Raw genomic sequence first — 72,089 nt, forward strand, 5'->3', positions numbered from 1 at the left:
AATATATGACAAAAGTATTGGGACACCTGCTCATTTGTTCACTGTTTCTTCTGAAATCAAGGGTATTAAGAGTAACTGTCTCTGTTGTCCAGGGTGGAATACTTTCTGCTAGATTTTGAAGGCGCATTGCTGTGAGGTTTTGGTTGCATTCAGCAACAATGTTCCTGTGACTACAGTTGAACATATTATTCAGAAATTTAAGATCCATGGGACTGTAGCCAAGCTCCCTGGACGTGGCCGCAGGAGGTAAATTGATGAGAAATTAAAGAGACGGATAATACGAATGGTAAGAAAAAAGTCCAGAAAAAACTTCTAAAGAAATTAAAGGTGAACTTCAAGCTCAAGGAACATCAGTGTCAGATCGCACCATCCATTGTTGTTTGAGCCAAAGTGGATTTCATGGGAGACGACCAAGGACACCATTGTTGAAAAGAAATCATAAAAAAGCCAGACTGGAATTTGCCAAACAACATGTTCACAAGCCCCAAAGCTTCTGGGAGAATGTCCTATGGACAGATGAGACAAAAACTGAACTTTTTGCCAAGGCACATGAAAAAGGCACAGAAAAATGAAACATATCAAGAAAAGAACACTGTCCCTACTGTGAAATATGGAGGAGGCTCTGTTATGTTCTGGGGCTGCTTTGCTGCATCTTGGTCTTGAATCTGTGCAGGGTAAAATGAAATCTCAAGAGTATCAAGTGATTCTAGAGAGAAATGTGTTGCTCAGTGTCAGAAAGCTTGGTCTCAGTCACAGGTCATGGGTCTTGCAACAGGATAATGACCCAAAACATACAGCTAAAAACCCCCAAGAATGGTTAAGAGGAAAGCATTGGACTATTCTGAAGTGGCCTTCTATGAGCCCTGACCCAAATCCTATTGAGCATCTTTGGAAGGAGCTGAAACATGCCGTCTGGAAAAGGCTCCCTTCAAACCTGAGATAACTGGAGCAGTTTGCTCATGAGGAGTGGGCCAAAATACCTGCCAAGAGGTGCAGAAGTCTCATTGACAGTTACAGAAATCGTTAGATTGCAGAGATTGCCTCAAAAGGTTGTGCAACAAAATAATAAGGTATAGGGATCATCATTTCTGTTCATGGTTGAAAAGTAATGTCTGACTTTCATTGGTTAATTTTCATAGCATTGTTATTTATTATTACTTTTGTCAGATTTAAGTTATTTCTGTGACCATTGTGGGTTTTTCTTTAATTAATCAAGGGGTACCAAACATTTTGTCCACATGTGTACATTAGCTTCGTAGCTCCAGTGCTAATTCTTGGGGTGTAAGCTTCCATTACTTGTTAACTACCTTAGCCTCTTAACTCCAGTGCTAATCTTTGGGGTACACGCTTTCTTAAATTGTTAGCTACATTAGCTTTTGTAGTTCCAGTGCTAATTTTTGGGGTATGTGGTTATTGCGCAGGACGGATCATATTGCTTCCCTCCTGCTGGGGGGTCAGTCTAACAGTCTGCGCTCGGAAAGGTTGTGATTTCGTCCCCTACACCACTCCAGCCACCCAATCAACACCTCCTCAAAAAAAGAAAAAACCCAACCCTCTCCTTCCTTCGTTCCAATATTGGCCACAAAAGCCAGACGGAGTTTGATTAAGCGGTCCCGCTTGGCCTGCAATTTACTGCGAAGGATCGAGTTTCGTCTAAAATTAGCCATCACCCTCAATTTATTACCCCGATCGAGAACAACGGCGCGAGCGGACGCTGCGGACTCCAAGCGAACAGCGCCTAACCCGGGGTTCGCCCGATATAGCATTGCCTTTTAATTTGCTAGGACACACAGTGGCGAGGCCCGTCTGTTATAACTTACACCTACTCTCTCTCTCACGCGCTCGCTCGCTGTAGGGAGAGTGGGAGAGTATTAAAGTTGCACCAGAGTGTTAGAAAAACACTAAAATCCCAAATAATTTTACGAGGGAAGGAAAGCGGCACGTCCCAGTTGGCCGGTTGACTTTTTAAACCTATTTGCGGAGCTGCAGGCGGGACAGGCTGGCACAGACGACGCGTTCCTCGTGTTCTCCGGCTCGGAAAAAAAGCATAGGAACACTTCTGGAGTCAGAGGCGAATTAAATGCTGAGAGAATTGACACCTCAGGCTTGTCTGAGATGATGTTGGGCAGTTCGTCCATTAGCGTGACCATTTCGACCTTTTTTGGGGGCGTTGCTTCGTGTCTCGACCTTGTGGTTCTAGTGTCCAGTGCAGTGTTTGAGGTGAGTGTTTGTTGCGAGACCAGTGAGCTCCACTCCTGCATCTTGAAACTGAAGCAGAACACGACCCTTTCAGTGGAGAACTGGGACTTGTGGAGCCAGTTCAGGCCGCAAATGTAAAAACTTGGTTAATAGCACTAAGCTAACAGCGGTGAGGTTCTGGAGGTTCTACATCTATCTTCTTGGTGAGAAGATAAAAGGTTTTAAATTTGGATTTAAGATCGATCGTTCTAGGTATAATCATGAAAACTCAAAGAAGCATGTAGATGCTTGAATGGTTTACGGCTGGCACACAGAGCATGTAAGGGTTCTAAATAGTCCTGAAAATGGGTTCTCTGACTTGACAGTGGTGGAACCCTTTTTTCTTGAAACTTTTCTGTAAACTAAGGAACACTTGAAGAACCCCTCTTTGAGTGGATATTTCTAAGGATATTTAAAGAAACTCTTTGCAAAAAGGCAGAAAGTGGGGTTCCACTGTTCTATCCTAGTAGGCAGTCTCTAAAGGCCTAGACGAGTTCCATAACCCCTAACTGGGTTCTCTGGAGTGATGGATAGTGCTTCATCCAATGCTTTAAGGAAGTTGGGATGAGCTGCAACATCCTGACCTCACTAAGGTTCTTGTTGCAGAATGCAATCAAATCCTCACAGCAATGCTCCTCCAAAATCTAGTAGAAAGTCTTTTTCTCTGGACAGTAGAGACAGTTACTCCAACAGAAGCAGATAAACTCTTTTAATACATTTAATATTTCAGAAGATACAATGAATGAGCAGGTGTCCCAATACTTTTGTCCCAATTTGTTTTTAATGCAATCAAAGTTAAGCAGGTTTGCCCAAACTCTCAAATGGAGGGTGCTAAGCTAATCACTCAGCGCCACCTGTCCTGGAGCTCATGGTTGAGAAGGTAGTGATTTTATGTAGACCACCGCTCTTCCCCGGCTCTTGGCTCGGTCCAGTGCTGTGCCCACCGCCCTCCCTCTTCCTGGCCTATTCTTAGCGAGGGCTGCGGCTGGTCTGTAATATTTATAAAGATTATTGTAATATTTTGTAACTCCTTTTTTTCCCCCTTCATCGGCAACCAGCCAGGGGCTATTCTGTTTTTTTCCCGTCCTCTCTCTCTCTCTCTCTCTCTCTCTCTCTCTCTCTTTCTCTCTCGCGCTCTCTCTCGCACTCTCCTCCTACCGTACTCTCGACAGCGATCCCTGGTTGTAAAATAATAGACCTTCAGCCAGCAATAATTTGCAGTCCAAACAGTGCCGTCGTTCCCTGACGTTTATTGAAACCTCATCCCTCGCTCTCCCCCCTCCAACTCTATCAGCCCATGTTTGTGCAGACAGGTCCCGAGCCGTATTTTTTTTTTTTTAATAACGAGGGTCCGTGACTAGCCCCTCTGGCTGGGCCCCTTGCGCTCGTGTTGGCCCAGACTCAGCGTGGCAGGCCGGCAGTGCTGTAGAGAACCCTACCTCCGTCCTCGGATCAGCTGCTAGAGTTACACAAAAAAGATACTACGTCCAGGAATGTGGCTAATGGGAGCAGTTAGCATGATAGCTTGATTTCATGTTAACTAGGCAAGACTCAGATCAGCTGCCAAGTTTGGAAGAGTTTCACACCCAGGAACCCAACAGCAGTGGCAAATTTAGACCAGTCATATGAAGGCTAGCCGTGCACAACGTCCGAATGTAAGAAGGTGGAGCGAGCATTGCGTTAAACACTTCCTCTCCACCACTGAACATGACATTATTGCTATAAAGCTTTCGGGCTTTTTTGAGGCCTCTGATCCTGTCACCAGGTCACGGCCCACAGTTTAAGGACAACAGTGCAGAACAGTTCTACACCTAGAGATGCTAGCATGACTAACAGTGAACCAAAGCAAATGTGAAGAGTGGTAGTGGCTATGGTCCCAAGGTGGCCTGGCTAGTCTGGTTTTGAGGGCCACTGTCCAGTGTCTGGTTGGTACACCAGTGACCATGCCACACCACATGGGGTATGAGTTACCAGCTAGCATGTTAGCCGATGAGCTGCCAAGTGTGGAAGAGTTTCACATCCAAAAACCAACAAGGAACCGTTAGCAAACCAGTTTGGATCAGCTAACCATACACAAGAAAGAAGATCATAGTGGCTCCCGCATTCCAAGGTGGCATAGACTTGCTTTTGAGATTGGTACACCAGTGACCAGAGTAGTATGTGGATTGGGACACTGCACACTGGGCAACCTTAGGCCACGATATGGAGTTCAGGATAACAAAGGTAACTAAAGCCATAATTGATTCAAATACAGCTTTTAGAAAACCACCGGACATGCTTCATAATCGGTTAGCCTTCAAAAGACAACAAAGCGGTTTCCCATGGTTGTATTTTACACTGGAAATAAGAACAAAAACACAAAGGCAAATAGGATGTTTGCTGAGCGCCCCCTCCAACCGCAACCCTCGCCTGCTCCCAGACCTGTCCGGTTTTACCATGGCTGCAATCTGGCAACCCTACAACTGGCTGTTTCCTAGCTTTCATTGGCAGTTGTTGTGTTTTTGGGTGGAGTCCTGTTGCAGTGTTACTGGGTAATCTGAGGGCTAGCTGTTCAGGCCCATCCAGGGTACAAGCTAGGCTGTCTACGTTAAAGTTTGGGGAAAAGAAACATATAGAATATCCTGACCTTTACCTGCTGCGATCTCTCCTGTATACCAGTCTACATAGGAGGAGAACTTTGCGTATGTGGTACTTTTATAGAAAGAACCCTTAGACCGTTTTCTTGGAGTGTACCATGGTTCGAGATGGAAAATTCAGGTCCAGAAACCCAGAGTTTTGTTCCAAACTGCTCAGGCTGTTAGAGCAAAATTCTGGGGCAGATTTTTACCTCCTGGCCCTGAATTTTCCATCTCGAACCAGGATTTTACAAAAAAAAACATTGTCAGTATCCAGACTTCAGCTCCCACAATACACCTTGTGATCTCTTGTCTCCACCAACCAATCACAACACAGTTTTCTGATCAGCCTCACCTGAATACCAATCATGTTAACCTGTTTTCCTGTGTATAAAAGCCTGATTGTTTGGCAACTTCATTGAGAGCGGGTTATAAGGGCACACAGAGCGGTCTACAGGTTTGCCATGTCATGGTTTAATCTTTGGCTTAGCCTAGCCTGGTTCATTTGGACCGTTTAGCCTTTAGCTTTAGCCTTTTGGACTTATGCTGTAGGAAGACATAGACGTGGTGAAACTAAGAGTACGCTTAGATCAAGTCATTTAGATAATAGTGGGACAGATTGACTTAGTTTGTGGTTAAAATGCTCGCTAATTATGCTAATGTTCACACAGACGTAGTGAAAGTGAAGTAACCCAGCTGGTTTTCCCTGTTTATTGATCTCGTCTGCAGGCTTGCAGAGTCACAAGGGTCTTCGGCCATGGCAAACTAGCCCTCCGTCCGTGTTTGACTGTGGACTTCCAGACGGGTTACTTGCCCTCCTGTTGGCTGTGCTGAAGACCAGTGAGGATTTCTGAGGTAGGCTTGAAGTCCAGCGAGCGCTCTGTTAAGCGGGGTAGACGGTCGTCACAGTGAGTGTAGGAAAAGGGAGCCTTTGCAGCCACAGCCACGGTGTGTGTGTCAGGCAGTGTTTGTGCTGCTGGCGATCTCATGCAGTGTCCAAGTGTAAATGTGACCGGCGCAGATTCAGTTAAATGAGTCTGATCATCCGACTGATGACCCATTAATGTTCAGGTGGACATTACTTGTATATAAGCTTGGGCTCAGGCAAATACAGGCTTGTTTTATACCAGAAGCGATTCAGCATGACAGTGTTGGGGGTCTCTAGATCGCTGCTTCTAGTGGCAGCAAGCGTACAAATAAACACTCTGCAGTCTGAAGTAGAGCAATATTACCTCCAGTCAGAGGAAAACGACAGTTATACGTTTGGTATACCAGTGGCTAATACGTCCAGCTTAGGCTGAACAAGACAAGTAGCAGCAAATATGAATCTTACACTGAATATATGGAATAATATTTGGTATGCCACACTCAGAAAATAAAAATCCATACGTTTCACTCGACCCATGTTATAAAGGTGGGCTTGTGTTTCCTAAAGCAGGTCTTTACTGGCCAAAAACAATCTTCAGGGGTGCAGCCTCAATGTTTTCATTGTTTTTGCTGAATTGGGTTGAGTGCTGTTTTGCTTCCTGGCCAACACACTGGCGTTCCTGAGGTTGGTTAGGTGTGCTGATTCTGTGGCACGTGGACACACACACACACACACACACACACACACACACACACACAGTCTATCTGCCTCAGTCTGGTTCCACAGACTGCTGACTGGCCCTTCAACGACGACCAAGCAGCAGGATTCAGCACAAGTAACCGCTAAACCTAGAAAGCAGCTTTTTCTCCATCAACACGGTTTTATATGCCTTGGGTCGGAGGCTGTCTAGAACGCGGAGGCTTAGAACATCTATCAGAAGCTCTGACTGGCACCGCTCTTCTGTTCCTCGGCAGGAATAAAGCCTAAACAAAGTGCACGGCCTCACGAAATCCACCTACCCTAAAGTATTCAGTCGCAGTGTGGACCGGCCTCACCGTTTTCTGAATCGCTCTGTAATGAATGACCTCGGGACCAGACGGGGAGCAAGATGGATGAGTCCAATTATCCACCTATTCCCTCCCTCGCTCTCTCCCTCGCTCTCTCCCGCCCAGTGTGCCCAAAATGGTTCAGCCTCTGAGTAACTGTAAAAGAAAACAGGCCTATGAATGTGTTAGCTGATGGGCTACGATAAGATGAAAAATCTGCATTTGGAAATGCAGGTATTGTAGCGCTAATTAACCTAATGGAGCTCTTTTCCCCCTGGATAATTACACCGAGGAACCCTAAGAAGCATTTTCTACGAGCAGAGGTCGGCCCCCTCAAACCAGAGCATTAATCACTTCAGTTATTCATGACTTTATGAAATGCAGCAAAGTCCCGTTGGTCTCAGAGCATTGCAGGGCAGGGCCTTGACTCTCCTTGACTCTACACTCTCCGTATCCCATAAAGTGAGGGCTCTCAGACTTTACCATGCTAGGACCTGCATATTGCAGCGATTGTGGTCCTGTATAGAAAGTTGGATCTTTATAGGATGCCAAAATCCCCTTTTACAGCTTTATAGATTACTCTTTAAGTACTCCAAGGAAGTGCCATAAGAGGGAACATGCACAAGCCTTAAATAGTGTGTATTTGGACTACTGGACTATGTTCTATATTTCGTGATTACGCCTAAACAAGCTGGTTTCATACCAGCAGCAGATCTGCATGGTATGGAGTGCAGGATGTGTAAGACCTGGCCTTTTTTTCCAGGCGATGTTGCGTACAGTATCTATTAGAATAGTCTTCATAGATGCTTTTTATGCTCGCCAGTAGGGGGCGCTATACGTTGTAGGAAATTCTGCAGGATCAGGCAGTTTGAAAATGAGGATGTGCTGCTGCGTCCTTCCCATTAGCTGCTGGATCCAAAGCAATGCTGACCAAGATTCCCCCTTGCTCACTACAGGAAGTGAGGGGGAAGCTGAACTCTGACCCTAATCCTGAAAAACTGAGACATGATTTTAGAAATTCTTCATATTTTCTGTTAAATCTTCCCTGGACTCAAGTGGCCAAAATGTCTCGGTGCTTGAAACTAGTTCTCCAGAGTCTCAGCTTCACTAAAGCTGTGGACTGTCTATTTATATCTCTGGATGTGAGTCGCGTATGATCTGACAATGAGATGCAGTGGAAAGGGGCGGAGTCTCCAGATTCAGGAAGCGTTTGAAATGTTGAGCTGTATCACAAGATATTTATTGAAACATTGAGAAATGTTTGAATATGAGAGAGCTCTTTTATTTGATTTCCGTTGGAATCTGACTCATCTTTAATGAAATAAGACCTGCTACTGCTGTACTCGTTATGATATAATAACGATATAATAATAATATATAATAATAATATATAATAATAATAATAATATAATGATAATAATAATTCATTGTTATTGTTATTATTATTATTATTATTATTATTAAAAGGGTATAACTTTACTTGGATGGTCCATTATCAATACCTCATAGATGCTCACCTGACATTCAGCTGACCTGAATCTGAATTAAATGCAACTGAACTCTAAGCTGAATGTAAACAACTGTTTATAGAATGTACACTTAACCCCTAACCCTAAACCTAACCTTAACCCTAGCCCCAGCCCCTAACCATACCCATTACCCATAATCCAAACCTTATCCCTAACCCTAATCTTAATCTTAAATCCTAATTTTACCATTCAATCAACTCTAAATCCTAAAACTAACCTTGAGCCTAACCTCATTCTTTATTCAACCATAATTCCCAACCCTGACCTTTACTTAAAATCTAATCCTAAACCTAACCCAAGCCCTTAAATCTATTTGTAAATTTAACCCAAAACTTTAACCCTTAAAGCAACTGTAAATCCCAACCTAACCTTAAATCTAACCCTAAACCTAGCCCTTAAATCTAACCTCAACACTAACTTTAATCCTAAAACCTAATCCTTTAATCCTAAATCTTACCCTTTATTCAACCATAAATCTAAACCAAAACCTTAACCCTGACCTTAACCTTAACACTAACCCTTAACTGTAAACCTTACCTTTAAATCAACCATAGATCCTAACCCTGACCTTAACCTTAAATCTAAACCTAGCCCTAACCCTTAAATCTAACCTTAACCCTAACCCTTAACCTTAAACTTTACCCTTAAATCAACCATAAATCCAAACCTAAACCCTGATCTTAACCTTAAATCTAACCCTGAACCTAAACCTAGCCCTAACCCTTAAATGTAATCTTAACCCTAACCTTTAACCTTAAACTTTACCCTTAAATCAACCATAAATCTGAACCTAAACCCTGACCTTAACCTTAAATCTAACCCTAAACCTAGCCCTTAAATCTAACCTGAACACTAAACCTTACCCTTTATTCAACCATATATCCAAACCCTGACCTTAACCTTAAATAAGATAAGATAAGATAGTCCTTTATTAGTCCCGCAGTGGGGAAATTCACAGTGTGACAGCAGAAAGGGATAGCAGGACACTCAGTTACAAAAATTTAGATAAATAATTTACACTATATACACAATATAAATAAGAATTAAAAAAGCAATAAACAATATTATTTACAGCAAAAGACTCTTAATTGCACATGGGGGGGGGGTATTGCACATAGTATTCCTGAACATGAACATGTGTGTGTAGTTAAGTGTGTGTGTATGTGGTCCGCTGGGAGCAGTGCTGGTTGTGCAGTCTGACGGCAGCAGGAAGGAAGGACCTGCGATACCCCTCCTTCACACACTTGGGGTGAAGCAGCCGGTCACTAAAGGAGCTGCCCAGTGCTGCCAGAGTCTCATGCATGGGGTGGGAGCTGTTCTCCAGCATGGATGCCAGCTTGGTTGTCATCCTCCTGTCTCCCACCACCTGCACTGGGTCTAAGAAGCACCCCAGGACAGAGCCGGCCCTCTTTATGAGTTTGTCCAGTCTCTTCTTATCTGCCGTCGAGATGCTACTGCCCCAGCAGACCACTCCATAGAAGATGGCAGATGCCACCACTGTGTCGAAGAACGTCCTCAGGAGCGCTCCCTGCACTCCAAAGGACCTCAATCTCCTCAGCAGGTAGAGTCTACTCTGGCCTTTCTTGTAGAGTGCAGCAGTGTTGACTGACCAGTCCAGTTTGTTGTTCAGATGAACACCCAGGTATTTATAAGAGTCCACACTCTCAATGTTCATACCCCGGATGTTCACTGATGGAGGGGGGTGTCTGCACCTGCGGAAATCCACCACCAGTTCTTTGGTCTTTCCAGCGTTTATCTGCAGATGGTTCTGCAGACACCAGTCCACAAAGTCCTGAATAAGTTCTCTGTACTCGCTGTCCTCCTCATTGGATATGAGGCCGACGATCGCGGAGTCATCAGAGAACTTCTGGAGGTGACAGGTCGGTGAGCTGTACATGAAGTCAGCAGTGTACAGGGTGAAGAGGAACGGTGCCAAGACCGTTCCTTGAGGGGTTCCTGTGCTGCTGACCACCTAGTCAGAGACACAGTCCCGTGCCCTCACATACTGTGGTCGGTTGGTGAGGTAGTCCAGTAAAATCTAATCCTAAACCTAGCCCTAACCCTTAAATCTAACCTTAACCCTAAACCTTACCTTTAAATCAACCATAGATCCTAACCCTATCCTTAACCTTAAATCTAACCCTAAATCTAGCCCTAACCCTTAAATCTAACCTTAACCCTAAACCTTGCATTTAAATCAACCATAGATCCTAACCCTGTCCTTAACCTTAAATCTAACCCTAAACCTAAACCTAGCCCTAACCCTTAAATCTAACCTTAACCCTAACCCTTAACCTTAAACTTTACCCTTAAATCAACCATAAATCCAAACCTAAACCCTGACCTTAACCTTAAATCTAACCCTGAACCTAAACCTAGCCCTTAAATCTAACCTTAACCCTAAACCTTACCTTTAAATCAACCATAGATCCTAACCCTGACCTTAACCTTAAATCTAATCCTAAACCTAGCCCTAACCCTTAAATCTAACCTTAACCCTAAACCTTACCTTTAAATCAACCATAGATCCTAACCCTGTCCTTAACCTTAAGTCTAACCCTAAACCTAGCCCTAACCCTTACCCTTAAATCTAACCGAATTGAACCCTAACTGTAACCTTATCCTTAAATCCACCATGTACCCTAACCTCACTCTTTTAGGCCCAAGTAAATCTTATTAATATTAGTAAGAAGTTTTAATGGTCTTAATCCCCCCCCCCATTTCAGTCAACCTCCGCTCAGCCGAGGCGAGAGATAGCCGACTCTGCGGTTTCGTTTTCCGCGGCGAGAATCTGTTTTGCGAATCATCAATTCTCCCCACTCTCCCCAGATTTAACGGCTATTTATGAGTCTTTCTAGATTCATAAAGCTTCCCTGGCCCGCCGGGGGGTGTGCGTGTGTGTGGGGGGGGCTTCTCTCGCAGGTGAAAAACTCATTACTGTCCCCGTTTGCTCCTTAATTACTGAAATTGCCTGATTAACACAAAGCCCCGAGCGCCGATCCCACCTGCCGAATGCGCCGGGGCCTGTTGCTGTGCCCCCTTAGCCGCGACTTTTGAGCAGTCAATGTCATTACCACCAAATTTAACCTCCTGGTGAACCCTGCTTTCTACACACACGTGTATATACAGGGACTTCCAGACAAAGGATGTTTGCATGTGTGTGAACGAGAAGAGAAGCTTTGTGCCTCCGGTGGAGTCTCGACTCTCTGCTGCTTTTCCAATCAGAGCGAGGTGCGCCTCGTTTCCCTGAGATGTTGCCTCCTTCGCCCTCTCGTTCACCTCCACGGTTCCCGCGGTTAGCAGCCTTCAGACGTGAGTTAAGAAGCTGGGGGCTTTGAGTGTGAGACCAGTGTTGGGATGTGGTTGCTGTCCTGCACAGCTACGACTCAGTCATGCAGAAACACAACAGGCCTCAGGGATGAGCAACAACAGTCAAAACGAGAGGAACCACCTTCGCTTCACAGAACCTCTGTCCCGTCCACCAGCGAGGAGCTGGATACGACCATCCCTGGCCATCCCTATTTGGGTGGTGGGCCATTCTTTGGAATTGACATGGCATGGTATATATGGTGGGTGGTTCTCTTGTAGTGCCACAACATTGCGTAGCCCAGCTGTAGATGGCCACTCTGCATCATGGTGAAGGTATGACGGTAGGTGTTTCTGATAAAAGTGGCCAAAGGGGCAACGAGCAACCTGCAGCATTGAAACCACCTGCCTAAAGCATCTCTGAGGCATGGACTCCACGAGACCTCTGAAGGTGTCCTGTGCTGTGGTATCTGGCACCAAGACTAGCGTCAGCAGCAAATCCCTCAAGTCCTGGAAGTTGCAAGGTGGGACCTTCATAAGCATCAATGATCCTGTAGCAGGTTCACCGGTTGTCCTTCCTTTTGGTAGCACTTTTGGTAGGTACCGACCACTGCATACCGGACTGAACTCCCCACAAGACTTGATGCCTGATGTTTAGGAGGTGTTCTGGCCCAGTCTTCTAGAATGTCACAGTTTGGTTCGGTTGCGAAATTGTCTCAGATTCTTATGCTTGCCCCTTGTTCCGGCTCCAACACCTCCATCGCCTTCAAGAACCGACTGTTCACTTGCTGCTCATTGCGGCGAGCGAGACATGACAAAGAGAGATGCCATCAAATAGGCGTGAAGAGAGGGAATGAGCTGAGAAACCCTGCGTAGCTCCAAAGAGCATTTTCAGGACCTGGCAGAAGCGGCAAAAGGGCGTCCGAAACCAAAATTGGCCTCCAGGGTGGGGCCATCAGGAGGTCAATAGACAGAGATGGAAAAAATTGTTGATCCTGGCAAAGAGCAGCAGCAGTGTGACCGCGGGGGAGTCCACCTAGGCGAAGTGGATCAGCAGAGGTTAGAACAAAACGGAATTGATACGCTTTATAGTTCCCGCAAGGGCAACATTTCTCGCCGCGCTCGACGGCGGGCGGGGGGGAAACGATGACAGGACGTGGCGAGAAGAGATGCGCCGTAGTTCATAGATGCCGTCCAGTGAAGGATTGCACGCTCGTCCCTCATTTAAGTTTCTCCTGCGTCGGACGTCCTGTCGGGCCCCGCTGCCGCTCGGTTTAGCGAGCCTGATAAATATTTGCAGAGGTCTGAGTTAGCTGCTGCTGAAACGTGCTTCACTCTGAGGAGACCTCATTGGGGAATGCTCACTAATGTCGCAGCTTAGCCTAACACATGGCCCTGATAGACCTATGGAGAGCGGATTCTCCAAACATGTGGATATTTATCAGAATGTACAGCGATTACGGATTAGCTCACCTAATACATTAGGAGGTGCTGGATAGTGGTGTGTTACTAACACAGCCTATGATGGAATACTGGCTCATGATTCTCATCAAAAGAGGACCTTATTGGGAACAGATGCTCCGACCATGCGTGAAAACTGGAATTTCTCTTTACCTGAGTGTAGTACTAGCATGTTATCACTGTCTGATGCCTCATTGAGGAAAGATACAACTACAGACATCTTCTTAACATCTTTGTTCAATGTTCAAAAGGTCAAAAAGATTGCTGGCGTTCAAACGAGACTCTACTCCGACATTAATACAGAATCTTTCCTGAATGTCTGTAGGCGGTCAAACGAGACTCTACTCCGACATTAATACAGAATCTTTCCTGAATGTCTGTAGATGTTCAAACGAGACCCTACTCAGACGTACGAATACAGAACCTTTTTTGAACGTTTGTAGACATTGTAGACCCTACATTGACATTCAGAAACTAGCATTTCCAGGTGCTCAGATACTGAACCTTCCCTGCATGTCCGTAGACGTTCAAAAGAGACCCTATCCTAATGTTTGTATACCAAACTTTCACTGTATGTTCATAGGCCATCAGTTTAATGTACAGGTTTGCTCACAGGACTGTCCTAGCTAGCATAGCAGAGTTAGTTTATGATCTAAAAACTGCTTCATAATTGCCATCAAAAGCACATTTATTGGGAAGAATTAAGAATCTCCGAACTTGCATGAAAGCGTGACTGCTTGGTCTCAGTGTCCGTTAAATTCAGACACTCCGACTCCTGTGAAGGTATTTCAGTCCCTTTACACGTAGCACAGCTAATGAAGCTAAATTGAATCCCCTTCTCTCTGGAAGCAGTCTGACAGTTTGGGCCTTCGTCCCAGTATGCTGTTATTGGGAGCGACTGCTTCCCCCAGACATCAGTCACAAGCCATCTTGCTGATCAAGCTCGGTCAGAAGAGGGGCCGCCACCATTAGCTGGACAGCTTTGATTTATGCCTCCAAACCCCTGACCTTGACCCCTAAGTGCCACTGCCTTCCAACCTCTGCAACCCTTTTCACACCCCCCCCTTGCATCTTTTCCTTCAAGTCCAGCTTCTCACCCAACACTTCAGCCTCCCTCCTTTGCCAACTCCCCCCCCCCCCCCCCAAACGTCGTTCGTACCCCTCGTCGGCTGTTTATTTTTCCCCTGCGCTCGGCTCAGGCTAATGAAAATATTTTCCCGAACCTCCACAAACCGTATCGGCGTGGATGCCGTTCACCTGAGGAGGGATAGCCGAGGGTCCCGGGCATAAACATCAACACCGTCTCTGGCTGTTTGGCCGGGACTTTGCCATATTAAATGGGGACGAAGGAAACGCATGCCCCTCCCAAAGATTGATGGGTAAATATTGCTCCAGCTCTATGGCACCCCTGAGGTTTGGGAGAGTGTCTGTTAGCCTAACTGGTGTTGATGCTCATCAGAGCCAGTTCCGCTCAAGCTGAAGAGGGCTTTTTGAGAGTGGCCTCGCTGTTGGCCCACGAGAGAAGACTTTTTAATGGAGTGTTGCTCGCTGGTGTTCTTTCGCCCAAAAATACTCTTTCCTGTGAAAATAAGACCACCGATAGCCGTTCCTTATTCCTATCTGGAATAAAGGGACTGTTGATGATTTTACAAGCAGTTAGGAAACCTTGATCAAACTTGCGGCAGGAGGTTCCTGGATGTTTGTAGTTTGGAGCACAGCAGCTCACTGACCACCATGAGAAATGTCTTGCGAACATCAACAGGTAGAGCCTGTAGGACAATTTGCAAAATCTGTTTTAGCAGCCCTCATGCCCTTCTTTGAGCCAGAGAGTTTTGGGTGGTGGACCCAAACCCAAATCCAAACCCTCATACCTGCTGAGAATGGACCACCACCTCAAAAATAACTGGACATCATCCCTGTCATGGGAAACTGATAGAGTAGAGGTAAATTGTGATAAGCTAGGCATTTGTGATCCGCCTATACAGTGGTTGCTGGTGGTTGATGTGGCACAACAGATAACACTACTACCTGCCACTGAGCTACCACACCATGTTGGAGACTGGGGTCCGATTCCCGGCCTGGGCAAGTGCTTGGGCAAGACTCCTAACACTATATTGGCCGACCTCTGTCATACGAGTAACCTTGTAAGTCGCTCTGTATAAGAGCCTCAGTTAAATGTAAATGGTTGCTGGTCCTGACACATCCAGTAGCTGAAGCCTAGTGGCAAGTGAGTGGAAGTATGGTATGTAAGGTATGGCTTTCTACTAAGGTAAGTGGCAAGCGTGGGTCAGTTTTTATGGAAATAAGCAGGCATGCAACTTTATGACCAGTCTTACTGGAAGGGGAAGCGTAATTCCATTGCTGACTGGCTATAGTACTTCTACACCCCAGATTTCTTGCCTCCCTCGTTGGAGAGTCCTGTTTGGGGCAGCCCTTCGTTGACCCTATGCCCACTAGGTTTCTTTAAAGGTCCCTTTTATAAGCGTTTGGCAGCCCAAAAGTTTGGGTCAGCATTGGCACTTTGTCACATCACTGTGGCACAACTTTCACCCTACAATAAAAACGCTTGCTGTTCCGGACACGATTCTCTGCCTTAGCTGAAGCATCCTGAGGGCAGGATCCGCTTGGGCAGGACCGTCGTTATACAAAGAGTTCTCCCAGTCTACTTGGGTCTCCTCCGAACTTGAGTTCAATGGCAAGTTCGTGTCTTCGGGGGTCTAGAATCGGACGTTGCCTGAAGTCACCCTGAATTTGAGCGGTTTTGTCAATGGTCCTCTGTAGCGAGCAGGAGTCACGAGTTCATTTCTCGCTTGCGAGATTGTTTCATTTTGATTTAGCTTCGGCACAAAAACAGTTCCCTCTGTGGTTGCAGAAGACATATGACTTGGACAGGTTACAATAACAAGACCCATAAAAGGGGACATTGAGTTTCGTCTGCGCTTTTTGTACCTGGGACTTCAAGGTAAGCATGACGTGACCACTTCATTAGAGATGGTAAAGTCATCACTGAAGATTTTGCTTGGCTGTGCAGTGTATCTTGCATAGATATGTGTGTGTGTGTGTGTGTGTGTGTGTGTGTCCGTCTAGCGCATAATATCACATTTATTCAAGAATCTTGATGCAGGAATGTCCTCATTGGATCCGCCATTGGTCATCAAAGTGTACTTAAATCATCCAGAGGACCAGCTGTCTGAGATGTTCTAGCTCAGGGTTCAAATGTCCACAGCTCATTCAGCTCATCCAGAAACTTTTGCCACTGTGCCTCTTCTCCCTCTCCTTCCCTAAATGCTCCTTTCCCATCCCCAGAAGATCATAGAGGTGTTGTGAGAAGGACGGGAGTAGGAGGAATGGTACCGGGGATATGGGACAACTGAGCCACTTCTAACTCTGACTGTTGTTGAGCTCCGCCAATCAACAACAGATTCCTTATGCTCCTGGTAGCCAATCACAGTTGCTGAACGGTATGCCGATGTTGCTGATGTAGACAGCCCCCAAAGGTTGTAGCTGAGAGACAGCTGGTAAGATGTCTGTCTGGGTGATAATTGCTCAATTGTTTGGAGGTACGTCATACGGGCAAAAGTATTGGGACACCTGCTCATTCATTGTTTCTTCTGAAATCAAGGGAATTAAAAAAGAGCTTTTGTTGGAGTGACTGTCTCTACTGTCCAGGGAAGAAGGCTTTCTCTTGGAGGAGCCTTGCTGTTAGGATTTGATTGTGTTCAGTAACAAGAACGTTAGTGAGTTCTTCAGAACCATCCATCATTCCATCAACCAGCTAAATGCTGGGGGGCTTTATACCCCTCTAGCCATGTTATTTGCTCCAGAGAGTCCTATTCTATTGGCAGTACTTCTCCTCTACAGGGACTAGACAAGCTGGGTTTGTGCATTTGCACATCTGTCTCAGAAAAGTAGCTGAATGCATTAATTAGAAGGAGTGTCCACAAACATTTGGACAGTCCACTGTGTAGTTCTCCAGGAGCTGGGCTGGTGATCATGGTCCTAGCATGATGTCTAGTCCCACTGATCTACTACTGAAGACCTGAAGGCAAGTAAGGTCATTAATCTGGGGACTGGCGTCCACCGACCTGCATTAGGGTCTCCGGCGTACAGGGAACCCCCTGCATGAAGAGTGAAGAAACACTGAAGCAACATTCATAACAGGTATGTGCAGAAGTAGCAGCACAGGACCCACAAACCCCAGACTCCAGATTCCAGTGCAGCCAGCATGGGTTCTCCATATATTTGTCTTCGATATCCAGGAACCATGACTGCAGAAACTCTCCTCCATTTGCTGCACACACACACACACACACACACACACACACACAGAGAAACATTAGTCTAATGACATGCGTAGACCCTCAGCTTTAACTGATGTTGATGTTTTTAGAGGTTTTGAGGGCAGCAACCTTGTCGTTCCCCTCCCTTTTTTTCAGGGGGCCGCAGGAGGGGGCTAAAAATGCATTTATAGTAAATTATGCATATCACCTTCTCCTGTTGTATGAACTGAGATGGTAAAAAGTGTGTGGAGGAGGAAGAGGAGGAGGAGGAGGAGGAGGTCAGCAGCTGCCAAGGAAAAGGACTGTGGAAAAGGTAGGCTGGCAGAAACCGCAGTCCAGGCCAAAAGTGTGGCAGGCCGTGATTTTACCCTGAAATATATATTTTACAATTACGACAATCTGCCAAAGCACACAGCACATGTGTACGGACCTGTAGTTAGCACAGCACCTCCAGAATATTCCACTGGTGCTGCAGAGCTGGGCTCGAACCCGTGGCGTGGTCTCGATGTATACGACTTCGGGTTGGCGTACATCGCGTCCACGTCCACGGACACGGACGTTGTATTCTGTCGGGTTTGCAGGCTGGGGTCGGTCGCTCTTCAGTTTACTGATTGTAGAAATAGAGACAGGACATTCTCCGTTTTGTTTTTTTGCGTTGCGTTCTACGTTCTAAGTTGTTGGAAGCAGAGGAATATACACATTTCAGCCATTAGATTAAAACCACCTGCCTAATATTGCATATTCTACAAATGGTTCTCCACCAATCTAAAGAAAAAATAGCTCTATACTGAACCCTTTTAAAACAAAAAATGTTCAATGATCAAAGATGCTATATAGAGAACCATCTTCTGTGTAAAGGTTTAAAGGGTCTTTGAAGAACTGTGTAGAACGATTTACAAATGGGTTTTCCACCAATTTGAAGAACAATTTTGATGCTACATAGAACCTTTTTTTTTTGTAGTTTTTTGTAAACTATAGGTAAGAATGTTTCCACCATAATGACGTTTTGGTGCTATGTAGAAACATCTTTAAAAATGTTCTTTCTAGAACCTTCAACAAAAAGGTTTTTTCACCAATTTAAAGACATTTTTTGGTGTTATAGCACTTGGACACATTTTTAAAAGGTTTAAAAGGTTTTCCGCCAATAGAAGGAATGTTTTTGGTACCATATTGAACCATCTTAACGGTTCTACATGGAACCATCTACAAAGTGTACATATGTTAATATTTCTTTGTGGAACCATCTACAAGAGGGCTTTCTACCACAAATAACAATGTCAGTATTGTATAGAAACCCTTTTTTTAAATGTTCTAAATGGAACTGTCAACAAATTCAACAACTCAAACAACTTTCTTCTTTTTTTAAGAACCCATTTCTATGTAAAACTGCAATTTGTCATATTAAACTGTTGTTGAAGTTTTTATATAGTACCATCTACAAAAAAGGTGCTCCACCATTTTAACAAAGTCTTCAAAATGCTTGAATGATCCTTTGTAAAGGTTCTATCATGTAGAAGAGTGCTTTTCACCATAAAGAAGAATGTTGTTTCCTGTATAAAAACATAGTTTAAAATGTTCTATATAGAACCATCAGTGAGGTGGAAACCAACCTGAAAAACAATTTTGATACTATCTAGAACCTTTTCTTTGTAAACTGTTTCTACCATAATGATGTTTTATGCTATGTAGACATGTTCCATTTAGAACCTTCAACAAAAAAAGTTTTCAACCAATCTAAAGCAGGTTTTGGTACCATATAGAACATTTTTAAAGTTTCCACATCTTCAAAATGGTTTTCCACCAATCTGAAGAAGAATTTAGATTCTATGTAGAGCCCATTTAAAATGTTCTATGTAAAATCATCTACAAGAAAAAGTGTTCCACCAATCCAAAGACTCTTTTGTCACCTATATTAAACCTCTTTTTAAATGAACAAAGAACAAATTTGGTACTGTTTAAAAACACGTGTGTGTGTGTGTGTGTGTATATATATATATATATATATATATATACTTGTTTAATAAGGTTATTTATAGAACCATCCACAAAAAGTTTCTCCACTAAAAGAGAACCCTTGAAGAACCCTTTGTTGGAAACCATGGACCATGTATGGAGAAGTTGGAGGCGGTTATCTGAAAGCAGACTCCCTATCTGCGGACCAGAATGGGCAGATCTGGCATATCGGAGCACCTCTGGCACATTCCTTCGGCCGGAGCGCTCGTTGAGAAATTGAGAACCGCTCGGCTCTTCACGTGTTTCACATTTCCCTTTTCTGACTGAGGTGAAATGAAGTGAAAAGTTTAGCAAACTGCGGGCGGGATCCCTGGCTATTATCTAAACAAGCGTAAACGGTGACCATTAGCGGTGGCGAAACCGCCGTCCGCACCTCCCTGCTCCTGGAAGACGCGCTCCTGTCTTTCTGGCCCACATCTTCCGAGTCGGGGGTCGGAATTCCTCCTAGAACAAAAGTAAGGAGAAGGGAGAAGCAGGGAGTGGGGCAGGGAGGGCAAGACGAGAGGAGAGCTGGACCCGCGAGGTATGAGTGTTCAGCGGCAGACCAGACATTTCCATGACAATCACTTCAGGCCGAACTGACTGGGCTCATTCATACCCCGATGGGGTCCTTCATTTCCTTGCGGAGATGGCCTGCATGCCCACGCACACAAACATCGGTTACCAGGGCGCTAAATATTTACATACAGAAAAGTGGAGGTGGGGAAACGCTCATCGATTAGGTCCCGGCGTGTGTGAACGGAGCCCTCCATGCCTTTTTGGCTACCCTTACCCCACAATCAATCCGACAAACAGGTGGTCACGAGGTCGCTAATGAAGCCGTTTTTCGCACAGAGGGCGGGGCTTTATCTCCTCGACGCCACAGCAGGAGTTGTTGCAAGGAGTGTCCAGGCGCTCCAGGTTCTCCAGACATGCCTCACTCACTCCCGTGTTTATATTTGTAGGGTAAATTAAGCGTGATAATTACAGGGGCTGAGGTGCAGCTATATTCGGCAGGCCGTTGCTCAATTAGTGTCCACGGCATTAGCCTCACGTGGTCCTCCCGACCGTAATGAAAGACCTGACCTGTTTTTAAGGCAGCTTTTTCAGCTCGTCTCCATGCACACCTCAAAGCCGGCGCAGGTCACCGACACCGCTGCGCCGCTACAAATAGGTGAAGGAGCGGAAAGTTTTAGGATCAGGGTGGAGGATCTTTTTTTTTGTTGTTTTTTTCCACAACTCTGAGACACATGTGAAAGGCCTGGAAAAACGAATAGCCTATTTTGAAAGCCATTTATGGGAATCCCCGTAATTGCTCCTAATAGGTCTGCCTGCAGTGTACCTGTCACTCCCTGGCACAGCAGCCTGTTCTTTGTGGGCCGAGGCCTGTCCGAGTGTGCCGGTGTGTGTCTCGAACAATTGGATCATTAGCGCAATGTGAGCTCGGCGCAGCGGTCGGCTCCACCTACCTTACAACTCCACAGTAGGGGTGTATGGGATGTGTGTGTGGTGCTGGCACAACAGTGTTTCTGGTTTTTTTTACACACATCAGAGTCACTGCTGGGTTGTGCATGGGTCCAGCACCCAAAAATATCTGGACAAGAGCAGCTCTGATCATTAATATGTACACCAACAAAGGTGGTGGATGTACAAGATGACTGTGGCTATTGTAGTTGCATGACCTAGCTGTCAAAGTACTTGAAATGGGTGGTGTAGGCTGCCACTGAGAGGAACCGTGACACAAAAGGAGAACCTCCCTAATAGTGAGGAGGAACTACTAACAGAGAAACCAAGACACAATAGGAGAACTTCCCTAGGAGCCTTTCGAAGGAACCACTGACAGGAACCAAGAATCTATAGGAGAACCACCTTAAGAGCATGAGAATGAACCAATGAGAAGAACCAAGACTTAAAAAAGAAGAACCTCCTTAGACTCAAAAGGAGAACAAAAATCACAAGGAATCACTGAGAGAAGCCATGACTCAAAAATAGAATGTTCCTAGACTCAAAAAAGAACCACCTTTCGAACATAGCAAGGAACTACTGAGAGGAACCATGACATAAAAAGAGAACCTTCCTAAGAGTGAGGAGGAACTACTAACACAGAAACCAAGACTCAATAGGAGAAGCACATTAGGAAGAACCACTGATCAGAACAAAGACTTAACGAGACTCAAGCGGAGAACCAGAACCACCTTAGGAGTAAAATGAAGAACTAAGACTTAAAAATCACCAAAGGAACCACTGAGAGAACCCATGACTCTACAATAGAAAGTTCCTACACTTCAAAAAAGAACCACTTTAATCACTGAGAGGAACCAAAATACAAAAGAAGAACCTCCTACAAACATGAGAAAAAACCTCTGGGAAGAACCGAGACTCGCTCTGCTCTGGGCTGCAGTTATGATGTGTTAATTTGAGTCTGTCTGTCTGTTCGAACCCTTCCTCTGTATCGTACTTTGCCTCGGCCCTCGAGGAATGTTCTGCAGTGATGAGGCATCTGCCGCTGCGTGTTGAGGAGTGTTTGAAGGATCGAGGTGTAAAAACGGAACCGGTGTTGTCATTTAGAGTTTTACATTCGATACTTTGGAGCAAGACACTCAATCTCCCAGTGAACCACAGAACCCACATTTCATGGGCTTGGGTTCCAGGGCTTGGCCCGACCATTCCGGCTTCTTGGCACATTTAACCCAATGTCTTCAGTTTCATTCTAACTACAGTCAGCGACATCATTCTCCAGGTTTCGCTCTGCGGCACCATGGCAGATATGCCCACTGTTCTAGAATAGCACCCGAGCGCATAATGCCATGCAGTCACGGAACTTGTCAGAATGTTTTTAGCTCTGCAGAATAAACATCGGGCCCGATCGACAAATGTGCTTTCATTTACGGGTCTCTCCCCTCTTTATTATGCTGCATTCATGGAAAATACTGTTCAGCCGGACGAGAACATTCAGTAGAAACATCGCTCTGACGTCTGAGGCCGGCAACCGATGCAGCGCAAACCTCAGCAGTACTTTGGTTGGCAAGGCTGCAAGTCTGCCGAAAGTCTCCATTGGAAATATTGGTCTTTGTGTCAGTGTGGATTAGGCGTCTCAGAGCGCCGGAACGTGCTCTTCTCGGTGGCGCTATCGTCTAGAACGTTGACTTAAAGTCGTTGTCTTGCAAGGGATGTGGTCGAGAGCCCCGAACACGGGTAAGCCTGTGATCTGTACCCTGGCCTGGTCCGTGATAAATGGGTGCTTTCACAGGCTCTGTTTGTCCTGGCACCGATGCCAGCCGTGGCCACGCAGAAGCCGGCCCGTGCAGAACGTCTAATCAGAGCAACCGGGAGAAGAACGATGGAAGACTTTGAGCTGGGAGAGTTTGGCCTCGCAGGCCATTACTGCACACACACATCCATCCAGCTGACCCTTTAACGACAAGACCTTGGGATGCGTCGAATCACTTGTGTGTCCATTTTCTTTTGTCATTTTATCACATTCGAAAGCAGTGATGAATTAGACCAATACAAATTTCCCAAATGGGAAATGCCCAAGCGGTGCAATGTGCTTCCATTATGGCCGGGGGGTCATGAGTTCGAATCCCGAGCCATGCTGCTTTGCCATCTGCAGCCAGAGTCTAAATGAGTACAATTGGCCGTGCTCCCTCTCCGGGTAGGTAGATGGCGCTTTCTACCCTCATCAATCTTAAGCGATGCTGCATTGATAGCAGTTCGGAAAGAGGTGGAGTTGGGGACCCCGCGCCTGGGGATCTGAGTGTGCCGGCTGCCACATCAGAGGTGGTTTGAAAAGAGGCAGTGTCTGGCTTTACATGTCTTGGAGCAGATGTTTGTTCAGTTCTTACCCCCCCACACCCACCAGGCTACATTTGGGTGGGTAACAGACGCCTTAATAAGGGGACAGAGTGCCATCTACCCACCTGAAGAGAGTACGGGCAGTTGTGCTGATGGCATGGCTCGGGATTCAAACTCCTGACCCCCGGAACAATATAGTGGTAGCGCATTCGGTTGGTCACCAGACACTTGTTTTGTGAGGAACATGTAACTACACTATATGTCCAGAACTATCCAGACAGCTTGAATAATCTCCACAGAAAAGCGTTGGACCGTGGACCAACATCTATACCTCACTGATGCAGTCACTTTCGTTGGAAAGCAATGTTCATGTGTTTGGGGTAAATCCTTCCGAAAAGAGTAGAGGCTGTTTCTGCGGTAAGGGGGGACAAGCTCCTGGAGAATACCCTTGATTCGAGGAGGAACGCTGGAGGAGCACCTAGGCTTTGGATGCAGTTTTGTGGGAAGCCACATGGAACGTAGCAGCAGACCCTGTCAGTTTCCTTTCAACCACTCTGCATCCACAACATGAAGGCAATTTCCCCCGACGACACTCTTGCTGGGCAGGAGGAGGACGAGGAGGAAATGGGTGGGGAGGTGGGGTCCACATGTGCTGTTAGCAGGACGTGTGATGGACCGATTCCAGCAAGTATGGCAGTCTGTCTGGCGTGGTTGTTTTTGGCTGCAGTCTGAGCTCCTTTTCCTTTCAAGCCTAATGTAAGTCCTCTGTCCCCCTGCTTGCTCTGACTACTGGTGTTACTGGGATGAGCCATGGAGACTGAAGAGTACTTGCAGCATCTATGTGGGTTCAAGAAAATCTTCCTTTGACCTCATTTGAATCAGACCACAGATTCCATCTGCCTCTAAAGCAGCACCAGCAAGACCAGTTCCCCCCAGCATCACCAGCCAAGACATTATGTCAGAGGGGGCGAATGGAGGCGGAGGTTGACAAAGGATGGGGTGGTGTGAAGGTCAGGTTCACAGGAGCTGGACCCCCAACACATTGAGATCATCCCACGACCTCACTGCTTCCTGTTCCTTCCCTTTTCTTTTGCACCATCCCAAGTTTGACCCTTTGACCACCAGGAGCTTTATAATGGGCACATTGATCGCACCGTGGCGAGGCCACAATCAGTGACAGAAAGCTTTTGTCCACACCGCCAGAGTCCAACCCTTTTCTATCCTGTAAATAATGAAGGTAAGAGTGTTCATGGATCTAGCTGTGGATCTAGCAGAACCTATGGTTAAGGTTAACCTAAGGTGCCCCTGGGAGCGAATTTTTCGTAGGATCCTGAACCTCTGAGACAGAGGAGTTGCCTTTCTTTCTTTTTTGATTATTCCTCTGAACTGAGGCTCTGATTTCAGATCTTTAGAGTTTACCAAGGTTCTGATATCTGGAGCCGAGTTGCAGGCCCATCCCATCCGCCCATCCGCCCGCCCGTCAGTTTGCCGGAGTATGGGAAGATGGCGGGCATGGAGCTACCCCATTTCCCGTCTGTCCTGGGCCCCCAGCCGCTAAATTCCGGGGTGAAGCAGAGACGTTACTTCACTTCACCAGTTGTGGCTTGAGCTTTATCTTAGCAGATGTTAGACTTTGAGAAGATCTTTATAAGACATCCTCTGTACATTTAAACTGGGGGCCCTTAGGAGCCAGATTCACTCTAATACTCTACTACTAGGGTCCAGCTGTTCTCCAGGTTGACCAGCGGTATCTGCTGTTGGTGACCCAACTCATTACATCATCAGCTTTCGTGTTTCGCAATGCTCATAGAGGTCTGGCCCAAGTGGTCAGTGACCTCATGCCCACCTTCAGTGCAGTGAAACAACTTGAACCGGACAGTCCTTTGTGGTTTTACCAATTTTTCCAAAAATGAACAACGGTGATCAACACGTCCAGACCTCACCTTTAGTACAAGAAGGGCGAGAAACCTCAAGGAGGTTGTTTAAGGAACATGTCTGAAAAATAAGAGCTGATCAACAGAAATATACACACCTGCTAAGAATGCTGGGAAACAGAGCTCAGCAGACCGGAGCTCAATTTTTATTCAGTATAGATGAATGAACCATCGAACTGCTACAGACTATCACCTGCCTGCTTTACTGGGTGGGCATTTTTTAGGCCCGGAGCTGCAGAGCAGGCTTCCAAATTACACCACAGTGGAGTAATTGCTACCAGGACCAAAAGCTGCTGAAACCGCAAGACCGTGCACCCAGACATTGGTTGCACAGCTTTTTAATGAAAATAAATTAGAAGTTTGATTCAGGACCCGGCGGGGAAGAAGAAAAACGTGGGCTCCCCCTCACGCCCTCCCCTTCCAAGCCCATTTGCAGCTAATTAGAAAACATGTCACTGATTTGGGCTGGTGTAAACACCAACCCATCTGACTTTCATTACAATAAAGAAATCAAATAAACTCTCAGGCCGGAGAAACGGTAGTAACTCCATGCTTCGTTACAACACGGAGCGGCTGTCTGTACATCGTGAAGTGCTTAGTACCTCTAATTACCGAGCTGGACTCTTTGGTTTTCGCCACCGTAAATATACAAATTGAAAAAACGTTTCCTCTCGCACCGCCGTTGAGTCCCCGCTACGGCGAGAGCACGGTGCTTGCAGGACCGCACAGACACTCTGGACAGTGGTACAACCGTCCACCAGCCTCAGAGCGGGAACACTGTGGTACGAGTGGTACGAGCACAGTAAAGACGTGTTTGGCTTGCTGTACTCCTGTCTTCTTGTGCCAACGATCTGTCTGGACTCGAGGCTCTGAGAACGAAACGGCAAAGCTTTTATTTAATTATGGCCCAAGCATTACCTCATGCTAACCACTGCGCTGCTTGGAGCACTGCGCGAACCTTCCTATTCTTCTTCTTCAGCCTTCTACTGAGCAGCACTTACCCACATAATTAGCCCCAAACAGCTTTTTCTCCTGTTTACTTCAATGAGATGAGTTGGGTGGGTCCTACCGCCAACTGCCTAGCGTTGCTAGCCAGTCTGGGCTCGACACTGCAGTTGTTTGGCCCGTGGTTAGGAAGCACATGTCTCAGGTTGGTAAGCTTGTGTTTTCCATTCAAATTACCGCTTAAAATATGAGTACTGACTTTGGAAGCAAACGCAAAACCTCAACTGCTCTCATTCCCGTAGCTTCCGGGTGTAATCTGGGATCATTCGTCAAACTCAATCTATCATAGAAATGATCAGCGCTGGCAGTTCCACAGCACTGCGTCCCTCAACCACATCATCTCAGAACCATTGAGTCATGGACCTCACAAGACCTCTGAATGTGTCCTGTGCTGTGGTTTCTGGGACCAAGACTGATGTTAGCAGTAGTCCTGAAAGTCGTGAGGTGGGTGGGACCTCCGTGAGCATCAATGGGCGTCCTTGACTGGAGCCACTGTAGATGAAGATAACCAATATAGTTCACTTCACCTGTCAGTAGTCTTAATGTTGCAGCTGATTCTGAATACAGACTCCTGCCTGTCTCAGAGCTTGCAGTGTTTCAAAAGCTCCTCCCATCTTCAAGATACATCATCAGAATGTATGCATGGTGGGGGTGAGCCTTTAACGTTTAGCATATATTCATAAAATGATGTAATTTTTTGTATTAAGATTTGGGACCCTATCTCACACCCTGCGCAAGGCATGTTGCGATGCTAATCACTATCTTCCACCCCGCCTTCCGCCTGCGCCGTCTAAACAGCTTCGCTGCTTGCGAATATTTCTACATCGTTGGGGGCGGTGGTCTCGAGATTAGGGTGTGTACTTTTGCCGTTGCTATGATACCAAAGATTGCTAAAATAGAGCCCCTGGTTTTGCTTATTTTGGTCCATTCGTCATGATATTACGATATTACGCATTGTTCGGAGAAGGTGATTGGTATAAATCTCCCAGCGCGTACATTAACATACAGCCTGCAACCCATTACACCTCATCCCCGCATGCTGACTTTAGCTGGCGCTGGTGTGTAAATCGGATGTGTCTGGAGAGTGTAAACGTCCCCGGCCTTCCTGAGCTTGTGTTCATTTCCACGATATATGCGTGTCCGGCTTTATCTGTGACAGCTGTTCTGATGTTCCTGGGCGGATATGGGCAGCAGTTCTGGTTTCATACTGGTTGGCTAACTGATCTGGTCTGTTGATATGAGGGAACCCTAGCCTAACTCTGACCCTGGCTGTCTTGGATGGAGCCGTACAGTATCTGGTCCTGATATGGATGGTCGTTGAATGCCTTGCAGTCCTTCAAACCAGTTTGTGTGTTAATGTGAGCTTCAGTGGGTTCTCCAGGGTTCTTCAGTAAAGCCAGAAGCATCCCTTGTGAAAATGAAGTGTTGAAGCATCCCTCATGCTGGCCTACGAAGGCGAGACTGGACCAGCCAGCCCCTCCGTACTTGATGGCGATGGTCAAAAGCCAGATCTGCACCAAGAGCCCTTCCAGCTTCAAGTACGGCAGTTCTTTGGTTAGTTGAAGGGCTCCTCACTGGTGGACAGGCTTTTTTTGAGGATGGTTCTTGATAGATGCTTGTATGTCACGTGACCCGGAGGTCGATTTATCAGTGTGTGTTCTCTGCTCACCGCTCCTTCAAAACTCTACTCCAGCACAGTGAGCCAGCTCCAGAACTTTACCAGACTTGAGCCGAGAAGCGGCCGGTAATTCATGGGGCGTCCCGTGGGGAAAAACAAGCCTGCATTTCCAGGGAGAGTAATGTGAAACAGACCGCTTTCAGTTTTGTAAAACATAAATTCTCTCCTCTATTTGGTTTCTTGTCGTTTGGTTTTAAGTTTTACAGCATTTTTCAGTCCCATTCATTTTCTTCTGAGAAGAAGGACTGAACCAAGTTCAGCGCGAGGAATGGGTGTATCTCACGTTGGGCCTTTCTGAGTTCGGTCCTGATCTGTATCCATTATTATGAATCATATTTTAATTTTATCAACAGAATAACAGAACTTAACAGTGAAGGGGTGGAAGATAGGGCCCTAAGAGAGTCTGCTTTGCTTTTACAGCTTGGGGATTTGCCCCATGCTGGCGCTCATAGTGACCCAATCTGAAGGGGTCTGAAGGAGAAGAACTGAATCCACTCAAGGTCAGTCCAAAAACAATTAGCCAAAGTCCTGCAACACGTCAAAAAGCGTGCGAGCCAATGTAAGATCCTCATTCTGTTCCAGGCTGCTTTTAGTCCTACATTATTGCTGCTTTTATACCCTTTGGACAAAAGTATTGGGACACCTGCTTGTTCACTGTTTCTTCTGAAATCAAAAGTATTGAAAAGAGTTTCTCCTGCCTTTGTTGGAATAACTGTCTCTACTGTCCAGAGAAGAAGACTTTCTATTGGATTTTAGAGGAGATTTGCAGTGAGCATTTGATTGCATTATTAGAAGAGGTGTCCACGAACGGTACAGAACTACTTCTGAATCTGGAATTAGAGCTGACAGATTTTTATTGTTGTTCTGCTCAACAAATAACCCCCCACCCCGCCGTTCCCAGTGGAAACTACACCTATAGCCCACACTCGAGCACCTATATGTGCATTCGGAACAACAGTGGCACAAGTTGGAAGCAAAAATGCCAAACCAGCTCTACTCTACAAGTTGGATCTTTGATTGGAGAAAGATTTTAAGCAGTGGTGTGAAAGTATACACACTCAGACACGCTCAGACGGGATCACCAGCGCACTTTGGTACTGAAAAAGTATTAGAAAAACCACACACACATAGCTCTCCCCAAGGAAAGAAACACACATGGACCTTCAGTCAGGCCCGTGGCCTCGGCCTCAGCGCTCAGAGAAAGGTGTATTGGCTGTTATTTTCGACCGCCTGTCAGAGAAAGACAAGGCGTCAGTCTCCAGAACTGTCAGAGCCCTGTCACTCGCAGGCCCTAAATTCAACAAACTTCCCCCATTAGAAAAATATGAGCCCCCCTTCCTCCCCAACCCAGCCCCCTCGCTCCCCATAATCTCGCATTCACAGTCGGAGCCAACATTCTGTACCCGAAACACCCGCCGAGGCCCTGATCGATACCATTTCTCTGGCATAGCCGCGACAAATTACGCTAGTTAAGGGCTTACAGGCATTACGCCGGCGGAGGCCTCGCTGGTATCGCACGCCGGTCAGCTTGTATTGCTTGCAGGCTTTTACCATCACCTACGTCTCCCCGTCTCGGCCGGCCGTAACGTAAAGCCTGCCTGAGACGAGGGGAGAAGGAAGCGCAGTCAGAAACCATCAGCATCAGAGAGCCGACGACAGGGTCCAACTGCACATTCCTTACCTGCGGGTCGTCGTTTTTTTTTTTTTTTTTTTTTTTTTTTTCTCCAGAGACACCAGGTTGCCCCAGACAACAACTGGTCCTGTATGAAATACGACCGATGCAGGACCTCCGGGAGTTCTGATGTCGCATCAGGGTTCTGCACAGACTTGTAGACATTGCTTAAAAGGAAAACTCAGTGCTTATCTGGCGTCGTATCGTTGGAGTGTTGTGGTTGTAGTCTAGATTTGTCCCACACTTCACACGTTCATCAACGGAACCTCCTACTGGCTTCCGTGAATCTGTCAACAGGTTCTCGGCCCTCTTCTAGGAAATAATTAGAGCTGCAGTACAGGTGTGGAAGCGTGCCCCAGTTTGTACCTTAAATGTACTTATTGGTGAGGCCCAGAAGGAGACCGGTTCTCTGTTTGAGAACCCGCGTGTTTTGGCTCACATTTCTACGTTCAGCCAGCTTACGTACCGCCGAGGGGTTATGTTGATGATCTCGTCCCAATCGTCCCAAATCTGACAGCAGCTGGGGCAGTTCTGGTCTCGGTTCCCCCCAATGGTTCTTTCTCATGGGTTTAGGAACGTTGTTCTATTGCATCTTGGTTCCTTTCATTGGTTCTTCTCATGCTTTTAAAGCGTTGCTGATTGAGTCTCGTTCCTCTCAGTGGTTCTTTCTCATGGGTTTAGGAAGGTTCTTCGATCGAGTCTTGGATCCTCTCAATGGTTCTTCCTCATGGGTTTAGGAAGGTTCTTCGATCGAGTCTTGGATCCTCTCAATGGTTCTTCCTCATGGGTTAAGGAAGGTTCTTCTTCAATCGAGTCTTGGATCCTCTCAGTGGGTCTTCCTCATGGGTTTAGGAAGGTTCTTCTGTCGAGTCTTGGATCCTCTCAGTGGTTCTTCCTCGTGGGTTTAGGAAGGTTCTTCTGTCGAGTCTTGGATCCTCTCAGTGGTCCTCCCTAATGGGTTTAGGAAGGTTCTTCTGTCGAGTCTTGGATCCTCTCAGTGGTCCTCCCTAATGGGTTTAGGAAGGTTCTTCTGTCGAGTCTTGGATCCTCTTAGTCATTCTTACTCATGGGTTTAGGAAGGTTCTTCTATTGAGTCTCGGATCCTCTCAGCAATTCTTCCTTATGGGTTTAGGAAGGTTCTTCTATCGAGTCTTGGTTAGTCTCGATTCCTCGGTTAGTAACGCTTTTAGTCGTTTATTGAGTCTTTGTTCCTCTGAGGGGTTCTACCTCATTCTCTTTGGAAGGTTCTTATGAGATCTCAAAACCAATATGCCACAGCTTGTCCAGTATCCAGCTGCTTTCTCTCTGGATCAGTATGTGATCAATATGCAATAATCAATATCACAACTGCTCAGCATGAAGAACGTGTGTGATCAGGCAGTCGGCCTCAGAGACACTGTTAACACTCAGACGAGGCTCATGCTGGTCACCCGATCACCCGACGCCTCCGTCTCCGACGCCAGTGCCAGACGTGATCTGCAGAGCAGCTCGGCTCTGCGGCTTGGACAGACAGACCCTCATTCCTCTCCCTGACCTCTCGCACACTCTTGTCCGCCCGCTCACATTCGATTTGCACACTCCGGACAGACAAGCCGGAGTGACAGCTCCGGCTGAGCGGGCGCCGAGGGACAGAGGAGATGGAGACGGAGAGAATGAGGACGGCTACACGTGTTACATTAGAGAAGCCAGCCGTAATAAGTGCCAGACCAGCCCGGGCAAAGGGGGAGGGGCTGGGACACAGCCACCATGGGGAGTGACGTAACTGGTGGTCAAAGGTTGAAGAGTGGCTATGAAGCCAGTTTTGGAAAAGGTTTGCCTGTAAATAAGCTCCGAAGTTGACACCGTATGGACAAAAGTATTGGGACACCATTTCTTCTGAAATCAAGGGTATTAAAAGAGTTGATCCTGCTCCTTTTGTCGGAGTAGCTGTCTCTACTGTCCAGAGAAGATTTTAACGGAGGAACATTGCTGTGAGGATTTGATTGAGCGTCAGTGAGGTCAGGGTGTTGGTACTGGATGGAGCTCCACCACCATCATCATTCCAGAGAACGCAGTTTTCTTCCACTGCTCCACAGCTCCTCAATGCAGGGGGGCTTTACACCCCTCTAGCCCAGTTTAACACACAAAGAAGAGAATCTAGAACCTAATCAGTTCTATGTTCTCCAGTACTATATTTCTGCAGGACTAAACGGAGGTTCTTTGACCTTTTCAGAGCTATGTAGAACCAGCTAAGCCAGCTAAGGGTTCTAAACAGAATGTCTGCCTTCATTAGTGTGTAGCCCACAAGCCCCTGCTGCCAATCATTAGTTTGACTGGCTGGAGGTTCCTGGTTGTGAAATACTCCAAACAACACAGGTCAGGTTGCCTCATATCTATCATCCCCAATCCTTCACAATCCCGAAGTAGCATTTCTCTAATTCTGAGAACGAGTGTAGAAAGAGAGAGACAGGGAGAGAGAGAAAGAGAGAGAGAAGAAAGGCGTGGGAGAAACATCCCGGGAGCTCTCCTCCTGTTTACCTTTCCAATTTTCTCTCATTTGCCCCAATTGCTCGGCCGACCTCCCGAGCACACGGCATGCCCACTGTCAAATTGCGCCGAAATATGACTGATCGCCTTCATTTCGTCCATTCCAGGCCTTGGCACAGGCCTCCGAATTGTGTATTCTTTCCATGGCGCCAAACCAACCGCCCTACATTTAATTAATTTCCCTTTATTTACACTGCTAAGCTTCTGCGCCCCCTCCGGCACACAAAGTGCTCCTCTATGTGGGAGAGATTTTTAACGGAATCGGAATATGTAGAGTCGCGTAAAGGCGTCTCACTTTGAACGCTTAGTTACGCCGCCGAGTCCGCGAGCAAGTAAACAGTGCAGGGGTCGGGCTGGGCAGCGCCGAACAAGCTTGCGGAGTCCATTTGCCCGCATCTGATTGAACTGGTTAAATTGCCCTCATCAAGGGCTATTGGAGAGTAATGTTGGTGAAAGATTCCGGCTGGTGGGTAATGAGCGCAAATGGCTTTTATTTGGTGGCTTGCCCCACCCCCACCAACTCCCCAGTCGCTTCATTTTCACATAAAGCGCCCGTCACAATGAGTGGAGTGTTGAAAATAAGGGACCGGATTAAGAACGGGTCACATTGCTATTGCAGCGGGGAGGGTATTGAAGGGGCGCTAGCGGCTACACTGCGCGTGACCTTACGGCCTTCGTGTCTCATAGCCATCGAAAACTACAGTGCGGTGGTGGAGTTCAGTGATAAGCAGAGCATCACGACTACATGCATGTGGGAGTCAGTCAGTGGTCAGTCAGCCCAGCCATGGAAGACCAGTTGCTGTGACGTTTCAGAAGTATTGTTGCTGCAAGGCAGTTGCTATTCCAGGTGGTTGCTATGGGGTTGCTATGCGGTTGCCATGATGATGATAAATAGCATTGTGGGTCGATCATTATCTTAGAAAGCATCTGGAGTGGGCATATTGGGGACACATGGGTCTCCACATGGGGGGTTTCTGGTAGGCCTAAGTTGGAGGATCGTGGTAGTGTGACCCGATTGTCACTGCCTTGGATCAGAGCTTACCTGCGGTAAGGACACAGAAGACAGTCTGGCCTTGTTGTCCACTTCAGGCGTAAAATTGGAAAATGCCCCCTCACTTCGAAGCGGACCCTTGTTTATTCCAGAGCGAGGCCTGTTCCACCCAGAGCTCCATCAATCCATCATCTCCATAGTAGGTAAGTGAAACGGGAGTTGTGTGTGACGGAGGTGTGTGTGTGTGTGTGTGTGTGTGTGTGTTAGCTGAGCTCTCGTGCTCTGTCTGCGTGTGACGGTAGGCAGACGTTGCCTGGACACCACATGCAAGCCAGTATCTGACCAGGAGAACAGCTGTGCTTTCAGCGCCGGGCCTTGCTCCAGCAGGCAGCCCCCAAAAACACTTCATCTGTCACACACATCGCTCACATCCTGCACTTTCAGAGGCGGGGGGGCGGGGGATGGGGGTGGAGGGTGGGTGCGTGCTAAAAACACGGGTGCTGAAAGCTTGAACATGTCGGATCATGTTCCGCCAGCACCTTGGTTGGATGGTCCACTGTGGATGCTCTGCAGATGCTGCAGCAGACCTTTATCTGAACATCTGTTAGATTCAGCCTAACCATTCCCTAAACCCAGACCTCACCTGATCTTAAAGCTAATGCTAATACCGTCATCAGATCAACGGTTTAAACTGTTCAAGAACCTTTTAGAACCTAAAAACTCACAATGTCCTGGTTCTGGAAATTGGCAGTTTATTGGTATAACTAATAGATTTGATAGCTGGCCAAGATATGTGGTGTCTGGTGGCCTAGTGGGGAAGGGCCAGAAGGTTGTGGGCTCCAGTCCCTGGACTGGTTGTGAAATTGGGCAAGTCAGCCAACCCTCTGTCAGCCCTGGGGTGCTCTGATGTTGCCAGATTGAGCGAGGAAGGACAGCCAAATGAACGACTGACCTGGCGTAACACTGGTGGTTCTAGACTCTAGTCCTGGGGATCCACTGCCATGCACAGCTTCAGATATTCCCTGTCTGGTCACAGCTCATAAACAGGCTAATCAGGTGTGCTAGAACAAGGAACTGTGATGGAACTTTTTTGGAAGTCTTTTGCAGGACTTCTTTAGGATCTACGCCAATTAGAAGTGTTCTACGACCATGCATTCTGGCCAAGAACCATGTAGGAACCTTTACTTTTAAGAGAGTATCAGTAGGCAGTGTCTTACTGTGCTTAAAACGGTGGTGCTTTAAGGAACCTTGACGAAACCCTTTTCTTCTATAAACCTTTTCTTGAAGGTTCCTTAACAGCTTGTAATCTAAGAACCTACAAAAGTGTCCCAAATAGATAAATAATGTGAACCACACTCTTACAGAACAGGGTCAAGCAACCCTGGTCCTGGAGATCCACCGCCTTGCTAAATGTAGCGCCACCCCCCTAATGCAACACGCCTGATCCAGGTTCTAAAAGTTTTCAGGGAAGTCTGAATATCAGAGCCAAAGTTTATGTAGATCTTTAGAACCAGGGTTCTGCATAGGGAACCTCTTTGGTAAAAGAGTGCGGACCTTCTAAAAAATTCTCATCAACCCCCCGAAGGTCCAGATTCTTTGCTCCGACTCCCCGAGGACCTGCCGGAGAGCCACTGCTTGGGCCGCAAAAAAGTGGTTCCTCTGTGGCATCCCTGAAAGAACCCTTTGTGCTAAGGCTTGTACCGCGGCGGCTAAGCGGACATTTCCCCGCAGTGCAGGTCATTTGGTTGGTGTAGATGACGGACGGGGCCATGCTTGGGTGCATCACAGGTCTGGTCTGGTCAGTGTACCCCAACCCGACCAGTGCGGATGTGGTGATGTTGGGCCTCCCGGGGTGGAGGGTTTCCTAGAAGTCAATTACGGTTATTGATGACGGGTACCTGCTGCTATCGATCATGAGGAGCACGTTGGTTTGCATGTCCAGCAGGGTGAAGAAGGTGGAATGCAAGTGTGTGCTCTGAATGGAATAGTGTACCTTCTCAGCGCTGCATAGAAATCCTTTAAAAAACCTCCATCGCTCGCTACTACTTCTTCTTCTCCATCCTTTTTTTTTGGTTGGTGTATTTTCCTTTACGAATCTCACCTTCAGCTATAAATCAGGGCGTCGGAGTGAGGACAGTTTCATGACATCATTCATGCTCAATTTCCAACCGTGGCCTGGCTTTTGATTAGGGTTGTAAATCTCTCTGCCTGAGCTGGACACTAAATTTTCTCTCTCTCTCTTACTCTCTTTCTCTCTCTCTCTCTCTCGCTCGCTCGTGCGCTCTGTCTGTCCAGTTCTACTTTACCATGGTGAAGTACCCTTGCACTGCTCTTCAGTGACATCAACATTCAGGTACCCCTCATACCCCTCGTAGATCCTTTAACATCCCCATAGTAGTTCTCACCAGCGGTCAGCACTGAGCACTGTCCATCTCTGTAGGTGTATCTGGGTGTTCTTCTGTAGACCGGAGCTGCAGTGGTTCAGCCCCAGTCTTCGTACACTATTCACATCTGCTGGAAACTAAAGGGTAAACCTGCTAGAACTGTCCAGTCCGTGAGGGTTCTCTCGGCGGTATCCAGGCAGATTCAGCCAAACCGGCTCTCCCATTGGTCGGAACTTCACTGGTAGAACTGGAGGCCGTCAGATTAGCTGCCATCATGTTCTGTGAGTGAGTGAGTGGGACTAGCTTCATCTGAAAGAACTTCACTCCTTGAAGACCTAGCTGGTCCTTCTAGAGGTTCTAGATAGGCTGTGAGTGTTTGCAATATTGTAAGTAGAATAAATGTAATTCTAGTCCTTCTGGAGGTTCTAGGTAGGCTGTGAGTGTAAGTGGTATTGTGAGTAGAATAAATGTCTCTCCACTCCTGGAAGACCTAGCTGGTCCTTCTGCAGGTTCTAGGTAGGATGTGAGTTTAAGTGTTATTATGAGTAGAACAAATGTCACTCTTGTCCTTTTGGAGGTTCTAGATAGGCGATAGATGTGAGCAGTAGTATGATGAGAATAAATGTCCCTCTAGGTTCTAGATAGCTAGATATTGTAAGTAGTAGTTGGGAGAGTGAGTGGTAGTATGGGCAGAATAAACATCTTTAGTCCTCCTGGAGGTTCTAGATGGGCTGTTATGTGAGCAGAATAAACATTACTGCACTCAGGGAAGTCCTAGCTTTATGGAGGTTCTAGAGAAGACTGTGAGGGTTAGCAATAGTGTAAGTAGAATAAATATCACTCTCATCCTTCTGGAAGTTCTAGACAGGCCGCAAGTGTGAGCAGTAGTCTGAGCAGAATAATTGTCACTCTTCTGGACGTTCTACATGGTTCTTCTGAATTTTCTAATCATGTTGGGAATATGATCAGTAGTATGAGCAGAACAAACATCTCTAGTCTCTACATCTCATCTCTCTCTCATCCTCCTGGAGGTTCCAGATGGGCTTTGAATGTGAGCAGAATTAACATTACTGCACTCATGAAAGTCCTAGCTAATCCTCTTGGAAGTTCTAGATAGGCTATCAATGCATGAACCACACAATAGCATAAGCAGTAAATGATGGAGAGGTGTGGAGGTGTAATGGGTTCCTCACTGCTGGCCTGAAGGGTTGAGGTGAAGAGCGTCTGTCTGAGGAGTGAAGAGGGTGGAGGGAGGTGGGGGGGTGAGGGGGCGGAGGAAGCTCTCCTGACATTCTTTAAGGCTGAGTAGAGTTAAGGGTGATCTCCCAGGGGATTTCCCAGACTGCTCTTCTGCACGGTGTGATAAAACCGGGATGAGACCCGCTCGGACCCGGACAGGTCTCGCAGTACAGCGGCGTAAAGAGTATCAGATGTAATTAGATCCTCCTGCAATTAATTACAGACATCCTCCTCCACACACAGACACGGATGGGGGGAATGCGGCCTTTTAAGGACCACTGGTCGGGGGTTTTTTAGGGTATTGCTTCTGTCATTATATCATATAGGGGTACATTATTGGAGGCCTGTTAGCATTTCAATAGCATGGCACAAATGTACATTGTGAATTGTGCCATAAAGGTCAATATAATTAATTAATTTATTTATTTATTTATTAACACCTTTACTCTCAAACCAGTGATAATATACTAATCTGGAAGTATAGCTTTGAGTATTAGTGGCTTATTATAGAACTCTTGGAACTTATTTCCTAATATATATTTATTTATTTATTTTTATTATTATTTATTTATTTTATTTTATTTCAGGCATTTCATCAAACAGAGCTGAGTCAGCTGAATCTGCAGACTATGAATGGCATAAAGTCCCAACAGCAATGTGAAAGACTAGTGGAGAGTCTGCCGAGACAGGTAAGCTGTGATTGGCCGTCAAGGTTATTATTTCACGATAGTGATTTCGGAATGCTCTCAGAGTTCAGATATTAGTCCTGTGTTGTTTAACTCTGAATAATAACTTCTTCGCATTATAATTATAATATATATAATTATAATTATAATTGTTTCTTTGCACTATTTGAGCAGTCGTTTTTGTTTTATATATATATATATAATATATATTTATAACAATATAAAATGATATATATATATATATATATATAATGTTTTTTTTTTTTATCTAGAACCCTTCAGAGTCAAATGCCACAAATTCTACAATAATATGATGCCGTAAATGTAGCGAAGTAAGATAAATAATCCATGCGCAGTTACACCAATTCACCAGCATCCCTCCCCCATCAATGATAAGCTCACAGCTCACTGCTACATGCTTGGAGGTGGATGCTTCGGCTAATTATGTTTATCAGCTATCAGACACACAGAGAGTGAATGTTACATGTGCTTTCTTGGAAGGTCAGTTACCCAATCCCTGTTCGTATGTAGCCTGAGGGCCAAGTGGCACAAGCAGAGTGCCGGGATGTGGCCCGCTTGTAGCCTGAGGGCCAAGTGGCACAAGCAGAGTGCCGGGATGTGGCCCGCTTGTAGCCTGAGGGGCAAGTGGCACATGCAGAGTGCCAGGATGTGGCCCGCTTGTAGCCTGAGGGGCAAGTGGCACATGCAGAGTGCCGGGATGTGGCCCGCTTGTAGCCTGAGGGGCAAGTGGCACATGCAGAGTGCCGGGATGTGGCCCGCTTGTAGCCTGAGGGGCAAGTGGCACAAGCAGAGTGCCAGGATGTGGCCCGCTTGTAGCCTGAGGGGCAAGTGGCACATGTGGCACCGTTTTTCCACTGCTCCATAGCTCAATGCTGGGGGGCTTTATACCCCTCTACTAGCCCACGCCTGGCATTATTAGGCAGCATGGTGACCTTAGGGTGTATAACTCTGATTAGGGGCCCCAGACACATGCTGTTGGACTCCTCAGGCAGGTATCAGTCACACTCAGCAGAGCACAGCCACGTAAGACCTTCTCCGTGTTCATCGTGTCCTGCTGACCCCTCCTAAGGGCTGCATGCGGATCTCATCTGTCCTCCTGCGACTCAGCGGGGCTTTGTAATGTAAATAGCACTGTATGGAATGCACGGATTAAGGTGCTCAGAGATTAATTCCAGAGAGCTCAGGTCTAGCCGACCTCACAGAGGCAGACTATCCACTTACTGGCCAGGAGCGAGGTGGGGGATCAGGTTGTGTGAACTGGCAACAAGAACTGCTGTTTTTACAGGAAAGTGCAGTGAAGCGAGTCTTATACGGAGCGCTGTTGACGGTACGGTCACTTTCTTTCGTAGCACAACGTCCTGCAGCATGTATCCCACCACCGTTCCATCTCCTGCTGCCAAGCTGGTCAAGCTGGTTGATCCTGGACAATGGGTGACCAGTTTAGCTCTTGCCCAGCTTTGGGTATGAGTTTAATGGTTTAGATCTAGGTCTACAGGCACGGTCAACTTGACCAACCTTGACCAAGCTGGCCAAGCAGGTCCAAAATCAAATGCAAGCCACGCTATGCTGGTCAAGAGCTGGTGTTAGCAAGCTAGTTTACCAGCTTTTCAACCACCTTGACCACCAAGGACCAGCTTAGACCATCTGAAACCAGCTACCAGTAGAAGCTGTTCTCGAGCTGGATTTTTAAAAGCAGGTTCTAGAGTCAAACTCTTCTCAGAACTCTGGTAGAACAGTGTCTCAGGCATCAGGCAGTGTCTTCATCAGCATTAGGTGGAAGAAGGGAGCTTTTAGAACTTCAGAGGTACATCTGATTCCATTCACCACCGCCGTCAACTCCAGTTCTGACTGGATAGGGTTATCTAGAACCAATTGTTCCAGTCTCGATCATTCCATTTTACAGGAATTTCAGAAAATTAAGAATTCCCTTGTTCATTTAAACTATAACTATAAAGTTATTTCAGCTCTACACTCTTAAAAAAGTGCTACACAGGGTTCTTCAAGCAATGACATGGAACCGAGGTCTTCAGATCTGGACCTTGAATCCAGTTTCCAGTCCTGTAATTATTGGTCCTGTCTTCAATGATTTGAGCCATAGAAGAACCAGTTTTGGAACTATGGACATTCGCATTGGATAAGAACCCGAGTTCCTCAAGTGAAGGTTCTTTAGGTCTTTAGAAGTTTGCTGACCCATGCTAGTGCTTTGTGTCCAGGTTCTCCAGTTCAGTCATAATTATAGTTGAGGTCATACTAGGCACCTCAGTGGCACAACCTTCTCCAGATCTTCAGCATCAGCAGATGTTATCAGCCAATAGCTGGAACACGTTCTAGCTTTGAGGTGTATGCCCTGAGGCTCTGCACTGTAACAGTAGAAGGGAGTTCGAAGGGCTCTGCTGCCGGAGCTCATCTGGAACACATCACCTTCTTCCACATGTGAGATATCCACTGTGTTGACATCAGCAAACTGTGGGATGAACGCAAACCTGTTCCCTATAACGATGTAGCGCTCGGAACATCGGCACGGGCTCCTTAGAACCACACTGTAAAACCTGACGTCACTCATTTTTACATAAAGCCAAACAGACTCACAGTCAGTCTCTTCATTTGGGCTTCACACCAAAAAGAGACGAATAGAGAACCTTTCAGGGCATGGTTCCCTAAAGAACCTACACACAATAGAGGACTTTCTTGGAGTGGCACATTTGAGACAAGAACCATTTAGAAATCTTTCCACTTCAGAGAGAGGTTCCACTGGTTGTTTGTGTTTGCTTGGTTACTGTAGTTCTGCAGTCCCAAAAATAGAGAGAACCCTTAAAGAACTAGGTTCTCAAACAGGTTAGCGAAGATGGTAACTTCACAGCTGTGGCAGACGTTGCTGTCGACGACCAATGAAATTGTTGACTGGGTTATTCCAAAAAGGTTCTGTAGGCCTATAGTACCAAAAAAAGATTTTTACAGCAATACTGGAACCCCTTTGGTCCTATATCGAACCATTTTGTATAGGTTCTTCGAAGAATCACATGACTAAATATTATAGTTCTGCACTTTTAAAAGTAGAGATACCCAGAAGGGTTCTTTGCATGATGCAATAAAAGAACCACTTTAGGTGCAAACGTTTCTGTGGTTCTTTAGAGGACTGTTTCAGTTAATGACATGCGTAAGAAAGATTAGTAAGAAGAATGTTCAAAGAACCTCCACCTAATTGTACAGGTTCTAGGCACAACCCTTGAAAGAGTACAAACCTTACAGTTACAGGTTCTTAGCTTCATTCACTTTCACATGAAACCAGAAACAGGCTTGTCCTAAACTGGGATACACCTAAACAGGTTCTTTGCCACAATGCCATAGAATAACCCTAAAAAGCCTTGGTTCTATGGTTCTTTAGATGACTATTTTTGCTGATGCATTTGTATAAATATCCTCCACATAAGGGTTCTGTGATCTAAAAACAGATAGGGGTTCTTTGCACAATGCCATAGAAGAACCCTAAGCGAGGGTTCCTTCTTCAGATGACTGTTATTGTAAATGAGATGTGTAAATATGAAGATCCTCCACATAGTGTAAAGGTTCTAGGGAGAACTTTCAGTTTTGGTATGGAACCTTAAATAACCTGGTTTTTAGCCTTATTCACTTTTACATTAAGCCTAACAGACGTATCCCAAGCAGAGATACTTTACCTAAAAAGGTTCTTTGTATGGTGCCATAGAAGAACTCTAAAAAACCTTTCCATGGTTCTTTAGAAGGCCAAGTTTTTGTAAATTAGATGCAGTGTGTGTAAGTTCAAGAACCTCCACATAACGTAAATGTTCTAGGATCAACTCCTATTTAATTTATGTACAGAACCTAAAAGATCAGAATTATCACTAGAACATCAGCGCCAGAACCAAGTCCTGACATGGGCCACAGTCACGGTAGCTTCAGTGGAGTCTAATGCGTTTCCCCATTTGGTCTGAGGGCATCTCGCAACGTCTTTCCCTCACACCACATAAACCTCGGCAGCATGATTTGTTTATGACAGCAATAACGTTCTCCAAATGGAAATTCGGGTTCCGTTATTGAAAGCAGAGAGCGCTCGGCCGTTGGGACACCCAGCCTGAATGTAGTGAGGTGATGACAGCCTGCGCGCAGAAAGAAAGCAGTCTACATTTGGGCCACGCAGACGACCCGACACCGGGAGACTGGCAGCTCTCCAGAAGGAAGCCAGCTAGCTTTTGACGGGCCTGCTAGCAGCGCGGTTACACGACACAGAGCTACTGCTGATGCTACCTAGATCCCTCGCCTTCAGCCTCGCATAAATACAGGACCCCAGGAGCCACGTTTGGGCAGAAACACGTGTGGGTGTAGTCTCTAGAGACAAGCTGCTGCTCTCTATGACTACTAAACTTCTGCAGAGGTGAGTAGGTGCTCCGTAGTATGGGACAAAAGTATTTGGACACCTGCTTAGCTGATCCCAGGCCTCTGATCCAGCCCCCAGAGGAGGAGCAGACAGTGGATCTACACCGCTCAGCAGTGCTCTTCATAAACCAGCTGACAGGAGATCAGAGGGGGACGTCTGCTGGAGACTTCGCAGGCGCTCCTCCCTAATGACTCCCCCAGCGAGGGGTCTTCTGCGGCAGGGGAGGAAACGTCAGGAGAAGGTAATTAGAGTGCACAGGTGACACATCTATTACAACAGCGGCTCTTTGATGACCACTCTGTCTACATGTACTGGCCTTTATTGCTAGCAGGTGCTGAACACTTCACACAGCCCAGCATCAGAAGAACAGTTCAGCCATATGGGCTAATGCTGCTAACAGTGAATGGATGCTAATAGTCATCACCAGACCAAACAATGCCTTAAAAAGCGTTAGTGAGGTCAGAATGACCAACTCCCAACTCCCCAACTCATCCCATCCAAATGTCTTGGACGGAGCAGCACCATCCATCACTCCAGAGAACACAGTTCCTCCACTGCTCCACAGCTCAATGCTGCTGGGGGGCTTTATACCCCTCTGTAGCCCACGCCTGGCATTAGGCAGCATGGTGCCCATAGGTTCATCAGTGTTGATCTGCTGCAGAGAGAGTCCTAATCTATTGGCCGTACGTTTGCACATCTGTGTCAGCAATGGGTGCAACTTAAAGTAGATGAATGCATTTGTTAGAAGGGGTGTCCACAAACTTTTGAAGAAAAATAAAGCCCCACACACTGCTCTTCCTAACGGGATGAACCGAAGCCTTCAATTATCGGGTCAGCCAATCAGCGACTGAAGGAGGCCTGTAAAAGGAGCTCAATAGGGGTATGCATGTCTGTCCGATTACTTTTGACCATGTGAAAATGGATGCAGTTCCTAATCAGTTCATGCAGTATCATCCCAGCTGAGGTACCCATGTGGGACCTGTAAGGTTTTTCCCATAGGTTTCATGTTGACCTTACATATGGGTGCCCACATGGGTCAGAGATGGAAACAGGTGGAGTTAAACATGGGCCCCATCTGGGTGGTACACTGCATTTGGGGCCTAGACGGGACCCATGTGGGATTAAGTAGGGCTATGACAACTGGACCTATTTAGCCAGCCCACTTGGGTCATAGTAACCCACCTAGCCCACGTTGCACCCATGTGAGCCCTACATGAGCAAGTTGGCTGGGACTGAAGAACAGAGCTCTGTTCCTCCAAGTTTCTCCTGGACGTCCCCCAGTCCATCCAGCACAGGGTGGAGGATGTGTTCAACTCCATCAGCAGCAGCAGCAGCAGCTCACCTGATTTACCATCATTAAGCCCTGATTTACCACCAAACCAGGTGTTGATCTGAGGAGAACTCTAAATAATACTAGACTACATGAGGAGAACTTTGGAGATGTTCTAATGATGAACACAGTGATGGAGAACCACCACTCAGTCTGTGTATTTAATACAGAAAAGCTACAGCCACTGTGATCCTAATCCTGTCACCCTACCCCTCTAATCCCCACCTTCCTTCTCTGAGGGCCTACTCTCCTGCAGCCACGCCCTCCACCTTGCCGTCATGGAGTTTGATTAAGCTTGTTGCTTTCTAGCGTGATCAAAAACATCTGTGTTTGGATGCAGATGTTTGTTTATTTCCACCGAAGCAGCAGGAGAACGTCCCGGCAGGTCCAGGAGCTGCTCCTCATTACCTTCCCTACTGTTTATCGCTGGCGTTCCGGCTGAGCAATTCCCTTAACGCCTTGCTGGCGTCTACCCGTGTTCAGTCTTAGAGCTGCAGTTCAGGAAAGGGGAAAACAAAAGACAATAGACTGAAGGAGATTCAGCTCTGCTCCGTTCTTCAGACCATCTGTGTAGACAACGGTCCAGTCCAGATCAGAGTGAGCCCGAGTCAGGGCTATGAGGGCTAGACGAGAGTCAACACAGAGTCCAAATGAGGGCTAGACCAGAGTCAAGACCAAGTCCAAATAGAGGCAAGATCAGGGTCAAGATCTAGTCCAAATGAGGGCGAGATCAGGGTCAAGACCTAGTCTAAATGAGGGCGAGATCAAAGTCAAGAGTGAGTCTAAATGAGGGCGAGATCAGAGTCAAGAGGGAGTCTAAATGAGGGCGAGATCGGGGAAAGACCGAGTCCAAATGAGGGTGAGATCAGACTCATGCTCATTATATTTGGATCACACTGGAACATTTCCACCTGTGGTTCGGTGGAGGTAATCAGATGGAGTTTTACAGCACTATCTACACCCTCCCCTCTTTCCCCCTCTCTCTGATGAGCTTATCCAGACCTCCGCTTCATTGTCATGAGAGACAGCGGCCCTCTCAAATTAAAGGATAATCATTACACTTCACCAACCGGACTCTGGAGAGGCTCCGGTACTGACCAAAATAAAAGATCCTTGGTAAGAACCAGACTGCGCCGCAGGGACTGCCTCAAAAGGAGGACCAGACAAAAGTGGAATGAGGGAGGGATCGGGTCCACACGCTATCTTTTATCTGTGTGTGCGGTTCGGGCCGAGAGCCCCGCTCTCGGTCCCCATTACGGGCTTTTCATTTGGAGGGTGAGCGGCTGGACTTTGTCAGCGCGGTGAAAAAGCCCAACTCGGCTGATAAATTGTCCGTCCTGGATCGGGTTGCCACTTCTCTCCCCTCTCTAACTGCTGCCACATGTTCAATATCACTCCCGACGCCTCGCCACCACAGATATTGGTGTTATTGTTGGGCCCGCCGGTTCTGAAGTGTGGCTAATGAGTGCAGGGGAAAGTGTAGGGGGACCCCTATGGTGTAGGCCGCTGTCCTGAAAATTAATTGCTCGGTATTAATCATGTGGGTTTGTCTTGGGGGACTGATGGGCCTGTCAGGAAAGTAAGTGTGGGGAATAAGTCTTACGCCGGAGCCCTGATGAACGAGGTTAGCGCCGGCGGCGTGCTAAACGCCCAAGCCCAGGGAGTGTCGAAACGCCTCACAAGCCTGAAATTAGGGGGCGGCCTGCTGTTGCTAACATGAGGGAACGGTTTAATCGTCTTGCCATTAAACAACAGTTTGGAGGAGTTTAAACAAATGTCTTCGTTTTTTACAAATACAGCCAGAATCAGACCGGCCTCTAACAACGGTTCTGCAGTTATAGTGGATTAATCACTGTTACTGACTGTTTACAGCAAATTTACCAGAGTTTTAAACAGAAAAAGCATGTTCTGAGAAGCACAGCCTCGGTGTATACGTTCTAGACTCGCAGACAAACAGACCCAGCATGTGTGAATGGATGGAAATCACTGTGGGCGGATCTGATTGGGTCTCGAACCGAAAACATTTATAGCTCATATTTACACAAACGTTTCCCAACCTCTCTTTATGATTTACGATTGATCAGACTGTGCCTTTAAGATTGATATATGTAAATGAGCTCTTTTCGGATTGGCGGCCCTCATTGTTGTGCCTCATTCAAAACCGCTTAGAGCTTAAACACTCGTTAGAATTTCAGCATGGCCCAGCTAAAGTGCTGTAGGCTGAATGGGAGGGGCTAAACTGCTGTAGGCTGAATGGGAGGGGCTAAACTTTCTGTAGGCTGAATGGGTGGGGTTAAACTTCTGAAGGCTAAATGGGTAGAGCTACACTGCTGTATGCTGAATCGGTGGGGCTAATCAGCTGTAGGCTAAATGGGTGGGGCTGAATTGCTGTAGGCTGAATAGGTGGGGCTAATCTGCTGTAGGGTAAATGGATGGGGCTAAACTTCTGTAGGGTCAATGGGTGGGGCTTAACTGCTGGGAGTGAATAGATGGGGATTAACTGCTGTAGGCTGAATGGGCAGGGCTAATCTGCTGTGGGGTGAATGGGTGGGACAAATCTGCTGTTGGCTGAATAGGTGGGACAAACCTGCTATTGGCTGAATGGGTGGAGCTAAAGTGCTCTAGACATTATGGCTAAGGCTCATATGCTATGGGCTGAAGTTGTAGGTGCTGTAAGCTGAATGGGTGAGGCTAAACTGCTGTAGACACGGGAGCTAAAGTGATGTAGGCTGAGGTAGTGGGGCTAAACTGCCCAGATTTCACAGCCCATGCGACAATGACCACATTACTGTCCACTCATGCCCACTGATGCGCATGTTGGCAACCTAAACCTAGTAAAACAAGCTCGCCACCAGCTCCGAACAACAGCTGAGTCCCCAGATAAAGCGACGTGAGCCCCCATGCATTTGTACACAGCTGGTTGGCCTTGATTTCAGCCCCAGATAAAGAGGGCTTTATCGGGGTCAGGAGGGGCTCTGAGGGGGGAAGGCAGAGCAATCGCTGTTTCGGCCTTTCACTGCGGTCTTGACTGCAGGGTCACATGAATGGCCACAGAGGCCGGGCGCCCACACAGCTGGGCTGAAGCTGCGGAGTAGGACAATGCCGAAGAGCCCATGAAGAGTGCGTCTTTGTTGGGCACAGGTGGAGCTTTGTGTGGGCCTGGCTCATTACACATGCATCACAGCCACGCAAGTCATCGGCTTCCTGTCCGAGTCCTGACAAACGAGGAGGACGCGACCAGCCGTCTGCAGGCCTTGCCAAGCCAAGCGAGAGAGTGTGGTGGAGTCACATACACTCACACATGTGGGAACGGGCAGATCGGACCACATTTTAAACCCTTTTACATGAGCAGCACCAGTGTTCTTAATTTCATCCCAGTTTAGTCGGTTCAGGTCAGTGACTGTAGAAAGCATGGACAGTACAACCACTTACGAAAGTGAAGCCCCTGCAAGTTTTGCGCCTCTGCTGGCTGGTTGCAGTATGATGTGTAGCTCCACCCATCTTCATATGTTTCAATGAAAAACAGGCACACCCATTTTCCTCTTCTAAGCTGTCTTTCCATCTCCAGTGTCTTCAAATTCCAGCAGTTAGTGCTCTCTGTGCTAATATTGGCCTATTTTTTATTTTCCCCCCAGAAACCAGTAGATAACCTCTATTGTAAGAAGGCGGGCCACACCTGGGACTGAAGTGATTGACAGACAGGCTAGACTGGAGGAGACCGCTCGTCTGCAGGACCTGCATGGTGACCGTATACCAGACGAACTGTGCTGGAAGCTCAGTGAAGGCGGTCTAAGACACCTCAGGCTCAATCTGGGAGAAGGGGCCGGAATTACCAAATGAGTAGGTGAGTCTGGCTCCACCTCTGGTCTCCACTGGTTGCAGATTGGACAACATGGCCGACAGTTCTGGCTTCGTTGTTATGTAACGCCGGCGGAACCGTCATGATTTCTGTAGTCATTGGTTTAGACTATCTAGAACCCCCCAATCACATGATGCTAGTGCAGTACTGGGTGGAAGACCATACTAGCATGGTCTTCCACCTTGTCCTCAGGCTGGTCAAACTGGTTGCTTAAGATGGTTGAGCAGTTTGATCAAAGTGGTCATTCTGGTGGACCGGTGTGGTCAGACCACTAAAGAATGATCAGTGGTTTGATTAATTGATTGTGTTTGGAGCTATGATTTCTGAGTGGCCGATCAATCCCCCAGAAATTACGTCTACTTTTTCCAGGGTGAAAGCTGACCCAATGGTGACGGGACATCTCAAGCTTCTTCAGAGATTGAACGCCCTCATTCCAGCCAGGATTTAGACTGGATGGATGGGCTGCACTCGCTCACCTTTGCGAAAGTGAAGGCAACACACACACACTCAGGTCCCTCGATGCCCTCCTGCTGCTCGCTAACATCCAGGTCAAACGGCGCGTAACTCTCGCTGGCCGGAGAGGAGGTGAAGACGTATGGAGTGCTCCTCTCCCAGCATACACCCCCCGGCTCTTCCTCACCTGAGCCGAAAGAAGGTCCACTTTGTTGGGAAGCCAAAGGGGCGATGGGGTCACCTGGACCAGTCTGGAAAGGGCTGGATTTACAGCGCATTCAGGTAGAGATTTAGGAATGTGTATTTATATCGGGTCGGAGTGGCCAGGTAAGCACTTTGGTCAGCTTGGCTTCGGACCTCGGCCCTGATTTCCTTCGCAAAATAGCCAATCTGTAGCAACTTTTTTCCTCTTCCCCTCCCTGCAGAAACCCATGCGGGCTTGGGTCAACAAACCCCACTGACCACTTTGACATCATCAGCAGGCCACCTAGGAGCTGGACTCAACAAACTATTGACCAGTGATTTAACATCCAGTTGGTTTTCTCGTCGTGCTTCGCTTACCTTCAGTCACAGTCCCAGAGCTACGATGGTCCAGAAAGCTCACATCTCCTCAACCTGCTGTTTGTTGGTTCGGTTCTGCTGCTGTTTATATTTATTTCATGAGTAATTAGAACCCAAACCACAGAACATTTCTTTCTCCCACCCAGAGCAAACACACTGCCTCAGCGGAGGAGGTCCAGTGGTCCGATGGTGGAGTGGGATGGGGTGATACCTAGCGGGAGGTATTCTTTTGAAATCTAAACGGTTGCTGGAGAGATTCAGCAGCTTTCGGCGCTCGCCAAACGTGATGGACCTAGAATGTGGACTGAAAACTGGGGGGGGGTCGAAATGAGTGTGTGTGCTCGGAGCTCGGAGGAGCATCAAAGGTAGAGGACTCATGAATGAGCGCATTGAGAAGTTTGTGGCGTGAGATTCGGAACATAATCTGGAAATAGATCAGGATTAATTAATGGACTCATCCTGCGTTTCTTTGGAGAATCACTTTAGAAACCCGAAACGGTCCTGATTCATTTCTACACGATTCCTCCTCTCTCTTCATCCCGTCCAGTTCAACAGACTGGGAGTTGTATAGAGTTGAAGTTTAATGACGGTTTGGTTTCCAATTGCATTTGAAATGAATTGAAATAGATTTTTTAATTGGAATTCAATTTTGACCTGAAGTTGAATCTTGAACTCCAAATGCAGTTTCAACGTAAAGTGAATTTTGAATTATAATTGAATTTTGATCTGAAATAGCATCTGAGGGGAATTAAATCGTGAACTAAAAATGCAGATTGAACTGAAATTGAATCTGAACTGAAAATGAATTCGAACTGAAATTGAATCTTGAATCAATTTGAATCAAAAAGTTTTTCAATGTTTATTTTTCAAATCAAATCAAATTGATTTGTTTTTATAACTGTTGTCACAAAGCAGCTTTACACAATCAGTCATTAGAAAAAACAGAATTTTCAACTGAACCTAATCTGAATCGTTGGCTTTGAAATCGTATCCACAATTGACCGCCATCACTCTGACCTTTTAGGACATCTCTGATCCACCTTCAGTCTGTCTGTGATATACCTGCTGTCCACTAGAGGCTAGCTTCTGACCATCTCATGCGTCTGTATCTCTGACTGACTGCACTCGATCACAGCCCCCCGCAGGCCGTTACAGCAGCCCTGCAGAGAGATACAACTGATGTTGAGGAAAATGAGAGAAGCCCACCAGCGAGCAGATCCCTGACCGTTAGCTGACCCCTGTTACTCTAGCTTTATAATAAACACAGTGTTTCTGTATTCATTAAGAGAGACAGAATCTCCCTTCCCTTACACACACTCTCTCTCACACACACACAGCCGTCCTGTTTTGCCCAATGGTAGTGATGTCAGTGATGAGGTGATAGCTGAGGTCAGCAGGCTGGGCTTTGAAGTTCCCCAGAGGATTGTGGGTGATTATGAAGTTGTTAGGAGCAGCAGCAGCTTCATACTGACCGTCTTCATGACTGAGTCCGGCGGGCCAGTTCAGATCATATACGTATATGTGACACATCTGCCGTAGGACAAGGTGAGATATCAGTTAGCGCTAAGTTGATAACACTGCCATTGCCTGAGTGGGTGTGGTTAAACTACTGTAGGCTTAATGGGTGTGGCTAAACGACTGTAGGCTAATTGGGTGGGGCTAGACTGCTGTATGCTGAATGGGTCGGGCTAAACTGCTGTAGGCTGAATGGGTGAGGGTAGACTGCTGTAGGCTGAATGGGAGGGGCTGAACTGCAATAGACAAAGTGGGTGGGGCTATGTTAAAGTAGAGATGGGACAGTTTCGATTGTTTGATCTGTGGGACAGTTTCGATTGTTTGATCTGTGCCGAAATTGTCCCGCCCTCTGATTCAGCCAATGGGGTGATCAGACTGAGCCCAGAACAGAACAAGGCCTCACTTCTAAAGTGCCACTCTGAGGCTGAGATTTCCCTGCAGCCCCAGGAGCTGGAGGAAGGGGGAGGTAGACAGGGTAAAGTGGTCGAGCTGGAGTTAACATCTTTCTGCCATGCAGCTCGGTAACGACTGCTCTTTACCCATAAGCCACCTGAAGAAAGCCCCGCATGATGAGCTCCGGTGAGAGCCGGGTCTCTGGAGAGGGTCACAGGGCTGGATCTGTGCTGATGCTGTGGAGCTGAACGCGTCCTCGTGAGGTAATGGGGCACAATGACCAGCCTGTGGTGGACTACGTGTCGGACACGCGTCCCCTATCTGATCTCCAAAGCCACTTAACACCAGCCGTCCTCAGGGAGGCGTTATTTCTGTTTAAAACACTCAGAACCAAGAGGACACACACACGCGCGCACACACACACACACACACACACACACACACATACATACAATCTGTCTTTATTTCAGATGAAGCTTTAAAGGCAGCATGAAGAGGCCTTTCTTCTCTCCAGCCAGCAGTTCACCTACATGACTGGAGTCAGGCTAGTGTCAACATTAGTAGCAGTAGCAGGAACAGTTATAGTAGGACGATATTACAAGTTATTCATTAATTAGACCACATTCATCCAGAATGAAAGTGAACGTCTCATGTTTGAAATGTGGAAGTTAAAACAGAAGACAGTGAAACATATTGTTTATTCTTTGTTATAAATATTGAATACTTAATATTTATCATTCTAAAACTGTACAGAAGTTTAAATAAATGTTATTTGAAACATTTGAATAATTAATAAAACAAATAAAAACATAAAAAGGTTTGATGTGCAGTTCTTAATATTTAAAAGTCAAATAAAATAAAAGGAAATGAATAAAATAAAAGAATAAAAATTGTTTGAGTTGGTGATTGAAAAAGTCGATGAGTTCTGTGCTGGGCTTTAATATAAAATGAAGATATTTAATTACATTGCATAAATGATTATATCAATACAAAATAAATAAGTAAACAGAAATAAATAAATACATTTATTGGAAATTATACATCACATGACATTGTGATTGTTTATGTAATTGTTAACTAAACTTCATTCAAAAACAAAGTAAAAAGATCAAATATTAAATGCAAAATACAAAACAAACACTCTATACAAATACAATGTCAAATGAACTTTTTTTGAATATGTAAATGTTTACATTTAATCTTTAATGTCAATAATAAAACCGTGAAGGCACACAATAATTAACATTAACAATAATAATAATAAACAATAATTATTGTATTAATTATTATTTATTATAATATTTATTATAATTATTATTTCTTAGTAATAAGCATTTGTAACACATAAACATTAATGTTTATAATGTAAAATATGTAAATGTTAATATTTAATTTTTAATGTCCAAGAGACATGTCACTAGAACCGAAGAAAGAACAGCAGATTATTGATTATAATGTTGCTGTTCTTGTGCTTTTGGGTCAGGAGAGGTGTACAGGCATGGGGACCTGCATACTTACATTTAGCTAATAATAATAATAAAAAATAAAAAAAATAAATAAAAAATAAAATAAATAAATAAATATATATATATATATATATATATATATATATATATATATATATATATATATATATATAGCTAATTTGCAGTGTGGGTGGATCATTCTGATTGGAACTGTACGTAAGGACTTAACACATTCATAAATCAGTACTGACTTAAGATTAATCAAACAAACCTATTAGACCATATTCAGTGCCATATAAAAGACACTATTGTTTGAGGGCTCTCTACATTTCCTCTCTACTCTCAACAGTTATTTACATATTTATAAAGCAATACTTCAGTATTTATGAACGCCTTATGCTAGTACATAATGAAATGTGATGTTTTCAGTAAATGACTAATGTTGATGTAAAGGCTCTTAAACTAAAGTGTCCCATATTTATCATTCAAAAACAAGTAAAAAGATCAAATATTAAATGCAAAATACAAAACAAACACTCCATACAAATACAATGTCAAATGAACTTTTTATGAATATGTAAATGTTTACATTTAAACTTTAGTGTCAATAATAAAAACAATAATTATTGTATTAATTATTATTATTTACTATAATATTTATTATATAAATTATCATTTCTTAGTAATAAGGATGTGTATTACATAAACATTAATGTTTAAAATGCAAAATATGTAAATGTTAATATTTAATGTTTCATTTCCAAGTCAAAATGAAAGTAGAACAGAAGAAAGAACAGCAGATTATTGATTATTGCTGATTATTGTTATTGTAAGTGATCCAGGGCCAGGCCAGGCCAGGCCGGATCTGAGATCTGAAGCTTCTGAGGGAGCTCGGAATAAGTCACTGGAATGACCGAACCATCTCTCTCTCTCTCTGGGTAATCTGCAGTAGCCTCTTACGGTCACATCGCTCTGCAGTGTGGACACTCACTCCCTCTTCAAGGGTCCTCATCACTGGAAGCCCAAGCCTGAGTGTGTGTGTGTGTGTGTGTGTGTGTGTGTGTGTGTGTGTGTGTGTGTGTGTGAGTGGGGTAATTATGAAACAGGCCTGGCAGCCGGCCCACTCAGGACATTTGACCTTGTGGATTTTCTGGGCTGGTTCTCGCTGTTCGCTCTTTTCCCTCCGAGGCTAAACGGCTCAAAAGGGTGGAAAGCTAAATATTGTGTTTGGGCTGCTGGACGCCAGGCTGCATAAAAGGTTCCACAGCCTGCTGCATCAAACCTCAACCGGAGAAACCACAAATTCTGTTTGTGTAGCCATAAAGCTGCCCCCACCAAGCGAGAGAGAGAGAGAGAGAGAGAGAGAGAGAGATTTCCATTCGCTTGATTCTTATAAATTTAAATGAGGTGAAAAAGCCTGGTTTACTCCCCAAAGGTAAACATAGCATTAGCCCTGCTCTGCAGTGTGAGGGAGACCCTGTTTACCTCTGGCACATCAGAGAGCTTATCTGTGATGAAGAAGTGGGAAGAACAAACTTCTCCGACTGCAAATCAGGTTTATTAGTAAATGTTACAAACTTCCAGCTGTTTCTAATCAACCAATCAAACAAGAGCAATTGAAATATCTCTACACAACCATTAGAACGAGAGCTTTCTCCACATTCAGCCCAAAATTACTCAACCCGTTCATCACAAGCGTCTTCAGCAGAACCCTTCTGCGGTTCTGACCAGCTGCAAACGTAATGCACAGCCAGACTCCAGCTTCTGGCAGCAGCGTTCCTGAGAAATCTCAGCCCGTTCCTCATGACCAGCGGCCTCCAGTTTGCTGATACTCTTGGGTTTGTTGCTGCTGCAACCGCCTTCCTCAAACCCCACCAAAGATTCCCTACAGGGTTCAAGTCAGGCGACTGTAATGGCCACTCCAGATCCTTCCAGGACTTCTTCTGAAACCAGAACTTTGAGGTATGATTGAGATCATTGTCCTGTTGCAAGGCCCAATGACTCTCAAGCTACAGCGTCCTCACAGAAGGCCTGATGTTTTCTCAGAGGATTTCCTGGTCCTTGACTAAATCCCTGTTGGCCTTTCCTCCACATGCTGCAGGTTTCCAGTGCCAGAGGAAGCTGAGCAGCCCCAGAGCGTCACCGAGCCAGAACAGAACCCAAGAACTTCAGGGGTTTGTAGATGTGGTTCTGAGCAGAATGGCGCCAACTGTTCTCGTGAACTGTACGTAAGGACTTCATAACACATTCATAAATCAATACTGACCTAAGATTAATCAAAGAAACCAATCAGACCATATTCAGTGCCATTCAACCTTTTACAAAGGACACTATTATTTGAGGGCTCTCTACATAAGATGCAATACTTCAGTATTTATGAACGCCTTCTGCAAGTACAGAATAAAATGTTATGTTTTTAGTAAATGACTAATGTTCATGTAAAGGCTCTTAAACTAAAGTGTCAGATATTTATAACATAATCCATACCATTTATAACATCTGTTATAAGGCATTCTTGTCAGTAATAAACATTTTCAGGCAGGGGAAATTTATGCATGTGAATGGCCTTATAGCGAAATTGCATTGGCGGTGACAAGGGCCCATGAACTAAAGTGAAGAGTCCTTAAATTAAGATTCTAGACATTTTCAACCTTCATAACACTGTTATAAAGCATTATTCCTAAGTCATAACTCCTATAATGCAAAACAGCTTACATCAGTAAATCACAAAATGAAAATATATAATTAAGGCAAAGACTGAGTGAATGGCATACAAATCCCCTAAGAATCCCCTTTAATACACTTTATTCTACATAAAGACTTCATAACACATGCATAAGCATTAAAAACATTTATAAAGCAGGGTTTGAATATTTCTGAACAGCTGACTCCAGTAATTGTGAGGTGACGTAAGATACTTGATGATGTAGATTACTTTATTATGGCCCTTAAACTAAAGATAGACATTTGGCTCATTTATAACATTGTAATAAAGCACTATTACAAGTATTATCACTGTTATTACTAGAATGAATGTCTACTACTGTAGTCACAGGCCTGTATATACCTGCCATTCACTTTATTAAACATGTATGTCATGTTGTGAAGATCAATGTGAGTTGTTCTGTCTTATTTCTGCTTTTACTTGTGAAGGGGGTGTTATAACAGTGTTATAAATTATGGAAATATGATGTCACATTTATATAAGGTCAGTTTCCTATCCAAACATCATATATCATCTTGTAATAGCTGGCATAAGTTGTTCGCAAACACTTTACAAATATTTTATAAAGTATTTATAAGTGCCTTATTCAGTGTTTATGCATGTGTTTTGAAGTCCCTATGTACACATGATTAGGAAGTGCTGCTGATCAGTTAAATTCAGTTTAATGGATACAGCACCTGTGGGGGAATGTAATAAACATGTGCTCGTGCTTCAGAGGACCTTCAGCCAGCACTACGATCACTTCCTCTGCAGGGGCAACCCCAGGGCGAGAGGTCACAGCAGGGGGTCAGGGTCACTTGTAACTGCAGGTCGTCTCCACGCCCCCTCTCCCACAGAGAAAGAGAGAGAGAGAGTCTTGAGGGCCGATAAAGAGATGGCTTGTTTAGGGATGTGAACAGACGCAGCCGAGGCCTTTCATGTCCACTTCGGGGTTTGAGGTTTCATTGAGAGTTAACTTAGAAACAAGGAGCAGCCCTGGGCATTAAAGCCTGACCAGTAGTAGAAAATTCAGAGAAGCACAGGATACATTACATGTCCAAATGTTTGAGGACACCCCTTCTGATGAATGCATACAGCCACTGTAAGTTGCTCCAATTGACGGTCATTGCTGACACATATGCGCAAATTGTCTAGTCCCTGTAGAGAAGTACTGCCAATAGAATAGGACTCTCTGGAGCATCTCTAGTAAACATAAACTTATTGGCTCTGTGCTGCCTAATGCCAGGCATGGGCTTGAGGGGTATAAACGGCCTCAGCATTGAGCTGTGGAGCAGTGGAAGAACGTAATTCTCTAAAATGATGGAGGGTGCTCCCTGTAATACATCTTATGAACACTCTTGTTGCTGAATGCAATCAAATCCTCACAGCAGTGCTCCTCCAGAAACTAGTAGAAATCCTTCTTCCCCACACTGTCGAGATGGAAACAGGGAATGAGCAAGTGTCCCAATACTTTTGTCCATATTGCGTAGGTGTTTCCAGTAAAGTGGCCAGTGAGTGGAAACACAAGGTAGGTGTTTCCAATAAAGTGGCCAGTGAGCAGAAGTTACTTCTTTGTTCTACCATAGCAGATATTCCCAGCAGTATCATCTCTTGCCCCAGGCCACCTGAACGAGCCCGACACCTCCCTGGCTAGTTTTCCACGGGTGGGCTAAGCCCTGATGAAAACCTGGCAGCATGTGGATAAGGAGGGGATTAAACTCGCTCGCCCGGAGGACTCATTAGAGATATCTCACTCATTACCTCAGAATGACTGGCCAGCTAACGTCCATGCTGGACCCTCCAGGAACCCCCGGCTTCCCCCAAAACGAGCTCCACAGCTGCCAGGGGATAACCTTATATATCAATGTGTGTGTGTGTGTGTGTGTGTGTGTTATGGCTGATTTAGTCCTCATCAGTTTGGGTTTTTCTAAAGCTGTAAGGTCAGTTTCTGATGATCTCAACTCACACACAGCTGAGGGGACTCGAGGTGGTCAATTCCAGGGGAAGAGAGCAGCAGAAATGGTGACGACTGCGGTCTGTCCGTGCCGTTCATGGAGGCCGCTGGACGCTTCAGTTCTGATATAGCTTCTCACCGAAGCCTCCAAAGCGCACACCACCCAGCCAAGGCGCATCGCCCTGCTGACGGACAGACGGTTATTATTTCCCTAAGATGCGAGCGTGGATGAAATGTGGCGGTCTGGCCAATGGGCTGAATCGAATCTAGTGCAATCCGCTGACCGTCCGCTGCTGAGATGTTTACAGAGGGACCACACGCGTGCAGCCCAACTGATGAAATGGACGGCTTACGAGTGTGTCAACACACCTTATGGAAACCAAACCGCGGAGGCCCTGAACTCGCCCGCTCCCAAACTATTTTCCTTTCCCCATGCCGCCGCTCCGGAATGCCACATTAAATCTTGTTTGTCAACATAAACTATTTCCAGCTTCCCGTCCTTAGAAGCCTTTCCCAGCTTTCTGCCTTCCTATAACTTAACTCTGACTCCTAGAACCTCACCTGGGCCTAATCAGCTAAACTAAAAATACATATCTGATTTCTGATTGGCTGTTAGTATGCACACACACACACACACACACACACACTGTATGACTAAAAGGGAATGTTTTATTAATAAGCCAGGTTATTTAGGAACACAGCTGTCATTGAATAGTTGGTAATGCTTGATGTTGACATAGGGACCTTATAAAACATGCATAAGTACTGTATAACACATTTAATAAGGAGACTTGAGTATGTTATTCTGTATAAGTCTGTCATAAACATTCATGGAGGCTTATTTCTCCACTTTGGCGCCAATTCATCCTCAGCAAGTGTAATAACAACTTATACTGATTATAATAAGTCTATATACAGGTTCAGGTAGGTTAATGTCAGTTGCCATAAAAGATTTCTGTAGGTGTCCTTCAGCCTTATCTATGCTGTAAATGGCATGGTGTTGATATAAGGGGCCCTTAAAATAAAGCTATGAGCCTTAGGTAGGGCAATTCTAAGGGCCTGTGTCTAACCATGGCCTTTAAAACATGATTCTCTTATTACACTTGTTATGCATTTGTTATAAAGTCCTTAAGTAGACTTGGTAGATGTAGTAGGATAGTATGTGATGGTATGTCTAGCAACTATTACCTACTGTTAATGGGTTCTCTGTGTGTTTCTAGGTTCTATAAAATCACGCTATTGATAACCGTTCTCTATGTAGAGCTGATTTTAAAGCGAAATGAGGACATTCTTAAATCCTAAACTCTAGAACTGTTAACACAGGCGCTGTAATTTTCCACTCAGCAGTCAAGGTGCGGTTCTTCATTAAGGTAAAATTGTGCTTTCTATCACGGAAATCTTGCCCTGATGGCACTACAAGGCCAACCTCACCATCAGGTCCAGTAATTGACCGTGCTGAAAGTCTCAGCACCATTCACAGCTAAATTAAATCTGCATCGGTCATGACCCCCCATGACCCCTTCGCAAATGTAATAAAGCCTCTCCTGACGGCATTTTTCTGTCAACACGAGGCTTCACGTGACCTCTGAGAATGAGCAGGGAGAGGTTATGGGCAGAGGTGAGTTTAGATGTGCAGGTGATGACATGAAGCAGGCCTGTACCACCAACCTGCCTGGCTTTATCTCGTAACGTCCCACTTTCCTGGTGGGTCCAACTCTGTGTTGTGTTACTCTGTCAGATCTCCCGCAATAAACATCTTACATGTGTTTCCTTGGTCACAGCCTGGATTAGGATCATTCTACAGGCTCTTAAAGGGAATCTGCAGAGCTCAGTCTGTGAGAATAGTTTATTCAAAAGGGGGTTTGGTGTGAAAGTGAGCTTCACTGTAGATAAACTCACCCACTCTGATTTCTTTACAGTGGTGGTGAATGGAAACCAGGCGTCGGTTTTGATGACTACAACACAGATACAGCCCATATTTTATTTCCTATCCAAACCCACCAGTGAAGCTACACGAGTCTTCTGAGTTTTATTTGGAATGATGGTAAAATAGTGGATCCCAAGTTTCCTGTTACATGCCTCAGCCCACAGTGAGCGTGGTCCCCACTTTGCAAAGCCTTTAATAGATTTATTTATGTGGTTTCTGACACTGCAAGACACACCGTTATCTAGAACATAGACAGAATTCAGGCTGCTACAGTGTTAGAGTCTTTTTGTCCATTCATGTTCTAGATAACAGTGGATCCTAGTCTATCAAAGATCAGTCTGCCGATTGACTGAACCAGGCTGAGGAGGGAAAGTGTCAGTGAGGCTGGGGGGGCACAGCTGAAAGACAGGAGATGATGGATCAGGGGACAGTGGGCTGAGGGCAGTGAGGCGGCTATCAGGCTCCTGATTGATCTGAGAGCGAGCCCTTTGTCCAGCCCCCCCCCCCCCCCCCTCCCATCAGCACCCCCAGCAGCCTGGAGCATTTCCTACAATCAAAGGCTGACCGCTCGGCCTGATCAGCTTCTGAGATATGTCACAGCATTTGATTTAAAGCCTGGAGGTTCTCCATGATCTTCACATCACATGCTGTGTCTCTCTGAACTTTTTTTACTCTCTTCAAAGTAAAGGCTTTACAAAGGTTTCTTGGAGTTATGTTTGAGAAGAAGCACCACTTTTGGTTCCCTCAAAGAACCATCTTTTACTGCTGTGGTATCTGGAACACCAAGACATTAGCAGTAGAGTCCTGTAAGTTGTGAGGTGGGACCTCCATGAGCATCAATGAGGGGCTTGGCCGCCCATTACCGTGTACCTCTTGTCCTTCCTTGGAGCACTTTTGGTAGGTACTGACCACTGCATACAGTGGGGAACACCACACAAGACCTGCCTGATGTTTTGGAGATGTTCTGACCCAGTTATCTAGAACATCACAGTTTGGTTCTTGTCCAAGTGTCTCAGATTCTTACGCTTGTCCATCTTTCCTGTTTTAACAACTTCATCTCCTTCAAGAACTGACTGTTCACTTGCTGGCTAATATGTAGATCCACCCCTTGACAGGAGGCACTGGAACCAGATCATCAGTGTCGTTCATTTCACCTGGCGGTGGTTTTAATGTTTTGGCTGTTCTGTATATTAGGTATACATTAGGTATAAGTATGTAAGGGGCATGGAGAGGTCAGTTCAGTTCAAGGTTGCAAGAGTGTCCTTAGAGCTCAGTGTCATCAAGCTGAACACTTGAAGTGCAACCCAGCAAAGCGTAAACCTAAACGTTGGCGCTTTCTCAGGCACTTGAGGGGGGTTACGAGAACCACTGACCTATAACCAGCAGAATGGGATCCTTGGCCTGGTCTACGGCTGCAAACCCGGTACTGTTGCTGCTGATACCCCTGAAAGCTGTTACTTCTGTGAAACCCCACAAGCTGGACCTAAAATAAATAAGGGTTTCTGTGGTGGAGGAGGAGGCGGAGGGTGCCGGGTGTTCGCCCAACAATGCTGGGTTTTGGGGAATAGCATGAAGAGTGGTATAAGACACCACCTAGCAACAGCATGTCTACCACTGTGGGCACCATAGCATCCCTCTATCAACCTCTTAACAATTGCTAAGCAACACCATTGTTACAACTTGGAACAGCATAGAAACCTCATAGCAACTCCATTGCAATCCCTTGGGCTACCATATGGACCACTTAGTAACAGCTTGAACCCATATTGGAATAGCACAGCCAATGCTTAGCAATACCATAGTGACCACTTGGAATAGCATAGAAACTTTCTAGGAACTCCACTGCAACCACCTTGGATATCATAGCAACCACTTAGTAACAGCATAGCAACCACCTAGCATAGAAACTACCTAGCAACTCTAGGGATACCATAGCAACCACTTGCTAACAGCTTGAAACCACTTGGAACAGCATAGCGACCACCTAGCAACCAGGGAAATGAGCAGCCGGACTCCTCGGATGATACTGAGCCTTACTGTAACAGATCTTGATGAATGGCTATAGAAAAGCTCTTCTCCTGGACTGAGGGCAAAGAGCCCACCCGGGGTCTCTCTGAGCACGTGTCTGGCATTAATTCCTGATGTTTTAAACAGTGTTTGCCCAAATCAACACCTATTACGCCTGAAATGAGGTGCACAATGTGCTGGATTCATACCAACGGCCAAACGCCAAGCGTCTTCATTACAGCGCTAAACGCTAGCGACTGCTAACTCTAATCGCCAGCGCCGCCCGAGCCGCAAACATAAAGCAGCCCGAGCGCCGTGTTCGCCTCCAAAGCAAAGCCTCTTGCCCCCGGCCCCTTACAATCTCCACACTGTCTGAGGCATTTACGAAAATAAACTTTCGCAGCAACCTAATATTCGTCCGCGGCGAGCTCTGGCTAACGTCGTGGCCGCGGCCGGCTCACTCTGGCCCGTTATTAAACAGCTGGAAAAGACTAGCGCCTTTCTCCTCTCACCTACCACCATTACCATAACACCCCCTCACCAGTGCTCTCCAAACCACCACCCACCCCCCATCCCCCCTAAAAAAAAGAGGACAATTACACATCATTTAAGACTTAAGCAATTAGACGCCATTTCTGGAAATAACCCCAGTGGATCTGGAGCCGGTCGTCTTCCATACACGACCTGCTGAGAAGTGTGGAGAGGAGGAACAGGGAGGTTACGGTCTGACAGGTTTCGGCCCTGGCACTAGTTAGTGGTCCTGGGGGAGGCCTGGGGTGACATATGTTACGGTTCTGTTGGTCTAATATTGGCCCATGTACCAGGTTAAATGGGGTCAGGGCGTGCGCAGCAGCAGATTGCCGGAGAAGAGATTAGGGGTAAAACTGAATCCACAGCACTGAGCGGCGCGGCAATTACCCCAGAATAAACAGAGGCAGAGGTGCAGCATGTGCGCACATGTACAAAATAAATCCACTCAGGTTGGTAAAAACCCCTCCTCCAGACCGGCGGGATTCACTCAGAGCTGTTTAGTGTCCAAGATTTGCTTTTTAATGGAACAGAATGCTGTCGGACCCATACAGAGTTTCAGTGACTTAGACTTCCATTACTTATTAGCTCCATTAGCCTACTAGCGCCAGAGCACAACACTAAAGTAATCTATGTACAAATACTATTGTGTCTTAAACAAGTCAGAAATACTATCAATCCAAGACTGAGTCCAATACAACACTCAATACAAGTCTGAGTTCAAATAATATTGAATCCAAGACAAGTAATACTATTGAGTCCAATATAAATTATAAATAAAATCAAATCCGTCTCAAGTTTAAGTACCAATACTGTGAAGTCCAACATAAATTTGACTGCAAATGTTTTTGAGTCTAAGACAAGTCCAAGTACAATAAGTGTTAAGTTGAAGACAAGTATGAGTACAAATACTTTTGAGTCCAAGACTAGTCCAGGTACAAATACTGTTAAATCCAAGTAAAATCTGAGAGTCCAAGGCAAGTCTGAGTACAAATACTATTGAATCTGATGTCTGAAATCTGAATATGTCCTATAAACCCTGTATTCATGCTGCAGTATAGCGGTATAATGACTTTGGTATACTTAGGAGCTTATTATGCCTCGTCTGGGCCTGTAGAATTCCATCACTCTTGTTAATGCATGCAGCTATGATTACCTATGAGCAGTAATTAAGGCTGCAAGATGCTATTACACATTATGTAAGATATACAGTATAACACACTCTAAAGGCATGAATAGAGGATTTATTAGAAGTGTTCTCGACAAGGCGAAGTACAAATACTATGAAGTCTGAGTCTAGCACCATGTGGAACCCATGGAAGAAGGAACCTGGCTTAGGCTTCAGCATTGGTGGATTTCAGGATTACATCATTGTGCAAAGTCACGACACTAAAAAAGAATCATGAGAGATGGAGTTTATGAATGGGTGTGGAAACGGGAGAAACACTGTAAATCACCCCTGGGGGGCGTGACCGAGGAAATCCCCAGATTTGCTGCAAAGCCGTGGACTAGGTTGTTGGGAGCGACCGTGAGGCTCAGCTGCATGACCAGTGTTTCTGTGCTCCAACCACAACCACTGTTTGTGAACTCTGCGCTCGGCCGCAAACATCAGTGAGATCAGCCCTAATTACACATTCTCCCGTCCAGGTAGAAGACAAGGTGAGTGAGCTCCTCACTCGGTTCCTCGTCTTCGCCCCTCAGCTAGAAGGTCCTCCTTTAGGGTCGAGCAGCTGGGGTGTGCAGGGTGGTCACCATTAGCGAGGGCAGTCACTAAATTGCACGTCTTTGGGGCTGCCACTGGAGAAGAACCAGATGACCCCTCCGGCCCCAGTACCAGAACCCCCCACAGGCTCTGCCGCGGGCTCCTGTGCAAGAGGCTGGAAGGCAAACACAGCGGCTCCCCCCTCGTCTGTCAGGGAGGTGCATGGGTGTAATCTGTCACGGCGGCAGGACCACACCGCTCCCCACACGGCTCAGCACGAGAGTGCCAGGCCTGTTTAGGGTGGGGACGTGTGTACACACATCATTTCTGTGGTCATCCAGCAGTTATGAGCGAACACTCGGCACTTTGTTGGAAGCTAAGATGTTCTGATTACTCGTAATTATTTTCAGTACAACTGATTCTTTCTTGGCTTCCTCTGTTTCTGCTGTACGTAACCAAACATCATTAGAACATTGAGAAAAACACACTGGCAGTGGACAGCACATCTTCTAAAGGATTGATGGGGGACAAAAACTGCATAATGGGCCAAATGCAGCATTTATGAGCACCCAAGGTCAGCATACTGATTGGCAATAGCAATGACTGTCTTACTGCTTAAAATAGAATTCCGCTAATATATCGAAAATGTCTGTGAGAATAGTTTGAGCTGCACTATAGAGAAACTGACCCACTCTGATTTCTTTACAGTGGTGGTAAATGGAGCCAGGCATCGGTCACCATGACTACAACACAGATACAGCCCATATTTTATTTCCTATCCAAACCCACCAGTGAAGCTACACATTTTTTTTGTTGTTTTATATGGAATGATGATGATGATGATGATGGTAAAATACTGGAGAATCTAATACAGTTTTCTTTAGGGACTATAAAGAAAACTGTATTAGATATTTTGCCACACTACACCCTGCAGCATGTATCCCTCCACCGATTGTAATGATAATCATTTAAAAGCATGTTTTAGATCTAAAACATTCTCAGAACTATGGTAAACCATTTCACACCAAAGCACTCTGAATGACTTTGTTTATATGTTGGGATGTTTTATTTAAATTTTATTTATTTACATTTTAATTATGCAAATATTTTTTTATTATGCAGCAGGATATTGAATATCGCAAAGTGCTGACAAATATTGAATACAGATGTACTGTAGATGTAAGCTGTAGCAGATTTTACTTTTAGTCAGTTTAATACCCCTCCAACGCTAGCCTGTTTTTTCATTGCTTAATCTGAAAGCTTAATGATTTTAAGGACTTCATTATTCTCACGAGGAGTTTTTCCTGACATCCATTAAGATTCTCAGTGATGCTGGCCTTGCATGAAGATTTAATTAATAGTTTTAAATCTAAAACCATGCAAAAACAATTTTTTAACTTGAATATAAAAAAAGTAAACCCCACTATTGGTATTTCCACTGTAAGCTTTCCTTCAGGTCTGTAGCCTCTATCGATCTGCCTGAATTTGGGTTATTTGTGGGTGCAGCTGGCAACAGCTTCTAAAAGTGGAGGCCAGGAGGTTCTTCTGAACTAAGTCACCTGGATCAACACATGATGTTAGCCCCGAGGCAGCAGCTCAGGAGAGCACCAACAAAGGGCCTAAATTTAGGCCTGCAAATCCCACACCCCCCCCCAGTTAACCCCTGACACCTTTGGGCCCAGAGGAGGTTTACCACCAAACCAGGCTCTGATTATACCATGCGCTCTGCCCCTAAGTCTAGTTCTATGATAGAGGACTGTTAGAGCATCCAGGTGGGTATGTTTAGTGGCCGGTGACCAAGCGCTGTGGACGAGGGAAGGAAGTGACTTTACTAATGATAAGCGTGACTTGTTTTGCCTTCCATTTCTATATGGGCTTATTCATCACTGACCACTCACGGAGGACCATAATATCACAGAAATGATATCAGAAACACCTGTACCTGTGTGTGAAAACGATAACTAGCCAGGTTTCCACCAAGCTGTCGACTTAAATATCCTTATGTAAATAACATTATGAATTATTCAGAGTTTACAGTGAATTATTCATGAATTATTCAGTATCTGTTTATAATTATTCAGTAACCACTATGAATTATTCTGTATTTACTATAGATTATTCAGTGTCTACCAGGGATTGTCCATTATCCACTATGAATTATTCAGTGCTTAGTCTGGATTACTTAGTATCTACTATGAATTGTTCAGTATCTACTATGAATGTTTTAATATCTACTATGAATGATTACATTTACATTACATTTACAGCATTTAGAAGACACTCTTAGCCAGAGCGACTGTTAAAGTGCTTCACTACTAACCATAGCTAAAACCTCTGAGATACCTCTAATCTTAGACTCTACTAAACACAAGTCAATATGGAGACCATAATACTCTACTCTTCACCCAAGTTCTCTCAGAAGAGGAGGGTCTTCAGTCTGGGTTTGAGGACAGCGAGCGTTGGACTCCATCGTCATCAAGTACGGAGGGGCTGGCTGGTCCAGTCTTGGCTTCGTAGGCCAGCGCCAGGGGTCTGAATCTGATGACCTGGGCAGCAGGTACAGGAAGCCAGTTAAGAGAGAACGCAGAAGAGGAGGAGCTGAACATGGTTGAACTTAGAAACGTTGAAGACGACCCATGGCGCTGTGTTCTGGATAAGTTGCAGGGGCCTGATGGTGCGCACAGGGAGACCAGCCAGAAGAGAGTTACAGTAATCAAGTAACAAGAGACTGAACGAGCACCTGGGTGACTCTCTAGAGAGGGAGGGTGGAATTCTCCGGATGTTGTACAGGAGAAATCTGCAGGGCCGAGTTACGTTTGCAACATGATCTGGAGTTGCAAACGTGACCAGTGAGTTCTCAAAGGTGATGGCAAGATCGTTTTTAGGTCCAGCAGTTCTGCCCGGGATGTACAGCAGATCTGTCTTGCTGGGGTTGAGTTTGAGGTGGTGAGCCACCATCCAAGAGACATGCTGAGATACGGGTAGAGACCTGTGTGTCAGACGGTGGGAAAGAGAGCATGAGTTGAGTGTCATCGGCGTAACAGTGGTAAGAGAATCCATGAAAGGATATCACTTTACCAAGAGAGCGAGTGTAGAGTGAGAAAAGAAGAGGACCAAGAACCGAGCCTTGTGGAACGCCATGTCCCCCTGCCATGTTACCTGGTAGCATCCCTAAAGGTACGATGCAAACCATCACCATGCAGAGCCGGTAATTCCAAGGCCGGCGAGGATAGACAGGAGGATCTTGTGGTCCACTGTGTCAAAAGCTGCGGAGAGGTCAAGAAGGATCAGAACCGATGACCGTTTGGCAGATTTAGCTACATGGAGCTCAGTATCTACTATGAATTTTCCAGTATCTGTTATGGAGTATTCAGTATTTACTATAGATTATTTAGTATCTACTAGGGATTGCCCAGTATCCACTATGAATTAATTAATATCTAATATGAATTATGAACTGAATGTTTCCACCATGAATATTCAATATCCAACTTCAGTAATGAATTACTCAGCGTCTACTATGAATCATTCCACTATGAATTATCCAGCATTTATAATGAAATATTCAGTATGTACTTTTTCCTGGTCGAGTGTGAGAACAGTGAGTGGACAGTAAGAGAGGAGTAAGAAAGGAGGGGGAAACTTTGTGAGTGGTTGACAGCAGCAGCTGCCAGCAGTATAAATCCTCCTGGACTCGCCTTCTCTTTCCGTATCCCTCCATCAACGCTTCCATCATCGGTGGGCGTGGCCGCAGGCCGGCGACATCACCAGCGCTCCCACATCATTGGGCTGTGGTTGGCTAATGACACAGCGGGCCGGGTCCTGAGGCTTGGAGCTCACGAGCCAAGCAGCTGCAGGGGAACGCTGGAGGGCCGGCTTTGCTCCCAGCAGCTGCTCTGAGCAAACCCCAGCCCGATCCCGTCCCATCCAAACACACAACCCACAGCGCCGTGTTCCCACCGCAACCGAGAAAACACACACGCCGAACGAGCCCGGGCCAGCCCGGCCGAGACCCATCTGCTCTTAGAGACGAGCTAAATAAACCCCAGTGGAAACCCTTGTGTAAAAGAACGACAGTGGAGCAACAAGAACATCTACATGAGTCTTCTAGAGCCCTACAAACGAACACTGGCTACACTGTAGGTAAATTGGTTTCAGTGGAACGTGGTCTGGGTGTTTCCATAGCAACACTATCTACCAGTTTTCCCAGCAGTGGGACGGACATTTCCCCTAAAGTCTGCACCCCCCAAACCCCCAACCCACCCCCCCCACCCCCTGTTCCTGTACCATTGATAGTATTTCTCTTCTATATTAGTTGACACAGCAGCCTCCTTTCCCTGGTCATAAGTATTTGGACGCAGATATTATGATGTGGGATCATAAGATAAGACTATGCAGCACTATAGGAATCTTGTAGTTTGTCACAGACGGCAGATTAGGAGCTTTGTTTACAGATAATCACTTGAACATGTATCCAAACTGTAGAAACGTCTGGAAGGAAGAAACAGGCCGTCGCGTTCTGTTGGTCTTGGCCAGCTGGACGCACCGACGGCGCCCAGCGCTAACTAGAGCGAATGATATATTTTCACAATTCGAATGTAATTTCACACTTGCATATTAAGTGAATAATATTAAGACGTTTGGTAAGTGTGGCCATGTGCAAACGAGAGGCAGAGCACAGTCTGGCAACCGAGCCGTGCCAATCCGCCCCAGCCAGAAGAAAAGAAGTGCAATATATTGTACTGTATGGAAACAATTACCTCTTGGCAAGAGAACCTGCAGAGCCAGACTGCCAGACTGTGTGTGTGTGTGTGTGTGTGTGTGTGTGTGTGAGAGAGAGAGTGAGTGTGTGTTTCACAGACAAGAATATGTTATGGCGAGAAATTATAGTATCTATATCGCTTGTTTTTGGGGAGGGGCGGTGTAGCATTAGTGTTTAAGTCAAGTCATATGCATGCCTCTTAATTCTGACACTCCTGACCAGTGAAGAGCCTGTGGTCATTTCTATGTTTGGTCATTTCAAACCCCTCAAATTTGTTGTACAATAAGTTTTGCATGTATTTCCCCACCCAACATATACACCAATCAGCCATAACATTAGCACCACTGCTAGGTGAAGTGACTAACACTAATGATTTGGTGTCACCAGTTAAGGAGTGGATCTACATACCAGGCAGAGAGTGACCAGTCAGTTCTTGAAGGTGATGAAGGTGCGGAAGCAGGAAAACTGAATGAGAACCCAACTGTGATGTTCTAGACGACCGGGTCAGAACGTCTCCAAAACACCAGACATGTTCCCAGAATGTAGTGGTCAGTACCTACAAAAAGGACAACCAGGAAACTGGTGACAAGGCTCACTGATGCCCACCTCAGAACTTACGGGACTTGCCAAATACCCCAGGAGACCAGTCAGAGGTCAAGTGGAGTCCATGCCTCGACAGGTCAGAGCAGCCTTTAAGTGGCATCAGATATTTAGGTGCGTTCCCCGTAGAGAACGTCTCCACTTGTCTAACCCCAGCATAAAACCATGACCTTTCACCTTGTTGACCACATATCGTGAGATGCATGAAGCAATGCGACCCAGGCCCACAGCTTCAGCTTGCCTAGGCAAAGCTCTGCAGCAGCAGACTGTGGGATTGGAGCTTCTGTCCGCACCTTCTCCTCAAACACCCACCAGCTCATTAGCTCATCAGCAGGGCTCCATCGCAACATTTCTCACACTCCCACACACACTCTCTTTTTATTAGCACTCCCTGTTAGACTCCTCTGCTCATCCCTTGGCGAGGAACCGCCATTGTTGAACCGTGAAGCTCTGACATGAGGAGTTTCCACACCCCTATATCTGACGGCGAGTTCTTTAAACAGTCTTCCACCAGAGCTGCGAACCCAGTTTCTCCACCATCAGGCACCAAAACTCGAGTCTTGAGGTGCACTATAGGGACAAAAGTATTGAGACATCTGATTCTGAAATCTGGGGTCTAAAAGAGCGAGGTCAGGGCAGAGTGCTGAGCTCAGAGCATAGTGCAGAAAAGCCTCAGACTGCTGACTCAATAATTGCAGAGCTCCAGACCTGCTGCTGTTAGAGCTTGGAGCAAAGTTTAGAATAGCACATCATACAAGTGTCCCAAAACTTTTGTCCATAAACTGGACATGAAATAATCTTCCAACAACCTCAACATGCAACTCGATCAGATATTTCCATCACATGTCAGATGAATTCACTCACTGTGAGGTCTTTATTAGCAGGGAGGACGTGAGTGCTAGCTAAGGCTCCTGAAAGGCCGTTGAAACACATGCGGTGGGACGAGGGTCCTGCGAGGCCATAATGTGCTTCTTCAAAGACTCCAGGGCTGCTGGAGGTGTTTCTGATCCCCAATCTGCTGCACGGCCTGCGTAATGTCTCTGCACTCACCCGCTAGCTGACCTTCAGGACCCCCCCACCCAGGGGGCTTGTTAGAGTTGTCCTTTTAGAGTGGCCTACCAAACGGAAAGGGTGCCGTGGAGACGTCTGATAAGCAACTCAGCAGCGAAGAAAAGTGAGATTTATTTCGTTGTTCCTGTTTAATAACGGAGCTCTCTCTTTCTCTCTCTCTCTCTCCCCCTCTTTCTGTTGCTCTCTCGACCAACAGGGCCGAGCCAGATGCCGAGCAGAAATACAAGCATTAGCACATCAGCATTTATTAGAGTAGATGGAAATCAACGCCGTCTACCAGTTTTCCCAGCGGTGGGACACATATTTCTTCAGATTCCCCCTGAAGACCATTCCCCCTGTTTCATGGTGAGTGTGTTTGCTGATTTAGGTGTGTATAGAAGTCCAAGAATTCACTCCTGCATTGTTTAAATCTCCTCTTGGTGGTGTAATAGAGCAGCATTTAGAAGCAGATCAACTTCAGCTCACAGTGAGAGCTAGCCAGGCTAAAGTACAGCCTCCAAACATGGTGGAGGTAGTTTCACACCCTGTTACTGTATCTAAGACCCTCAAAGAAAACAATGAAAGCCATAGATGTGACGGTGGGTTAGGAGCATTCTGTAGATGTGATGCTGGGTCAGTAGGAGTGTACTGTAGATGTGACGGTGGGTCAGTCAGGAGTGTACTGTAGATGTGATGGTGGGTCAGTCAGAAGTGTACTGTAGATGTGATGGTGGGTCAGTCAGGAGTGTACTGAATTGAACTGAATTGATAGAGTTTGTATGGATTCCACAGAGATGTCCAGAGCTTTGGTCAGTTGCAGTTGAGGAGGAGGCAAGAAGGCCAAAAGAGAGAACGTCTGTTCCATGCTGGCAACACCCCGTCCATTCCACTGCTAATGGGTCTGAATGATTCATTGTGGGGAGAAGGGGACAAGGAGCCAATCTGGCAACACCAGAATATTAGGCCTGGGCACGTTCAGCATGCTTCGGTGCGTACACAAGCATGAGTGTCTGTGTTTAAGTCAACCTCTCTCTCTCTCTCTCTTTCTCTCTCTCTCTCTCTCTCTCTCTCTCTCTCTCTCTCTCTCTAATTAAACAGCTCGGCTCCCGACGTCGTGAACACCGAGGGGAAAACTCTAGCCGGAAAGGAAATTTGACTAAAGTAACGAGGGCCTCCGTTTCTCTTTCTTTTCTTTTCTTTTTCTTTTTTTTCTGACATCCACGTTTTTGCAGACACCTAATTTCGACAATTACGGCTCACCTGAAAAAAAGGAAAAGAAATCCCAAAGTGCAAAAGAATGTGAATGAAATCGAGCTCATTCAGTAACTCAAACCAGACGCTCCACACTTCAGCTGTCCGGCTCCAGGAAAGCCAGCTCTCTGCAGGATACGGCCGGGAACGCAAGACAGCGCTACCCTCGCCACCGCCGAATATTAATCAGCATTTAATAAAAGGAAAACAAGGCGGCCGCCACTCCAAATATTATTAATGCGACGGTACCTTTGTTTTCATTCTTGCGAGAGGCTTGCGAGAGGCTTTCTGTGCGACTGGGAGGGAAAAGTGTTGGGCGGGAAAATAAAATCATGAAATAAAACAAACAAGGCACTCGCAGAGAAGTCGTGTCTGACACGGAGCTTTGCTCAGGCTTGTGTGTGTGTGTGTGTGTAGCTTCTCACTAATTTTCTATGTTCGTGAACTGGCCAGGAAGACAATCGAACAACACTAAAGTCCACTCCTCAGGACTGCCCCTAAAGCTGCAGTTTACCAAAGTTTCAGGATTGATCTCCTTAGTTTAGTCCGAGTTAGCCCTGCTTCCTTAATGATGCTAGGCTAACACTGCTACCAAACTAAACTGTCCAAATGACACATATACCAGTGAAGTGCCATCCCAGAAGTGTCTAACATCTGCACAAACAAATATATACTCATTTAACGATTCACAAGGAGCTCCCGTCCACTGGTGGCGCTGTTTTTTACCAAACACACACAACCCAGCCTGTCCGAAAGAAAGAATTGTGAAAACAGCAGCGCTTCAGCGTTCTGCCTTTCGCGGTTATGGAACTTCTAGACTCCTGCTGAACCGGTAAGAACTTCACTTCCTCGTACAGTCAAGTTTAGGGTTACGATACATTTACTGTTAGGTTTAGGTGTAGTAGGTTAAGTGTAGGTTTAGGGTTTAGTAGGTTAAGTTTAGGTGTATGTTTAAGTGTAGTAGAGTAAGTGTAGGTGTAGTAGGCCATGTGTAGTAGGTTAAGTTTTAGTGTAGGTGCAGTAGGTTACATTTAGGTGTAGGTTTAGGTGTAGGTTAAGTTTAGGTGTAGGTTTAAGTGTAGTAGAGTAAGTTTAGGTGTCGTAGTCTGCTAAGTTTAGGTTTAGGTGTAGTAGGTTAAGTGCAGGTGTAGGTTGAGGTGTAGTAGGAGTTTAGGATTAGGTGTAGGTTGAAGTTTAGGTGTAGTAGGGTAGTTGTAGGTGTAATGGGTTAAGTGAAGGTGTAGGTGAAACCATTAGTAATAAATCAGAATATTTGGTGTATTTTTTTGCCCCTCAGACATCATCAGGTCTTTCTGAGGGTCTCGAACAGGGGTGGGCAGCGCAAGCCAGAGTCCAGCAGAGTTATGAAGATAGCAGCTCAGAAACGACTCTCTGGCCTTCCCTGAACGAGCAAAGCTGAGAGCAGACTTAACGCCATGTTTAGAATGTTTAGCATGTGATGTCTCTTCTGGTTCGGTCACTAGTGTGCGGTCACCTGTTGGTCGGGCATATGAGGGTGAAATATGCCCAGACTGTGAAGCAGAGGGAAGGAGGACTTGCCATCGAGAAAGATGAGCTGGGCAGCAAAAGGAGGAAGAGGAAGGAGAGACATGGCCAGGTAGGCTCTCATTGCTCATTTCAGTCTTCAGGCATGTCATATCCTGTACTCCAAAACAAGGGGTTCTTTAGTAAAGGAGGACTGAACCATGACCAGATTCCTGAAGGAAAATCATGTATGGAAAACTTTTTTAAATGTTGCTATATTGCCCCAAGTAGGAGTTTAGAGTTTAGTGATTTGATGAACTGTCTGCTAAACAACCTGTGCTAATCTCTTAGGCCTTGTCCGAACGTGTCCAGATGTTAAAATTAAAAATTAATTTTCCCCCCCAGGCTCTCCCCACCTACTTGAGTATTCAAAAGCGGTTCTAAATCTATGCCAGTACAGTAGGGGGGCGATACAATCACACAAGGATCAAGAAGAATTTCCTCAAGAAGAATGTGTCGAGCAGGCGTAACGGCCAAAATAGACCTAAGCACAGTGTGCAACACAATTGTCCAATAGCTACAGCAAAACTGATCTGTTCTCACAGATATTGACCTTCTTGTGCAAATTCACAAGTATTTCAGTCTATCTTTACAATAAATGCTCCAAATCATAAACGTAAATTATCAGTGTTACATTGTCCTGCATTTAATTTTTTGTATTTTTCATTTTGGGGAAATGTTAGATGTTTCAATGATGCTAGTTTGTGTCTAACTGGGAATGCTGTGTAAGAAACGTTCTAAAAACTCTGTGATGCAAACCTTTATTACGTCACACATATTCAGAACGTCCCTGGAACCTTCTCAAAACATTGCCGTAACA

The 72,089-nt window shown here is 45.8% G+C and overlaps 1 long non-coding RNA gene across 1 annotated transcript; it reads left to right on the forward strand.

Moving 5' to 3' along the window:
- Positions 1-37,172: 37,172 nt before the first annotated feature.
- On the forward strand, positions 37,173-48,618 carry LOC140544149 (uncharacterized). The gene is made up of 3 exons (XR_011978222.1): positions 37,173-37,248; positions 46,628-46,836; positions 47,221-48,618. It is a non-coding gene; the product is annotated as an uncharacterized lncRNA (long non-coding RNA).
- The last annotated feature ends 23,471 nt before the right edge of the window (positions 48,619-72,089 follow it).

Source organism: Salminus brasiliensis, chromosome 22 (genome assembly GCF_030463535.1).
Source record: "Salminus brasiliensis chromosome 22, fSalBra1.hap2, whole genome shotgun sequence".
Taxonomy (NCBI): domain Eukaryota; kingdom Metazoa; phylum Chordata; class Actinopteri; order Characiformes; family Bryconidae; genus Salminus; species Salminus brasiliensis.